Source organism: Megalops cyprinoides, chromosome 4 (assembly GCF_013368585.1).
Source record: "Megalops cyprinoides isolate fMegCyp1 chromosome 4, fMegCyp1.pri, whole genome shotgun sequence".
Taxonomy (NCBI): Eukaryota; Metazoa; Chordata; class Actinopteri; order Elopiformes; family Megalopidae; genus Megalops; species Megalops cyprinoides.
This window is the reverse complement of record NC_050586.1, coordinates 46,534,812-46,606,900: the sequence shown is the minus strand read 5'-3', so window position 1 is coordinate 46,606,900 and position 72,089 is coordinate 46,534,812. Positions and strand designations below refer to the sequence as shown.

Here is a 72,089-nt window from a genome sequence, read left to right as displayed (position 1 = left end):
CGGGTAGGGTCTGCCATGCAATGGGAAAGAAAAAGCCAGGTCAAGTAAACCCATTCTTTTACATCGTGTTTTCCTCTTCACCTGAACTGTGCCACCTTGTGGAATCTCCTGCTGTTCTTGATGGAGTTCCCCTTCTTCAGTTCTGAGCCACAAATGGGTCTTTGCATGCACTAGCAAGGACGTGCTTGCATGGCGGTGGGAACCAGAGGGGAGACACATACCGTTGAATAACGCCATTACACAGGATCCAGACGAGCGAGATCCTCTTACTTTTGCACCGTGTGTTGGAACAATGAGAACAACACGGTGAGTTACACCTCATCATGCAGACAAAGGTAGGGAGAAACTAGAGAGCTAGAGATGTGGATGTCTGCCCGCAGCGGTATTTCCTAAAAATGTCACCACAAAAGAAAACGGGCAAAAAAATACTCACCTCAAACATGAGACAGTGCAACTTTGTTTAGCTCATGTTCGTGCCCCCAAGGGTAGAAATTATTGATGAGTGACTCCAAATATTTGTTTTTTGTCTCCACAGGGGAAGTAAAAACATGTCGCACACTGTTGTGTACCAATGAAAAAACACTCTTCAGCATGGTATGGTCCATCCTGAGAAGTCTTTCCAGTTTCAGCAGTACAGCTATTTGCTATTCACAACAACAAAGTTTGCATAGCCACTTCTTTCTCAGGACTTTTAATGAGTCATATTGGCTGTCATGTTCTCCTGCCACATTAGCGGTGTAAAATGTAAATTGACATATGTAAGAAGCAGTACCACCCTCACCTGAAGCCTGCAATTTTCTACCCAAGTTTTCTTCTCCTTAAAGTCCCTAAGAGTGGGCCTCCATCTCTTCACAACTTCATGGAGTGTCATAGCTTCCATAGCTAGTTTAATTAAAGTAACCAAACCCCCGTACCGCAGAAGGAGCTGCTGTAAGAGAATGTGGGTGCATAATTTGAAAGGGGCCGTCACTCTGCGGTCCATATACCATACATTCATACAAAACACACAAGGTTGTAAAAGCGTACAAGATTTACTCTGGAGGATGAGAGTTTTTGCACATATCACACTAATCAGTGCAAATTTGGAAAATCTTCACCAGTCACATTTGAAACAGAGATCTTTGTCATGTTGGGTCAGATCCTGAACACCTCATGAAGCGGCCATTTGTGGCTTCAAATAAAAAAAAAATTTTAAAAAATGCCACAACTCACATGTTGCATTCTCAAGCAGGCTGAGGCACTCCATTACAGGGGCGCATCATTTGGTTCCTAATTTTTTAAGAGCCCTCTGGATGCAAAAAAGAGGGTCAGGCATTCAAGTCTCATAGCTGCTCCATAATTCCAGAGAACTCAAGACCCCGAGACGCTCACCGCTTGCGCCTGCTTAATTTGCCGCGGGCAATCGTTATTATCTGAACAGCTGTAATTACGCGGCCGCTGCATGGTTACAACAATCTCCTTGCCAATGACGGCAGTAATCACTGTCATTAGGCGGAAATACCTTTATGAAGTTGTTCAGATGGCCCAGTTTCCGCATGTTGGTGACTCCCTGCGGCTTGGCAACATTCTGCAGGATTTCGCGCAGGTTGTTGGAAGGCTCTGTGGGAAACAAAAGGGGGGAGGGGGGTGGAGGGGGGGGGGAATTAAACAGTCATAAGCTTTAAAGAATTTCCACTCAGTCGAGGACAGTTAATCCCCTTGGATTTGCATCTGCACAGGAAGGAGATAAGGGGAAAGTGAAATGTAGGTGCTGTGCAGTTAACGCCAATGTCCCGGTCCTGCCTGCCTTCCACGCGCTTGGCTAGCTAATCTCATGACAGGGGGCTCCTAGGACCAGGCCACCCGGGTCACGGCAGCTAATTACACCACAGCACTGCCCCCTCATACTGTGACACAGAAGCATCTGCACCAGACTGACACAGGGACATCTGATTTACCCATCTTCACCATTTCATCCTTCACTTCATCTCCCAATTAAAAACAGTACTTTTCGGGTGCTGGGTGACCCTTTCTCAATATCATTTTCTTATATAATGCAGCAGATTTGGTACAGCTCATCTGACAGCACAAAAGCTTATAGAACCGCTGATTAACAGAAAGCAACAAGTGGTAAAGCAAATATGTCTTTATTCCAAGGTTGGACACAATGTCTCCTCAGAACTGAGCCAGAGCTTTCCGTCATCAAAATAATATTACACTTCTGACTTGGAGACTCAGGTCAGCCAATCAGATGAGTATCTCTGTCCTTCTCCGCTCCTTGTCTGTCCAACGGCTCAGACGCTCCACTCCGAATTCCAGCATTCTGGCGGATGGAGACAGGCCCGGGCATGCCGGGGCGAGAGCGAGGAGACCCCTGGCTCTCAGTCAAAGGAAAAAGTCAAACTGCTAGGGGGCCGCTGCCCTCTCCCTAGCTCCTCCCACAGCCCCTCCCCTGCACAGCTAAATCAATGACCTGACCAGGCAAGCTCCCTTTCCTACCTTCTCGGGATCCTGAAAGTGTAGTGGCTTTTTAAACATTCGTAACATACGCCCTTGTCTTTCAACTTTGTCTCATGTAATTAACTTGTCACTGCCACGCAGGCCACACCCATTCACAAATTTTTACTGGGTATGACATAACAATTATGCTACTCCCTGGTATGTAACCTCAGATAAATGCCTGAAAACATTAAATTAACATGTCAGCCAGTGGACGGTCTCCATAGTCACCGTCTGAAATCTTGGTAAACGGGCTGTCTGGTGTGAAGCCACATGAAGTGAAGAGCCTGGTACCTTTCTGTCTGCGTAAGAGCCCTCACACAGCATAACATAACTCAGCAACTGCAGCATACAAGATCTCCTAAAAACTGGGGTTTACAAGCCTGAGGATGATGCAGGGTTTGGATACTGGGTCTAACAATGATGTATTCTTTCACTTTAGCTTCTCCAAAACAGTTTCTCTAAACAGACTGATCTAATTGCAAAAGCTTAGATGGACTAAGAGGCCAAGCGACCCAACACCTACACTGCTTGAGAGTCTTGAACAAGAACAATTGTCACCTTTAAAGTGTGAATACTCTTTGACAGAGGAGAGGTAGCCAGACAGCTGGTACTGGCAGATGCCAGTAAATATTACTTTTGATTATAATGCCTGGAAAAGGTATTTGATCATACCCCTTATAGTCCAAAACACCATATGCAAATACTGGAGTGGAGTGCATCATTAACAACTTCCTAAATCACCCTCCTGGCACAAACCTTTGGCTCAATACCGTAATAATCACAAAGGTATGAACTGCCCTTTTCGAAGACTCAAACCCTGAGGTGCAAAGCAACTGAAATTAAAACTGGACAAATCTGACCTCTGTTAGTTCTTCACATACTCCATTGACATTAATGTAATAGTGAAAGAGATATTCTGCCCTCTGATATGCTGGTAGCAAAGCTATGACTGAAAGTGTAGTATCCTGACCACAAGTACTCAATACTGTCAGCTGCAGTCCTCGTGAATCTAATGTTCCATTTATCGTGCAGTTATTTTTTCACGGCTCGACTATGGATTGGCAATAGATAGAATAGATTGACAGATGTCAAGCTGCTGGTTTAGATGATAGAACCATGGTGGATGGGGACAAACAGGACTGTATGAGACTCCACCACTGACATGTGATGGGCGTACTTCCATTTGCCATGTGAGGGAAAGAGATGTTAATCCGAATAGGGGAACAAACAAACGCAGCATAATTACCTGCGGAACAAGCCTCTACAAGGCATCCAATCTCTCAGACCTCCTACTGCCATTTGCACTACTCAAGCTTCACCGGCATGACTAAACCCCTTGAACAGCCAGAGACAAGCAGAGGAAGTATCACTCATTGTTTTAATCATATTGTTACTTGGAGAGGTGATATCAATACAAGCATTCCTACTTGCAAGTGAGACACTAGTCAACATCACATGTGCTGGTGGAGATAGCTGAACATGTGTGATTTCTTCATGGATCTCCAATACCACCAAATCAGATGAAGGAACATGCCCTTCAGCCAAAGTATTGGTGCCCATTCCTCCTCAGACTGGATGCAAAAAACCATTGCTGAGGCAAAGAGAGATGACAGACAAATTTTAAATTAACTACATTAAAAACCAGAAAGATGTAGACATCCACATAGTGAAGACATACCTAAGGATGTCATGTCCTAATTTTAGTTTATACATACACACACACACACACACACACATACATATACATACATATACACACACATATTTTATAATATATATATATATATATATATATATATATATATATGCAACTATATACATGCAGTTTACCCCTGAGAGCTGACAAGCACAGAGCAACCGCATGGTCAGACGTTATTCTCTAGAGGCCTCTTATGTCTTCACATCAAAAAATTATCACAGTTTTGAATAGTTGAGGGGAAAGATGCTAACATTTAAAATCAAGGCACTTGACACTGCTGAATGCAGTTCTGGCTCTGGGTGCTTTTCCAATTGTGTCATTTGTTTGGCCAATGGTACCAGACTAGAGCCATGTTAACTGTTAACTATCTCTGTAATGAAGAATATGATTGAGCCCCAGGCAGAAAGAAGACACATTGCTCAGCTGGTGTAAGCCATTACCAGAAATAAAAAGTGTTCAGCAAAGCATCTACCTCACTAGACAGGTAAAGAGCTTTAAAACTGGCTTTGGGGCAGAGATAGGATGAGATGTTTTACTGGCATCAGTAGCAAGCCATGGACACAACACACTTTGAAGCAAATGTCTATCATTCAAGCAAGCTATCCCTTAATGTCAGTATCTGATGTTAAAACTGCAACTGTTCATAATGATCATGGCTGCATCTCCCCAGAGTCATCAACAGTTCTCAAGTTAATACCATTAGGATATAAGAACATATATAGCCAATGTGCAGTGTGGAAATGCATCACTAGTAGATAAATACGAAGTTTGTCCACAAAGCATCACCTCTCACTAATACAGCACTGAGCTGCAAAAGAATGTGTTCTCAAACAGCAGAGGAGAGAAGTGGGGTTTGGAGGGTGTCAGAGAGAGAATTCCAGAAACCACTGAACAGAAAGAGTTAGACTTCAGCAGAGGAGGAAGACTTGCAGTGACTGGGGATAAAGGAGGAGTGTGAGAACAAGGGACAGGCAGGTCCCCCTGGTGTGTCTCTGAGATGGGGGATTTGGGGGAACTCCCGAAAGAGCCCAGATGGAGCTGTGCCATTCCGTGCAGCGTCTAACGGGTGCTCTGGAGGCTGCCAGGGTGTCACTGCTGCTGCTGCTGTTACCGCTGTTATTGTCACGCGGTGCATTCATTCACACGCTTGTGAAAACCAGGCCGTCAGGGAGGAGAGAGAGCAAGCTGCTCGGGCCATCTGACTCACTATCTCACCCTCTCGTCTCTGTGGTGCATCCATTAAAATAGTCCTCATACGAGTACAGACATAAAACACACCCCAAAAATTCTGAGACATCTGACCAGATTCATTGTACAGTCATTTTATAAAATAAAGGATATTTAAAGAAAAAGCTGTAAGAATTCCTTATGGGCATATGCCACAGCAACCATCACAGTGATGTGATTGTTTTTATAAGAGCCCACTTTAAACACAACCTTCTTCTGTAACCCTCTTCTTCTGTAAACCTTAAGCACTCTTTCTTTCTGCCCAAAGGATGTGCTTGTGATGCTGTCCAGCCAGCTGCCAGCAGTGTGCCACAAGAAGCGAAAAAAATCAGCACCATCAATTAACAGAATGCTCGTTCAATGTGACAAAACTGATGCCTTAATGTTCCATTTCCACAATTGGGCGGCTTTTATATTCAGAGAACTGTACTTGGCCAAAGATGTGCTACTTAACCTTCCTCACAGGAGGGTATAATTTATGCAGGGCAACAGTCATTTTATCAGCACAAATATATTTATTTCAGTATTTGAGACCCATTTACTAAATGAGGTAACAATGTCCCAAAGTAGGTCAGAAATGAGTCACTACATTAAAATGTGTCCACAGAGTGCATCTCACAGGGAGAAAGCTAAACTGAACCCAAAGGGGGGGGGGTTTCAATTAAACTACTATGTGGCTTTGTCCTTGCCTTTCAGTAATGAATTTAAATGCTACACATATGATGACATGTAACAGTTGAACAAATGTAGGCCTAATTTTTCTTTACATTAAATGTTTACTCAAAACTCAAAACTAAGGACAAAGCACTACACAACACTGAATCCCTCTCTAAATATTATTGCAACTGACATGTACCAGCATTTTAAAAAGCAGCAAGCAGTCTTCAATCACATCCAGTCAAAAGACAAAAAGACAGGTCTATGGTTGCAGGAGCATCATCCAAAATTACACTGAGTGAAGGGACCTCAGGTACAGCCTGTCCCTTGAATTATCACAGACCTGCACATGGGACAATCCTCAAAAGCAGAGGATTTGGGTTGCAGAATGTCTCCAAGCCATAAGTGGGAGGAACCCAGACATGATTATTCCAGAGAAAAGGCCTAAATTAATCTCAGGATACAGAGAAAATGTTAAAGACAGTAATACCCAATGAATGAATTCTGAACAGCATGCCAGATAGCAAAAATATTATGCACCGCCAGTAGTTATGCTTGTAAACATTCAAGTGTCGGTGCTGGTGTTGAGCATTTCGTACTTAAAACAACTGAAAAGCTGGTTCAGATAAAAACACTCAGCTTACCAGCCTTACTGTGTATGTTCTACCTGACAAAGAAGGCTACAGCTTTTCCCCTCATGTATACTAGCCATGTGCTGAACACTGACAATGTTCATTCTAGTCATGAGCTTGTAGCAATGTCTTTTGCATACTCCATCTTACTGAAGTTGTAATACTTCATCACCACAGACAAAAAGGTCTGCTCTGTGCCAAGCTGTTCTTTCCTGTTAATAGCCTACTATGTTATACAGTTACTTGTATTTTCCAGTCTCAGCTTGAAAAAAAAGATGTCCAGGCTGTGTCCGAGAAGCAACGAATTATCTTCAATTTAAGACGACTTTTGAAGGTCCTTAAAAATACACTGCATCAGTGTTATGATGTCACCTGTTCTGTTGTTACATCAAACTGGTAGCAAAACAAAAAAAAATCACTGACTTCACTGCACTGCCTCTGGCATATATTATACAGTCACAAGAGCAAGAGAAAATGCACATGGAAAAGACCAACATATGCAGTCACCAGTCATTGAGTGACGGGATGACAGGAGGGGAATACATGAGGCAACGGTTCAAATTTAACATCTTAATAGCAGTGCAGTCAGCCAACCGACCGCTTTTCCTCTGAAGCAACAGTAAACATGCTCCTCAAAGCATTTTGCAAGATCGTATAGATCCCCACACAGTATAGGTTTGTACACCTTCCAGGAAACTCACATTTGCTGCGTTCCTGACATGATTCGCTCGCATTAGTGGCAGACAGCAGGCGATAGACACACGTGATGCCAGAAAAAAATCCAAAACTCACGAAAAGGTTGCAGGCTGTTTGAAGGGGGGCGTAGGATCGGTTTGATTAGGCAAGTTAATTGTATTTGTGAGGCGGCAGCGGTTGGCTAGAAACTGGATAAGTCGTTTTTGCAATTACTGCGGCAGTACGATGTGGCTAGGTTACCGTTCAGACAGCTAACTGTTTAACATATCCTGATGTGATCAACCACAGCAAGCTACACTGATCGCGACTCTGTGAAACATGCGTTTGTTTACAATCAACACACTGGCGCTGTCTGTGTTTACGCCTGTAGATGGGGGACGGGGTATCCGAGGAGAGGGGGCGTTTTTAGTTGCTGTGTCAGCCATTGCAGACATAGCAAGCCAGCTATATTCATTTTTGATCGTCAAAAACACCGACCTCGCGTGGTCAGGGCGTCGTTCCCAAGCTATCAGCATTTGATGACTAGCAGCTAGCCAGCTTGTTAAGCGTTGCGGACATCGACGTTATTTAACAAACATTAAAATTATATTTGCTGCGACACTGACATGTTCTCCAAAGTGGCTCTGGCTACCTCTGCTGCCTAGCTGGAACAAACCTCCAGCAGGGCAGACCCTGGCCCTTGGTGCAAGGCAATCTCGCAAAAATAACCTCTTCTAGACAGGACTCAACACTGGAGCTATAGGAAATACTCTTAGTGTGGATAACTGGAAGTACGTATACGTATGTCATGTCAACTGAGAAGCAAACTACCAAGCGAACGCATTCACCAGCCTAACTAAATAACTGGCAAGCGATCGAGGCTATGATTAAAGACACATTAGCTGGCTAGAAGAGAAGGCTAGCCAGATAGCTAACACAGCAGCTAATCAAAACATCACTATCCACATAGGGCCATCGTACGACTTAGTGATTTTTAAAATGAATTTCATTCACATAAAACTGATGTAAATGCAAAATAGTAGCTTCTGTGCGGTACCTTTTCTTTCCCTGAACAATATCACAGCAGTAGCTTTTAAAAACAGAGTCGCCCCCCCCCTCCCCTTCCAACAATCGCCCTCTCCCTTCTGTCTGTTCCTTACCTCTGGTTAGATCGAGCGGTACGTTTTCCTCCCCGCTGTCATTCCGACCTGTCAGACAGAGAACACCAGCACGATCAGGACACAAACCTACATCATCGTACGCCAGAGGATTCAAGGTTCGTCGGCACGAAGGAGGCGAGGCCCTGGTACCGAAACGAGCGTCTCTGCCTTACCTCGCATCCGAAGACTTCGGATCGGACGGCCTCGGATGCTGACCGCCATGTTTCCAGGGACATTCACAACACCGGAAACATCGGGGATTATCGCGAGAGGAAAAAAGGAGCGGAGGGAGCTTCAAAGGTATCACGCTTCGCCGAAGCCCGAAGCGACTTGCGGCGGATGACGTCAGAAGGTAGCGCTGCATGCCCGAACAAATTCTAAGCGGAACCTCAAAACTACCGGTTCCCTTTTGTTCATAGCAGTATATACTGAAAAGTACGGAATAAAGGCATCTCCTATTTTCGATGACACAAGTGTGATGAATTCCCAGATTTCACAACGATGCATTGCTTGGCCTTGTTTCTTCAATGGTAATTTTAAGGCTATTGCAATAATACATAAAACGAGATAATGAATCGCAGATGGATTCACGTAGACGAGACACCATGAATGACTAATGTTATTTTTTATTCTAGATTGTTCTGTGACCGGTTTAGAAGACAACTGTCTGTGCTCTAAAACCTTTTTCACAGATGTTACATTAAGATAATATTAGTGTGTATATATTTACGTACCTTACTTACCAACCTTACGGTCTTAAAATGTACTTTTCTGTGCATGTACATATTGATACAGAGATTTGGGTTAAGTTCGTTGCCTGAAGGGTGCAACAACAACGACCGATCTCGGAATTAAACCAGCATCTTTTTGGTTATAAACCGTGTCAGATGGCACACTGTTCAAATATTTAACGTGAATAGAGGCGTTACTCTTGGTTGCCCCTCCCACAACTCCATATGTATTTTCAGAACACATATGTACATTTAACTATGTTACATTGAGAATACTGTATAACATAGAAAAGGTTTGCTCTCTTTGGCTGCCAAACCTATCTCTGAAGGAGAACCCGTGAAGGTACTCCTTCGAAATCTCGGTTAATATTTAGTAAATGATACGGTACGATTACAATTTCGAGAGATCATCAAAGTAGCATCTCAGAGGCACCTGGTTCTTTCCTTTTTATGAATACGTTTTGGCAAACCTTGCCCATAGAAGTTGGTATACGGAAATCAATTATAGCCTATGCATATACATCAAAGGCAAAATACTGTGGAAACAATACATGTCAACTCACATTTGTATAAATTCAGCAGATGTACATTTCTGAGTACTGAGTAGAGGACTTTACACATTTTACACTAGAGTTCACCAGTGAAACAAGTAAAAAAAAAAAATAAAAAAAAAAAGGTCAGCGTCTGATTTTGTTAGAAATATTTAGATTTTCCTACTTTAATAACAAATGTGAATGTGAAGCCTCTCCTTCCATATTTCCAGAACTCTCAGAGGATCTAAGATACTTCCTGTTATACATTATGGCGTTTCTAAAATTCCTGTGAAGCTACAGTTTCCACAAATCATTTCTTGTTGATCATTGTGGCAGGTGATGTAACTGCAGACCAAGCAACTGGCCATGGCCTCAGACACTGCCAAGAGATCCCAGACTTGGTCAAAGCTATTTGTCATTTTTTTTGGACAAAACATCAAGTATGCAAGTGTTGCAACAGCCAGAACGTGTAGGTAGGATAACACCATTCTCAGCTTCAACTACAGTCATTTTCCTTGAAGTCCGGATTGAAATTGTTTGAATAGTTTAGTTCATCATAAAAAGGTCATGTCCCAGAGACATCTACATCATCTATTTCAAAACAGGTTTGAAATGCATCCAGAGTAACTGCTGCCTTCTATAGGGTGGGTGGAGAAATGCCTAATGATGTGTAGTTAATGAGATTAAGAATTATTCAGTGAATAGCAGGTAAACATATCTTCAATAAAGACTTTGGAATGGGGCTGTATGCAGAAAGTAGTTCTTGATTGACTGGGCCAAAAATAGTGAACCTACAATGCACAGCAACAGAGTGGGGTGCACATTGTCATTGTCAAAGCTGAATACTGTTGCACTGATTGTGCAACACAAGATGAGGCAGTGTGGTCTAATGGCTGCAGCAGTGACAAATATACCTCAGAACATATCCCTTGCAATTGCAGATAATGTTAATTAAACTGGAGGGACTAAAAACCTTGAGAACACCCAGTATGTCAGCAAATCTTATTCATAGGCCCAATCATAAAATCTTAATTCTTTAATTCAGGTTTTACCGGTAACATCCTGCCTTGTTGAATCATGTTTCAGTAGTGTACCAGGTACAGGATACTGATATATTTTTAGGGCCTCCAAGATGAGATGCCAATGTCCCACTATGACCATAAAGAAAAATAAACTATGCAGTCAGTTTCTTCTCTCAAATAGCTGAACATTGTAGTGTAGCATAGTAGTTAAGGAGGAGGACTTGTAACTGAAAGGTTGTTGGTTTGATCCCCCACTGAGGCACTGCTGCTGTACGCTTGGGCAAAGTACTTAACCCACAATTGCCTCATTAAATATCCGACTGTATAAACAGATATTGTTAAACTGTAACCTATGTAAGCTGCTCTGGATAACATCTGCTAAGTGCCAATAATGTAATGTAATTCCAGACACCTCACCCTCACTCTTATGGGAAACTGGGAAAGCTGTAATCAGAGGAAAAATCATAGCATACCCTTCACATAGGAAAAAACAGCAACAATTGGAAAATACAATAGAACAAAGAATCAAACACTTAAACGAAATATCCTTCAATCCCAGTGAAGCAAAACAAAATGAATTAAAACTCCAAACACAAATGGAAGATATCATACAGAAAAAAAGTTTCTAATTCATCAACTGAAATATAATGGTTTTCAATACAGTAATAAAGCAATCAGTAAATATTTGGCAAATCTACTCCAACACAAAAAAGAGAAATTAATCATCCCATCCATCTTGGACTCCACAGGAACCATCACTCAGAACCCGCAAGATATAAACAACGTATTTCGAAACTTTTACAACAATCTTTACTCCTCTGCTCACCAACCCACACAATCTGAAATTGATGCTTTCCTTAACAATCTGACCTTACCGAAACTGCTGAACAAATTAATTTTCTAGATGCACCTCTTAACCTCAGTGAACTCACCACAGCTCCCAACATGCCAAGTAACAAATCTCCTGGACCAGATGGATTACCAGCCAAATTCTACAGACACTTTTGGGACATATCACCACTATTCAACAGAGTAATTACAGAAATAAAAACCTCTTCCACCACACCCACACACATGAATACCGCTGCTATGACATTACTATTAAAACCCAACAAAGATCCAACTCACCCCTCTAGCTACCGACCTCTTTCACTAATGAATACCGACTTAAATTATCACCAAAGCGCTAGCAACCAGAATAGAAACAGTCATCCCCACGCTCATTCACCCAGATCAGACAGGCTTCATAAAAAATAGACACGCCACAGATAATATACGCAGACTTTTCAGCCTAATCAATATATCACAACAAACCCAACAGAAAACCATTATCATTTCACTTGATGCAGAAAAAGCTTGACAAGGTAAATTGGTCCTTTTTATTCAACACATTACACAAGTTTGGTTTTGGAGAGTCGTTCATCCACTAGATTACAACACTGCACACATCACCTAGAGCCACCATTAATACTAACGGAATCACTTCACCAAGTTTCACACTGCACCAGGGCACCAGACAGGGATGCCCACTCTCGCCTTCTCTCCTTGCCATTTTCATTGAACCTCTTGCAGCAGCAATACGACAGAACAGCCAAATCCAAGGAATTCAGGTAGCCAACACACAACATAAAATCAGTTTATATGCAGATGATCTACTACTCTACTTACAGAACCCATACGTATCACTTCAAGAAACTTTCAATATCAATAAATTCTCAAATTTCACATTACACTATAAACTGGAATAAATCAGTTGTATTACCCCTCTCAGAGGATGCCTGGGATTCTGGAGCTCAGCTCAGCTCTCTCTTCACACTGGCAACATCAAGTACCTAGGGGTTAATATCTTCCCCCCCCCCCCCTTTTCCTCTTTAATTTACTTACTTATTTTGCCTATTAGTTACCACAATTACACATACACGTCTTACACTCTTGCAGAATATATCTGACAACCTCCTTCAGCATCCCTAAACCGTGACCACCCAATGTAAATCATAGCTTACTTTATTCAATCTTTAATAACTTGCCTCTTCATGTTTGTCAACTGTCTTGTCTAGTCCTGTCTTTTGTCCAGTCCTTTGCTATTGTCCCGTCCTACTCGTCCCGTCTGTCAGGACTCAGACGCGGACCACAAGTGTTCCAATCACAGGCGTTTATTAACGGAATCGTCAAAACAAGCAGGCAGTCCAAAAACAGGCAGGGTCAAAATACCAGGTAGGCAGTCCAAGGGCAAAACTGATCAAAAACAGAAACAGGCAGGGTCAAACCTAGAAGGCAGGCAGATCAGGCAATCAGGACAGAAGGGCAGGCAAAAACGATGTCGAGGAACAGGCGAGGCAAAAACCAGCAAAATCCAAACAGGGAAAACAGGCAGGAAACAAGACAGGCAGAAACACTGAAACAATGTGGCAAACAACACAGAGACAAGCAGGGTAGATATAGGGCTGGGCTGATTAGGTGATGGGAAGCAGGTGTGCAGGCAGGCAGGTGGAGACAATCAGGTGGGCGGAGACAGGGCGGAGAGCGGGGCAGGGCTAGAACACAAGGAAAACAAAGGCACATGGACAGGGAAAAACAAAAACACAACAGCTAGGGGGCGGGAGCCCTGACACCGTCTTACTCGCCACTTTGTTTTTTCTTGCGCTTTCTTTATTTCACATTCTGTATGTTGTACTATACACAATCCCCCCCTTTTTGGATATCCATATTATTATCCATATTATTACGAATGTATTGCCTTTATTTAAAAATAAAGTTGTCCTCCGAAGAGGGGGGGTGGTGGTGGGTCTTTAATTAATAAAAAAAAAATAATGTAATGTAACGGATGATAGAAGGGCATGAATATTTTAGTGGGGGTAAAGTCTTTTTCATGGGGTATATATATGAGAATGGTGGGATTTCTGATACAGCTATTTAGATTCAAAAATTCACATTATAGTCACAGACTGTCATGTTAAACATTTGAAATATTCATTGCTCAAGATTAAAATCACAGTTTTGCGCTTTTTCCATTGTTTACAAACAGCAATATACTCAAAGGTGTTATACTCAAAGGCTTATTTATGAAATAATACTAAACACAAAATATGTAACATTATGTTTGTTTCCTGTAAAACTGTATGAAATTATAGAATACTGTCATCTCACTGGAATATGTTCATTCAGACAATACACAGTTTAGCATTAATTAGTACAATTTGCATTAATTATTGACATGTATTAATTCTGTCTGCTTTATGTAACCCATTAACAGCAGCATTTCCCAGCTCAAAATCTCAGGGCTTCAAGGCCTTAAGACAAGATCCAGAGGAAAAGTGTATCAGGGCCCATAAACAAAGTCCTTTTCTCAGTATCAGCCTATCTCGGTGATGGAACATTGGCCACAGGAAACCACTGACCTCTGTCCATTAACTTCTATTACAGCGTCCCTTAAGACTCCATAAATGAACTCAGAATACCCTAAATCTCCACATTGACAACACACATCCATGACACATAGAAGCGAACACAGCTGCTCAGTCGTTGTCATAGATGCATTCTGCAAGAAATCAAAAGCTCTGAATTAGAGGTAAGTTTGGGAAATTGCTCATCTTTTTTTAGACATTTATAACAGGACCAGAGGAGTGGCAGTGGAAGGGTGCAGTTTCCACCCATTTTAGTGGAAGCCCCTTAAATTGCTTAAATTACATCACAGTTATACTTGCAAAATTTGCTTGAGAAATAAAATCACCCGCCTCATTCACCCTTTAAGAGCTGCGTTTTCTGTTTGTGGTCATGGCATGCTTCAGCATATATTGTTTATATTCCCCAGATATACTTCCATTACATTTACAAAGAATCCTTCCTCAGAAATGAAATTTCATATGGCGGTTTTATAACATACCTTCACCAACATCATCATAGATGTCACTTTCTCTGTTTGAAGTGAAACAGAAATTGAACATTAGGAAAAACCAATCAGTGAAGCTCCCATTCAGTTGGCTGTAATTCAGTTTATGTTCTTAGGTCTATAAAACTCTTGTGACAACATTGCCAACAGGTTAATAGTGTGAGTACAGGTGTGTTCATTTGGACTGACTATTTGTCTCAAAAAATGGTCACCACTTATGAATGTTACTCACTCTGCCATGATGTTGCTGGTTGAAACATAGCCAACTGCAAAATACAGAGAGTTGCAATTACGCCCCATTGAAATGTGTATCGGTGTGTAACTTGTAAAAGAGTATTGCCTTTGTGACCCATAGGATCATGTCACTAACTGTTGGACTGCAACTCACTTTTCCCATCCTGATTCCTCCCAATCAACTTGTTGTCAATGAGCTTTACAATGATGTCAATCTTCTCTCCCGGTTTTAGTGGCAGGTCTTTACTTCCCCATTTCTTAGTGGTCAACGTGGAGACAATGTTCACTTGGTAGAGCACCTGAATCTCACCCTCAAACTGTGAACAGTGGCAGCCAGAGAGGAGGTAATGACATGTAAAGACAAGGATTAGTCAGATACATATGAAGACAAGAATGACAAGCACACCCTAACACATAAAGATCAATCTTGAAAAAAATTATTTTGATTAGCGGTGAAATGGCTGAGATGAGAAATGAGATTTTCATGGTGTGACGATAGTACCAAAAAACAACATGCTTGTCGATAAATCATATCATGCTCCTTTGCAGCACTTTTTATTATTATTATTATTTTTTTACAAAGTGCCTAATTGTATGCTGGTGATATGGCTGGGATCCAGCCTGGGTCCTAGAGCTTGGAGTAAAAATTTGAATTATGCTGTTGCTTAACATGATGGCTCAATAGCAGACTAACATAAATGATGTTACTTACTATAACCGTGTGCTTTTTTATAAGCATAGGCAATCACCAGTTACCTACAGGGAATTTGGTTGCCTGGCCTGGGCTTGTTAACACCCCATTCAGAGCTGCCGCCCCCATATGATCATAAGGGACAGGTTCCTCATAACGCCGTTACATCTAGCATAATTTAATAGATGATGTTCATGGAGGTGGAAAGTTTGATAAATTTCCTCCTTTAAGCCTCCTTTAAGATGTTCTTTCAACATTACAAGAAGACTGGAGTCTTATTCTCTAACACGATCCCGTCTTGACTGTTAAAATCAAAGAAACCCCACCCAACTGAGTGGACACGTTTACTGGGAGCGTATAATTACACAGAGATGATGGCGTCCTTGGACATTTTAACAGCTGGCCTAAGCACATAGAGATGCTCCCCTCTGCTATCAGCTTGGGAACTTTGATCCGCATGTGTAAGTGCAAAGTGGCGCAAAGTGAAGCATCCTCTGCGTTGTCCACTGCACTTTCACTGCAGTGACAACCCACAGCTGATAGAGAGTTTGGGGAAACAAAGTCTTGGTCCACTTGCTCCACTCTCATAGCCAACATTCTTTGGTGATATATTTATGACAGATTCATGCTAAAACCTGCTTGTATGATGTTGTTATGTATCATGGTATTCCGTTTGATTTGTGATATTATTATTATATCACAAATTATATGATATTAATATATTATTATTATATCAAAATTGCATTGGGGGAAATGTCAAAATGCAAGAAAATGTTGGTGGACATATTAAGTCTTGTCATATACTGTAATTCTGTCAAAAAGAAAAATGTTGAAAAATATACAACAAACGATTATATCAAATTTACAGGTAGCTGTTCTCAACATGAATGACAAGGAGAACCTTACAGAGCTGGCCTTGTGTCTGGTGACAGTGATAAAACTCACTTTGAACTTCTTCCTGAACTCCTTCTCCTCCTTCTCAAACTTTTTTTGCTTCTTGGGGTCTCTCTCCTCTACCTTTTCCTTTGACTTCATCTGTGGAAGACTGGGAAAAGAGGCAACCTTTAGAAAACCACATAGAATTTCTGCTATCCATAAGGCTGCCCCCTGCTGGACTGTCTTCAATCCAAGTCTTGCAGGTGTCACTTGTCCCTTTCACATCAAAGGACGTTGAACATGCTGATGATTTCCAGGCATTAAAAAGCTGGCTTTACCTTTCATACTAAACTCTTTCTTCTCAAATGTGGGCAAATATCTGGTGAGATATCATCTGCACTGCCCTAGACAAATCCACTTTTAACTCTTTCTTGTGCAATAAATACATAGGAGATATATAGATAAACATATAAGGATAAGGTTTTATTTCCATCAATATTTCCATGAATTTTTATGAATAAGGATTTTCATTTTACAAAAATGTTTTATTTTTCAGATGTTATCACTTTCACTTTGGGAAATTGTTTCAGCCCAAAATGAAGTAAAACACAAGAGATTTATATTCCCTTTTCGACATCATTTTTCTGTAATGATACTTGAGAAGGCCGAGAACCCAATGTACCATTTTGCTCATGTCTTATTATACAGACAACAATCACCAGTACAGTGTTTGCCATAAATGATCTTGGTGATACCATAAAAGCTGTCTCAGCAAAGCCAGCTGTATACCAGCTAGGTTGAAGCTCCAACACCTTTTGTCTTTTCCATATTCTACAAGCATTTAATAGTTTCCTTTTTTGGAATTGGCATTATTAAAATATCTGAACAATACATATAGTAACAAAGACTTACCTGATGATGGGTGGAGGAGGGGGGAAGCCCTGTGAGTCAACGTCATCATAGATCTCTTCTGATTTTAAGAACGGAAGCAACAGAGTTCAAAGATTTGCAGTTAATTTTCACTATTTTTTCTGTTTATAATCTTCCCTCAGTAGTCAGGAGCTATGTCTGAGCCACAGAGCCAGAGCTTATCTCAGTTTCTGTGGCTTGAAGCAACTGATGTATAGATATACCCCTGAGGAAAGGATGTCATTCTATAGCCAGTCAGTTTTTTTTTCTGTGCAGAGAGGCAGTGAGTACAATTTTGAAAGGCGTGTGTCTTGTGTCTGGGCTAGGAAATGAAAGCCACTTTATCTTGAAACATAATAATTATACAAGAGAAAAAACAAGGCTTTGCTATTGCCAGATGCATGATGTGTAACATTTTGCTGAGTTCTCATTCCTGTGGTCTAAAATAACACATGTAATTCAAGTATTAATAATACTGTGAAGGACAGTGTGGAGACAATCAATGAAAAATGCATCATGGGTGTTACCTGGAGCAGGTGGCGGAGGGGGTAAGCTGAAAATTTCAGATGAAAACAATCAGTCTTGTAATGAATACATCCACTATGTAATAGCAAAAGTTACAAATGTACAATAACCACCCCCTTTCTTACATTGACTTTGATTGACTGCCATTTGCGATCACAAAAAATGACACACAGACAGACATTTCTGCTCACACATTTTCTGAACCTGTAAACCAATAAAAAGCCATCCAGTATTCTCCCAGTGGGTTCTGCAATAATATCACTATCCACTAGATGTCGCTCAAATGAAGCAAAAGTGAAAAATGGTCAGAATGCACTACTACGACTATTTAACCAGGATAAAAACCCATTGGGATATAAAATCTCTTACTGGTAGTATTAATAGATGTATATAAACCTGTATTTCACCAATACAATGTTAGAACAATTAATAGCTCTTATGTCATTCTATTCAATTGTAGGGGCATAGTATTGTTGATTCACAGCACCTTAGATAAATCCTCCAACTGAAAGTGATTTCCAAGCAAAATGGGCTCAAAAATATAAACATATTTAAACTGTAAACATTTTCAAGTAAGAATCTAAAACTGTTGTCTCCCCAAATACAATATAAAATAAATTAGTGAGGGGCAGGACTGTGTGCGTGAGTATTCTCCCCATGTGCATGTACACATTCAGGTACATGCACATGGGGAGGGGCTTGAGCTTGAGCTCCTGCCCATTTGGTCCATTTGGTTCAAAAATGCAAATATTTATATACTTGCACACACATGGTCAGACTCAAATGGGCTGATTTTCCAAAATGTAATTATGTAAAGTCTAACCGCATGTTGTGTTAGAAGGGCCCTCAGGTGTCCTGCAAAGGTGCATTTCACAGAGAGGTGAGGTTCTCTGGCAGACAGACAACCACCTCTGACTGTAAATAGTCAGGGGTTTCTTTTTGTGGTGTGGCCATGACTTTATTAGCAGACTTGACATTACAAAATAAGACATTTACGTTTATATTTACATATATACTGTTTAGCTACGGAAGCTGAGAACGGCTGTGCTTGCAATAATTTTTTAATGCCATTATCTGGAGATCACGAGTTAATTATTTCGTTATCTCGAGATAACAAAGCTTGTTTTCTCATGATAACAAGTTAATTATTTCATTATCTCAAGATAACAAAGCTTGTTTTCTCGAGATAACGAGATAATTTTTCACGAGAAAATGACTTTTGTGTGTCTGGTTCATTTGATCAGTTTGTTATTAAGCAGATTCAGGAGTTCATAACGAGTTGATCATTTGAATCAGCTGTGTTGGAGCAAGGAGAGATCTAAAACATGCAGGACAAGGGGTCCTCCAGGAGAGGTTTGGGAAATGCTGCATTTGATCACACCCGACTTCAGCCTTCAAGATCGCTGTCATGACTGTCGGGCAGGATCTGAATGTTATATAACAGAAAGACACAATGCAATTCCTGCCTGTGTTAGACCTTGACTGAAGTACAGTCTGATGTGTTGATCAGTAATGGGTACTCCTGACATTTTCATCTTAAATCAGTTGCTACACTCAAGTAGTCAAGATGCCATCTATGCATGCTGGCATGGCACTCCTGATCTCTGATAAACATTAAACATTAAGTAATAAGAGGAAACAACCTTTTGTTTTCTTGTGATAATGAAATAATTAACTCATTATCATGAGATAACGAGCTTTGTTATCTCGAGATAATGAGATAAATTAACCCATTATCTCGAGATAACGAAATAATTAACTCCTGATTTCGAGATAACGACATTAAAAAAAATAATTGCAAGCACAGCCATTCTCAGCTTCCGTAGTTTAGCTGACCCTCTCATGCAGAACAACTTAAAGTAAAAAAAAAGAAGAGTACAAAACCACTGTGCACCAAATAAAACTTCATATAAGACAGAAGCGAAAACCTTTACCCAGAAGTCACCTGGGAATTCGGCCTGTTGAACAGATGCTGACACATACGTTACATTACAGTGCAACATCAAAAGGTTCTCACCTGGAACTTGGGTTCTCCACATCATCATAGATATCACCATCCTCAGGCAATGGGTATGGTGCCACTGACAAGAAATGAGAAGAGCTACTTATTTTTTTACCCATGCTATATGTACGTGCCCTTGCTGCTTGCTTTAGAAACATACTTCCCCATCTCAGGCATCTACCCCCACACTTATCTCACTTCACTCTTCTATTCTCACAGAATTTATCATTTCAAAGTGCACTTGATTCACGCAAGCACACTTTCCTAAATGATGTTTAACAATTTGTTATGGTTTTTAAGCTAAAAAGCAGCAACATAGTTGTCAATTAACAAAGACTGTTGATGCCTACCTTCTTTGCCTTTAAGCCAACTGAAACAGAGAGAAACACTGAGGTCAGTACAGACATGAGTGAGCTGACGATTGTCATTGCTATATGTCAGATGTGCCAGTGTACAAGTTTACTACTGTTTGCAATCAGTACGTCCCAAGGGAGTTCGGCTTCAAAGAAAAGTTCTCACGTGTTTTCTGGGATGCCAACGTCGTCGTACAGCTCTGGCCCGTCGCCCTCCTGACCCGGGAGCAAAGCCCCCTTTTGTTGGCGCTTCAGGATGTCGTAGTTGATCTCCACACACTCGATCTTCACATAGCCATCTGCCAAACACACACAGGCTCAGGGCATGCCTGCTAACTGTGGATGAGGAAGAGGAGGAGGAAGACAGGTAAGGTGAGAGAGAGCAGCTTACAGGAGCCATCCTGCTTTCGGCCGAGCCAGCGCCCCCCGGGGTTGTCCGTTGTGCGCACAATCTCGATGAGGTCGCCTTGGCTCAGGGAGAGGTCATTCTTGCCCCCTTTGCAGTCCACCCGAACCTTCACCTGGTGAATCACCTGGATGGGCCCCGTTAGCTACATGCATGCACGCAGACAGGAGAGAGCAGGGCCCATATTTATCAAGCATTCCAGAGAAGGACATACGTCCTAACTGCTCAAACATTCTGAGTGATGTGAGTTTTTGAGCAGGGCCTGTACTTATCAAGTGTCTCAGGATAGGACATACACTATATGGACAAAGGTATTTGGCCACACCTGTTTTTCAGGGTTTGGGCTAGGCCCCTTATCTCCAGTTAAGGGCAATCCTAATGCTTCAGCATACCAAGACATTTTGGACAATGCTATGCTTCCAACTTTGTGGCAACAGTTTGGGGAAGGCCCTTTTCTATTCCAACATGACTGTGCCCCAGTGTACAAAGCAAGGACTATAAAGACATGGTTTGATGAGTTTGGTGTGGAAGAACTTGACTGGACCGCACAGAGCCCTGACCTTAACCCCATCGAGCACCTTTGGGATGAACTGGAACAGAGATTGCGAGCCAGGCCTTCTCATCCAACATCAGTGCCTGACCTCATAAATGCTCTACAGAATGAATGGGCACAAATTCCCACAGAAACACTCCAAAATCTTGTGGAAAGCCTTCCAAGAAGAGTGGAAGCTGTTATAGCTGCAAAAGGGGGACCAACTCCATATTAAAGTATATGCATTTCAATACAATGTCATTACAATGTAATGGTCAGGCGTCCGAATATGTCCATAGAGTGTACATCCTAAATGCTCAAACATTCTGAGAGTGATGTAAATTTGGTCCTAATCCAGCTATGAAGAGTAAAAGCCATTTATCATGGCTCTGCAAACTTAAAAGTACTATCCCTACAGGCACTTCCCTACAGTTTTTATTTTTATTTCTCTACAGTCCACAAGGAGTTGTTGACAGATGGCTGCATTGCAACGGTTGGTGCACATTTTTCGGTTGGTGCACATATGTTTTGCATACATTTGACACCCACAGAGCTGTTAAAAATAAATTGATTAGATAAAGAGGATATTTTATTTGTCACAGGATCTGTTTGAGATGTTGTCACTCCATCTATGGGAATAACATTAGCACTTATCATTGAACATAATCTCCTCAAACTAGGATGTTGTTATAAGGGATATGTCCAAAAACCATGGCTGATGACACATGTTTATCTTGCATTTGAGTATTTATAGCAATACATGGCAGCGTATGAAACCCATGAATGAATTAAACAATATTTTGCATATCAAATCATCTGCAGTGTTGTGGAGACACAACAGCTCAAAAAAAAAAAAACCAAAACAGCAGCAATTCTGCACAATATCTGCAGAGTTACTCTTATGGGATTTCCTAGCCTATTATGCATGAGGGAAATTGGGAATTAAGGTAATATTGACCGTAATGAAGTAATAGAACAATATACCCTGGACAATAAAAACTGTGATAATTAAAAACATTTCCAAATGTATTATTGTATGTATTGGTCATTTTTTCAACACTTGAGATGGACTATGAAAATCATCACTGCCATTTGTTTGCAAAACATCATAAAAATAAACTAAGATCTACTTGTAGGAAATGGCATTACTCCCTGCTAAGTAGGGGTAGGAAGCTTCATAAATAAGTCTCACTGCTTTCTCTGAGGTATGACTTTTTACTCCTAAAAGTGCTTTCATCATGATCCAGCAGCAATTCTGAGATACTTGATAAATAGGGGCCAGGAGTCAGATGTATTCATAAACATTATTGTGAAAGTGATAGAAGTGACTGCGACAATGTGCACAGGTTCATAGAATGATACACACTCTGAGGAACCCAGACCACGTTTGCTAACATGATAACACAGGAATAGTCATATCTACCTGTGGTAAGTTGCACCTCTCCTTTGCCATGTGTTCCAAACCCCTTCCCGACTCACCTTGAACCTCTTCCTGATCTCCTGTTCCTTTTTCTCTTTCTCTTTCTGCTCTTTCTTCTCCTGCTCCAGCCGCTTCTTTTCTTCCTTGTCTTGTTTCTTGGTCTTTTCTTTCTCCTTTGCAGCCCTGTGTGTGGCACGGCCAGTGTCAGTGCTGTCATTGTCAGTGTGATCCAGCCTGGACTGTGATATAAATATGTCCTCGGTGAGCATGATGTACACCTTACAGTGCCCCGTGACAAAAGAGCCAAGCAATTGGCTTGGAACACTTTATGGGTTTATGTCACAGTAAAGGGCCCCTTGGGCTGTTCTCTGAAAATGCACTTCATGCAAATGACTCAGAAACAGCCAATTTGCACATTTTACAACCCTAGGAGCCTTTCAGCTGGGTTATCATATAAATATAGCCCTCTTTTCACTGAAACATGTGCATTGTGTGTCAGCCAAGGTGACATGTAGATTGTCTTATCATACATTGTCATTGGTTCACTTCTAAACCCAGATATTCCCTTATCAATGTAAAAAGGGTGCTACTGACAAAAATACGAGAGTGGGCCTGCAGTGCTGAACTTAAAATCATTCTTGACTTTGCAGCTTGTGTGGACTTTGGTGTCTCTGAAGAAAGAAGGCAGTGAGATCAGTCCTCACCATCTCTCGTCTAGGTCCTCGTACATCTCCCCGTCACTTCCGCTTTCCTGTTAATGGGAGCATATTGGAAGACACAACTGTCGCACAATCCTGCTAAGGCAACTGCCCACATGTACACATTACATTACACGCTCAGCAGATGCAAGTATCCAAAGCCACTAACATATAACACATCTCTACAGCTGGAGACGTACTGAAACAGCAGCTGCGCTCCATCTGGGAGTCAAACCAGCAACCTAAGGGTCACGAGCCCTCACCTTTACCACTTCCACTACTGTCCCTTACTCTGTTTCTGTAACTGTGATACAGAATAAAACCCAATGACTCAATTCGAAAGTCATTTTTCTACATTCTATTTTTTCTATAATGAAAAATATTGGACAAAATGGAATTTCTGACCACCACAGATTGCCAGCATCTACTGCAGTATTGTAAACATTTTGATGCTCTATCACTAAGGAAGTCTCTTTTCACACTCTCTTTGCATGTAAGATAGCAGTCTATTTTCCACCTCAATGACACCAGAGCTGTTTTTAAGGCCAAGGCAGCTCAGATCATGTTGTGCCATGGTTGGCACATGGACTATTTGTACAGGTTCCTTGTTTTGCAGACTACTTGTACATGTTCCTTGTTGTAATCAAACATCTCTGGTAACACTGTTCGTTACAAATTACAGAAATAAATAATAAGTTTCACTTTCATTTTATTGACGAGTATTGTCTCACAAGGATCTGTTACTGAAAATTTGTTTTTGAAATGCGACACTTGTTTAATTATTTGTTCTGGCGATATTTCCTCTGACGCACCTACAACACACATGTCGGGTTTGCAAATCATCAAAAACAATGTAAAACAAAACTAAAGATATCTTTGTCAGTGCTCCCGCCCCCTAGCTGTTGTGTTTTTGTTTTTCCTTGTGTTCTAGCCCTGTCTCGCTCCCCGCACTGTCTCCACCCACCTGATTACCGGATCGCCTTCACCTGCCTGCCTGCACACCTGGTTCCCATCCCCTAATTAGCCCTGCCCTATATCTTCCCTGCATGTCTCTGTCCTGTTGCTAGTTCGTTACAGTGTATTTCTACCTCGCCTGTGCCCCGACCTGATTCCTGCCTGCCGCCTTGCCCCATTCGCCTGATAGCCTGCCTGCCTGGTTCTCGACCCTGCCTGTTCCTGTTCCTGATGCTGATCATCCCCCACGGACTGCCTTCCTGGTCTCAATCCTGCCTATTTCTAGTTTACGATCTGTCTGACAATTTAAATAAACACGTCTGGAACCAGAAGCTCCCGTGGTCTGCGTCTGAGTCCTCGCCCGAGCCCTGACAATCTTACCTCTAGTTTCTGGCGAGGGTGTCCTGCAGAAAAACAAAAAATGACATGAGTCGAAATGTGGCAGTTCCACAACATCACAGTATTTAAATTAAATATATTTCCTTATGCAGTGAAACGGCACCTCATTTCACTCAGAAAAACCCGTGCGCCTCTCCGGTGGTGAGCACTCAGTATTACCTGCAGGGGGTGGGGGAGGGGGGGAGTTCATGACCCCTACATCATCATAGCTCTCCTCTTCAGGCTGGGTGCTGGTGCAGAGGCAGGCAAACGGACAACAACAAAGCAAGGTTCTGACTTAGTGCTTAGTGCCTGGGTGACAACTTCTCTCATCCGCTAACAACTTTTGACTGCCTATTTGTATCTCCTTTTCTATTGCATATGTTCACATTTGATGCTTACATTCATATACAGTTTACAGCATTTGAAACTGTATTTTCACATTTTCATGTTTCACAAGTCTGACAAGCGGAATTGTTCCACATGCAAAAAAATTGCCCGTGTTCTGATGCAGCTCAATTAAATGTGCAATATGAATGGACCATAAGGATGAATACAGAGTCTAACTAAAAATAGAGGGTGCAAAACTATGTGTCCAAAGAGGAACAACATTTAAAATATGCAGTAGCATGCTTTAGACTTGCACTCCTATCTCTTGTTGTACAACAAAATTTTGTTGCATTAGGGCATGTGCCAGATAAATAAAAGACAGAAATACTCAAGGACAGACATTTCATTCTTACTCTATTCATTTAAAGTAAGTAAATTTAAATGAACTACACAATATCTATCAATCAGTCTTTTAGCACAAAACATTTTTCTCAAGATGTCTGCGATTTTGGACAGAATATTGTACAGTTGAGGATTGAGGTTATAAAGACCCATTGAGTATGACCTGCTGGGACAGTTTTACTGTGAGGGCTGAGATGGCTTCAGACGCGAGGCCAAGGACATGGTTTCCTGTGAGCGTCCGTATTACTGGCATGCAGGGCCGAGGCGTGGGTGTGAGGCCGACCACGTGCATGGGGGCCTACACCACTCTGCACAGGAACTGTCACCACAGGACAGTGCGGCGGTGCACAAAGCAAACGCCAGGCCTTGAGCTGAAGCGAGCCACAGCCACACAAATTCTGCTCAATCAGCCCTGCCCAGTCTCAAGCAAGATTCAAACTGTGCTTCTGTGTAAGAGTTTCGCTGATGATGCGAGAGGTGTTGCTGCTTTGCGGTGATACTCACGGGGGTCCAGGAGGTCGAGGGGGGAGGCTAGGGGCGGCAGGATGAGAGGCCAGGGGCGGGGCCACATGGTTGACGGGGTGAGAGGCATTAGGAGGAGGAGGTGGAAAAGGACCCGTCTTCGTCCCAGGATCTTACCGCAAAGTATAACACACACCAATCACAAGTTGAACAAAGAACAGGCTTCATTTATCCTTTGTTTGGCTGTATTTTGCAGACATTTTACTCTGTGTAGTTTCCTTTTCACAGTTCACTTCTGTTGCTTTGCCCTCGAGGAAAGCGGAAGTTCTCAATGAGGGTACACAGTTTAAAAAGTGAAACTGAAGTGGGAACATAACCAAGACTTCAGTGGAGACACTACGTTTCTCAGTCCTCTGGTATTTGACCTCTAAGTTGGGCGACCATTTTAAAATGCACTTTTCACACAAATTTTTACCACACATCTTTTCTTACACAAAAAGACAGATTTCGGCAGTTTTTACAGGTCGTCTACTTGGTGAACACCGGGCATGTCAATCTAAACACTTTCCCATTAGGATTTCATCTCCTAATACTGAGTGTCCATGGGAACTTTAAAAACAAATGAAAGCTCCAAACAGGACTTTTAGTTTGATATAATAACTGCAATAACTGTCATATAGTTTTTGGAGAAATACTCCAGGCATATACTTAGAGATGTCCAGGTTTTGGCACAGTCTTTTTTAGTACATCTATAAAAACACTTTCAGGCTATGTCAGGTGATCTGTCACAGATGGGTGGTTATCAGGTAGCCACAGAAACCATTGTGTTTGGGGGGGAAGTGTGTCCTTTGCTTGTTGAGCAGCAGAAGCCACCATGGTCAATGGTTTGCTCCCTTGTTGATTAACTAATGAACAGAGGTGTAAAGAGTACTAAATTATTTTACTCAAGTAAAAGTACTGTTACTACGGTGAAATTGTACTTAAGTAAAAGTAAAATTACTTGTATAAAAATCCACTCAAATAAAAGTAAAAAGTAACTTATTTAAAATTTACTTTGAGTAAAAGTTACTTAGTTTTTTTTTAAAACTGTGTGGTTGGCGAGGTGCAGATAGATAGTCCTCTAGGACCTTTCCCAGGCAATGCAGACAGGGCAAGAGCATGTATATAACATGTTATTTTTAATTTCAGATCACCTTTATAAAATAAAGTGCATTAACAAATTAAATTAAAACATAAAATAAATATTGCATAAATATTTTAAAATGGAATAAAAAAATAAAAGTAATATAAAATAAAGTGCATTAATAAAAAGTGAAATGAAATAAATAAACATGAAATAAATACAATTAAAAACTGAAATAAAAAATAAACATGATATAAAATAAAGTATACTAACAAATTAAAATCAATTGCCTCCTCAAGGACATTAATTCTTGTCATTGGATTTAAAACAGGTGTGACGACAGACTTAATGAGACCAGTCATTGAAGTTTCTAAAAGCCTGAGCGGGTCTCCTTGCTCAGCTTCAAAAGCCTTCACAGCTGCCCGGACCTCTGATAGAACTGACCTTAAAAATGTTAGGTATAGTACATTCTGAGGGTCACTGTACATTACATAAAGTGTCTCCGCCATGTAGCAATGCTCATAAGACTTTGTAAGGCCAAAGTGCAGCTTCAACTCATCCCACTGGTGCAGCATGCGGTCAACTGCAGGCTCAATGGACAGCCACCGTGTTGCACACACCTGAGTGATATGCAGGGGCTTTTCTCCAATATTTATTGTCTCATAGACTGCCCTGTAAGCATCCCTCCATTTAGAAGACACAGAAAACCAATTATATGTCTCCCTCACAAGGTACTCCACACTTCTTGGTATGGTGTCATGTGATGCATGACTGACAGCTAGCTGGAGAGAGTGGCACACACATCTAATGAGCACAAGACTGGACAGGCTGTACTCATCCCGAAGGACTTTGTAAACACCATTATTTATGCCAGTCTTTACAGAGGCACTGTCTGTCCCAATGCCTATAAGATGTTCCTTTTGTAAACCACATTTGACCAGAAAATCCATTAGTGCAGTTGCAATAGCCCTAGCATCACCACCCGTTAGCTCAACCAAACCAAGATATGTGAAGTTGACCCGATTTTTATTCTCACTTAAGTCACTAAATGCTGCTTTGCAGGCCTCCCCCAAATGATCTATGGTTAGCAACGAGCAGGGGCACCTGCAGGATTTCTTCTTAGGGTACGCACAGACACCTGACCATGCACGTGCACGTTCACACACATCGAGAGAGAGAGCTGGGAGAGAGAGACGCCCCTGATTAATGAATAATGAAATCTGGCCTAACTATTTGAAGTTTACCCTCCTTCTCCCGGGCGCATCGAATTGTTTGCGCACTTCCTCACTGTCTATTTTCATTTCAGGATGAATCTTCATAAGGGCAAGTCCAGTGAGTCTTCCGTCTGTCATCGTGGTAGCGGTGACAACAGACCAGACATTGATCACATAACCTAATTAAAGAGCGTTTAGCTGGAGGAGAATATATGAAGTGGACTTGCACATGATATGTTAATATCAGTAAACACTCAGGGGTGGTCACCATGTCATGCCCAGTACTTAATAAAGTCGGTGTATCACAGTTTGTTGTTTGTTTTACAGCTACTTTCCTCAGTGTGCCGAGAGCTAGCTGCAGGTGACTAGCAAGCTTTTAGCTTGCAAATTGATACACCTAGTTAGCAAGCTAATTTCTGCTTCGATAGAAATCGAAAAAAGCACAATAAATGCCAAATGTTAATACATGCTCATGCTATTACGATCATACAATCCAAAAATGATCTATACTTTACTAATGTCAGACACAATTGTATCGTCTTTTACATGTAATATTTAGCATAAAATCTGGCGCAAAACTGCGCCGATCTCCATCAGAGACATTTATAGGACGTTAATTTCTGTCTTGGCGTAGGAGATCACGTCATTTCCTGGCGCGCATAGTTCATGGAGACTTTTTTTTTTTACTCTGTAACGGAGGCAATTTAAATTGTAGCGAAGTAAAATACCTCAGCATAAACATACTTAAGTAAAAGTAAAATTACAGTTTTTAAAAAATACTCAAAAAATATGAGCATACTATGGCATACTAGTCATACTACACTAATAACAGATTGTTGAAATGTTACAGTTTGGGAAGTGTTTACCGTGAAAACTAAATGGTATACTTGCTTTGACCCAAGCTACGTTTCGGCACTGGTCCTTATGGACTTGAAGCATTTGAAATCAGATGAATTTGCTGCAGCCTAGGTTGCTTTTCAGTTAGCTAAACTCTACCACCATCAGAACGAAAGGCACACGCTCCTCACAACAACGTTTTTCCATCATCACCCCCCAATGGTAGAATGAACTCCCCACCCCCCGAGAACAACCTCTTCAATCCAGCCCTTCAGACGTGGTCTGAAGACACACCTCTTCAGACTCTAACTGGACTGACACCCTTGCCATTTTGACCTTGTAGATCTAAGATTCTTGGCATGTACTTGTAGCTCTATCCCTTACCTTGTATTTGTAGCATGTTTTTGCCTAGGTAGCATAGCGGTACTTTATTGTCCCAATGATTGTATTTGATGTATGTACCCCTAGATCAGATTAGCTCTGTCTTGCTGCACTGACCTTGTGCTCAGCTTCAGCACTATCTGCTTTGTATGACATGTACACATCTTGCCCTTGTGCCTGTGCCTGTTTGCCCACTATATGCACTTTTGTACGTCGCTTTGGATAAAAGCGTCTGCTAAATGAATAAATGTAAATGTATCACCTGCTGAAACAGACAAAGTAGATCTGCTCTCAAAGCTTCTCTTTAGTTGTCATTAGGAGGGGTGGAATTGTTCAGTGGTTTGTCTTTTGTCAAAAATTCTTCACGTAACATCTTACCATTGCCGTCAGGCATTTTCTAAATATCCCTCTGTGGTTGAAGCATGACCACATCTCATTGCTTCTGATAAAGTCACTGATAATGAGTGATAATGACACTTACCCTCACTCATGGACTCTGCATCATTCCGGAACTTTTCCAGGCTGACAAAGGGGGGTCTGTTTGGTTTGGGGGGAGGGCTGCCCAGGGCAAAAATGTTGGGCAAAGATATCTTCTTGGGGGCTGAGGGGTCATCGCTCTCATTCTGTGAGGTGGATCCCAGGGGCTTCCTCACAAAGCCAGGTTTCTGTGCTGTAAAGATGGGCTTCGGGGCCGCAGGGGTATGTGAGTTCATGCTTTTTACACCTCCCTCCATCCCATCCTCACTGCCATCATCCTGGTGCACAACACTCTGAGAGGCCTGAAATCCTGAGGGTTTCCGGCCCAAACCAGGGATCGATTTGACTCCTCCAGACTCCTCTGCACCCCTCTTGTTCAGCTGGGCTTGCATCGTCTTGATTGAGCTCTTCTGTTTTGGGAGAGGGGGCATTTTGGAAGGGCCTGGGACACTGCCATCCCCGCCATCTTCACAATTAGGGTCATCTGTGACAGGTGAGGGTTTGGCCTGGGTAGGGGGCAGTTTGGGGAAGGGGGGTGTGGCATCCATCACAATGTTACCCACAGAGGGCTTTTTCAGCGGGACTTTGGGGAAAGCTGGTTTTGGGATGTTGTCCTGAGGTGCCTCCAGGGGCTTGGGTTTGAGCGGTGGCTGCTTGGGGAAAGGGGGCTTCCTGCCCTCATTGGCATTTTGGACCCTGCTGACGAGGGACTTTGGCTTGGGGAACTCCTGGTCAGCATTCTCCTCTGCAGCGCCCGCATTGGAGGCAGCACCCTTCAGGAAGCTGGGCTTGGGGCTCGGGGTGCTGCTGGCCATGCCCCCTGACTGCCTGCCCTCCAGGGCCACCTTCCTGGCCTGCAGTGATGACCCGGTAGGTGAGGTGGTGTGTGCGGCCAAGCTGGGCTGCCCGCTGTGGATGCCCTCTCTCTGGTTGCTACCTGTGTTGAAGCGTGCCATGATGGCCCTCACATCAGCCTGCCGTTCCTGCAGAGAGAGAGAGTCAGAGATTTGAAACAGTGAAGAGGGATGCAAGAATCAAAGGAAGAGGCAAACAACACCTTGTAAAGGCTTAATGTGTGGGGGTGGGGGTGGCTTGGTGTGTGTTCCCAAGTTTTCTTACCAATAATTCTCATTGAGACAAACAATAGGCCTATGAGTTCCGTATTTAACTCCTTGAACATCAACCTTTTCACATCTTTAATGCTCTCTCAGTCCACCTAGGCAATCACACACTTACCTTGGTGCTCTGTGACCGTCTCTTCCCCCCAGCTCTCTACTAGACTAACCTCTTCAGGGTCCTGCTGCCGTGTGAAGAAGCACACAGGAAGTGCATACACTGTCTCATTGTTCTAAACAGGAAGGGGTGCGTTGTATGCAATATAAGGCTTCAATACTCAAAGCCCAGTTAAAGGTCTATATAGAGTATTAATAACTTTGCGACCAGGACTAAGAAACGTTTGAGCTTGAGAAAACACAGGGGGATTTATAGTGTATTTTGGGATGCTCTTAGTTATCTTCTCGGTCACACTGCTGCTTATCTGAAACAGAGACAAGGTAGGTGAGCCAGCTATTTATTCAACATTAGGGAGCAACCTCTCTAAAAAGAGCAGTGGAACTAACCAATATCTTCTGCTCATGCTATTGTTCATAATTGAATGTACGCAGCCAGGTGGAACTCAAACCAGCAAATCCAACAGTAATGAGTAAAAACCTTCAACAAACGTCATAATTGGCATTTCTAGATGGCTATCTTCCACTGGTATGTGCAAAATATCCACATTCTAGATCCACAATCTGGTTCATCCACATTAACGGTGAATGATCAGAAATATATCTGGTATAGCTTATAACAGCAGAGAGCATATATATTTTCTGTAATTTCTGAAAGAAATCTTTCTTTATCAAAGTCCTGTAATATGTTTCCCTTAAGTGGCACATGGTGAAAAAAGGTGTGACACCTCACAAATTGTGACAACTCATAGATTATGTCATAAATTCAGCCTTGCGCTGACAATTCAGAATAAAGGAGTCCGGGAGAATTCTCACAATGAAATATACAAATGTCTCTTGGCTTGTAATCTTAGTTATGGATGACTGCCATAATGATTTTTATTCTCTTACTTTCAATGAGTTTGCCTTTGCCTTCTAAGATCCACCTAAAGAGTAAAGTCAGCCTAAAACAGCATGGATATGGTTTGGTACGAAACAGTATAAAAATAATTACATTAATTAAATGAGCTCCTTTCTAAATATTTCAAAATAGTATGTAAACAAATGTTCCAATGATATGAAACTCACCCTTCCACAAACACACATTATAGAATGTATCAAGTTGTTTCTCCTTCTGTAATTATTGTTATATATTATTATTATTATTATTATTATTATTATTATAGTACTGTAAATATAGTATATGAGTATTGCAAAAATGTCAAAACCAACACTCACCCACTCACTCACCTTGTAAAATACAATGTCTCTAGTCAAATTATGTTAAGGGAAGTTGACACAAGTAGCGAAACTATGGCTAACACCACTTTTACACACAGGATACAGTTTCAAATACTTCTTAAAATAAAACACATGCATGCACATTCATAGAGACAGCCACAAAAAAGAAGATGCCTACAGAGTACAGACAAGAACTTAAACAACAATAACTTGCCAGACATTTCTTGAACTGAAAGCTTTGGAAAACTGACCAAAAAAGCCTACTACTTATACAGAAGAGTAGCTTACCCATGAAATTGCATTTCTGAACAGAAGACAGAACAAATTTCAAATTAGGAGAGATGGAAATGGTTGTGGTGACTGGATAATTACGTACTAGTGAACCCAGCCTGGAGATTTTTTGTTGCATACTGGTTCAAAATGGCTGCTGTGCATTGCCTAGGTGAGCACTACATATTAGTGGTGTTAGAGATGATTCTCACACACCCTCTAAAGAGATTTATTCAACCACAGTTTGTTTACTGAATGTAATTTTCATAAAAAAGACTAAATATTTTGGTTGGGTATAATCGGTCTCAAAAGTTGTACTATGTGTGAACTTTGAAGGGGGTTGGTTTCCACGGTAACCCACAGTAGTGGAGTTAACACAGTGGGTGCCCCAAGCAGCCTGAAGTGCGATGTTATGAAGGTGGTGGTATTCTAAAAATATCAATATTTCTTGTACTGGGCTAACATCATCTATAAATTTCACAGTATTCTTCACAGACTAAGAAACAAGTAAGATGTTGTCATGTAAAATTATTCCGATAACAATAGCCACTTTTGAAAAGAACACCAAGGATACACTGATGTTATGAACATGACATCTTAGACCTCAGCTGAGTGCATTCTGCCTTTCTGCCCTCTATAGTGTTTTGATTGGCTATGTCTGGGTCATGGCTAATTACAAGTAGATGTAAACAGAAGATCACAGATACATGATTGTCACATGAAAACACAGACAAACTAAAAATAAAATCAAGTTATACTGATTAGTGAATTGGTATTACATTTACATTTATTCATTTGGCAGACACTTTTATCCAAAGTGACTTACAGGTGAAGCGTAGTGCAACACAAGCAAAAGCCATATAAGGAGTCAACAATATTAGAAGTGCTGCATGACCAAGTTTCAATAGTTGGCCAGACAAGGTACAAGCTAGCTGCTAGAGGGTGCATTAAACCATTCCATTTGATTTTTTAATAAAGGAAAACAAAGTTTAGGACATAAGAAATTGCTTTTGGGTGGTAGTGATTCAGGTAATCAGGTGAGGACGGAAGAGCTATGTCGTCAGTTGTTTCTTGAAGATAGCGAGGGACCCGTCAGAATGGATGAAGTGTGGAAGCGCATTCCAGGGACAACGGCGGAGAAATTTGGTATGTTAGTGTCAAGCGTGGATTGGAACCAGCAACCTCACCATAATCCACTGCTCTATGCTTTCATCCTACAGATATGGCAGCCTTCCCCAGGTGGTCACTCAGAGCCTTACTGTTCCAGTAAATTGTACTGGTCCATCATTGATTCTATCATCCTTGGTCATTGGGTCACATTATTTCACATGTACAGGTTTCATTGTCATGCCCAGGACTGAAGTACCCATGAAAGAAGTGAGGTAAAGCGTAAAGGAAGGACTACACTATTGTCTGACTAGGAGTGACACAGGATGCTACATCTTCACCATCCCTCCTAAATCACAGTAGCTCTGAACTGTTTCAGGCACATTAACTGATCAACAACTTCACACACACAACTTCACAAAAAAATGGGCTCATAAATCTGCCATGTCCATACACAAAATTAAAAATGGAAACCATTACATTTTTGATGTAATAGTCTTCATCAGGGTGTGATCTATTGCACTGCAATGCATTGATCTGATGTTTTTCATTTCCTTTAAGGACATGCCAGATCAGTAAAGACATTTTTATGAATGCACCAATTGAGTGTTTCTGATGAGAGCTTTGTTTTTGTTTTTTTTTTTTGCTGTAGTTAATTGAACCTGTCCCTCTTCCAAGGCCCCCCTCTAGACAGACACTCATTGGCTTGATACTGTGAGAGCAGCCTTCCATTTAGATTTTTATTTTATTTTTTCTTATCGTGAGATAAGCTGGCATATAAGTAGTATGTCAACTAGGAGAGTGACAATCCAAATAAGATTTATTAGATGAAAGCAATTAGATCTGAAATTGTCTGGTCCCAACTACACACCAGGCTTTATTTCTTCACATAAATAATGATATAAAAAACTAAGGAAATTACTGTGAAATTCTTCAAACTGGAAAGTGCCTAATGTTGGGAAAATGTTTCTTTGTTATGCCATATCATATTTGAAGAGACATCAAGCATTTTCCAAACAACATTTTGGTTTGGAAAATGCTATATATATATTGCAGCCCCCTTAACACACATTGTGCAAACTGACCCGTGCCACAGGACACGAGAGGACAACGGAAAAGGTACTCACCATAAAGGGCCGATTGCATGGGAGTCTCTGAACGTGGACGTGGGCTGGTGTGCGCGTGTGTGTGTGTACGTGTGTCCACGCAGTCTAGTCTGCATTTACTTCCTCTGTCCACTGTAGTTTATCACAGGAAGCCCAATCACTCACTCCATCCCCTCCTCTATTTGCCTATTCCTCACAGCAATGCTCTCAGTCCAGGCTGTAGCACTCGATACCAGATGTGTCTTCTTTCCCCAGTGTTGAAACACCCAATGGCTGAATGAGCCTCAAACCACACATGAGAAATGTAATAATGATACATCAAAAATCCATATTATTTTGTTGATTCCAAGTACAGTGAGACCAGGAAACCAGTTTTGTGAACAAAACTAATCTTTTGTGAGGAAAACATCGAACCAAAATGAAGATCAGCCAAGAAAGACTTAGCACATTAGCTTGACAGTTCACTGTGAAAGCTGTGAAACATACAGATCAGGTTGGTTGCTGCTGGGGTTTCGACATGCACTGTCTGGGTAGGAAACCACAGAGGATATACATATTGCTGTGACCAAAGTGAACACTTTGCGAAAATCAACATGGTTACAAAGAGAGGGATCCACAGACCCCGTGATTGCTTCATGGCACAGCAACCAAGCTTTGAACCACAACCTTTGCTGTTGTCAAATGCTTTAGGGGGAAATCACTTCAAGTATCTTATTTAGGGGTAACTGGTCCCATTGTTAGCCACCCAATGGTGTGGCTCCAGCTTGTCCTAGCAACATCTTTGCCTATCCCTGGACTCAGTAGGGCTGTAGTGCAACAGCAAGAGCAGTGAAGAAATGCTCATATGGGTGACCACACTAACACCTTTTGAAATGCACCTCTATGACCAGCTTTGCCTCACTATCAGAACATCCTTAATCTCAGTGTGAAAGAGCTCCACCTGCAGCCTAGCCAGCAGCTACTCAGCTTTTTGAAGCTGGGTGTCATCCTCCCACAAGGTGGTTTGAAGCGACAAATGTGTAGGATGTTTGTACAATTTACTACGATCAGTGACCTTTGCCAATCACAGAGCTACCAAAGCTTAACTTAAATACCAATGCCTCCTTCTGGTTTATGCATGTTCAGATATGGTCAGTTTGTGTCCTACATGCATCATCTTTCATACAACTGTATGATGCCTGGTCTGTTGCCTGCCTGGTGCCCAGGTCGGAGACCTCCTGGAGAGCGCGGACAAGCTCCTGGCCAGAGCGGGGGAGGATCCGGTGATCATGATCCATGTTGGAACCAATGACATAGGAAAGGGTAGGTTCGGGGTTCTGCAAGAAAAATTTATTGAGCTAGCGGGGAAGATTAGGAGCAGAACCTCCACGGTAGTCTTCTCTGGAATTCTACCAGTACCACGTGCAAGCTAAGGGAAGCAAGCCTTTATATGGAGGTTTAACACGTGGTTACAAACCTGGTATAGGAAAGAGGGGTACAGGTTTATGGGGCACTGGGACTCCTTTTGGAACAGGGGTGACCTGTACAAGCGGGACGGCTTGCACCTGAACCGGAGGGGTACAGCTGCACTGGGCCAGCGTATGCTTAGGGTTGCAGAGGGTTATTTAAACCAGGGTCTGGGGGGCCAGGGAGTTTATACAGTCAGATGGGTAGGGATAGACAGACTGCCGGAATAGAACACACCATGGCTAAATATCCTATTAGTAGAGAGGAAACGATGCTTGTAAATCAGTCAGAGCAGCACTGTAATAGAGGTGGTTCTGGGCAGTTGAGGGTGGGGGTGGAGGGCAGGAGAGGCACACGTGGTACCCTGAAATTCCTCTGTTTAAATACTAGAAGCATTAAAAATAAAATTCTCAATATGGAAACCGTTATGAGTAATAGTAACTTTGATGTTGTTGGGATTACAGAGACGTGGCTTGGTGCAGGGGATGGGGATGAGTACAACGTTGAGGGATACAAGCTGCTAAGAAAAGATAGAATCAATAGAAGAGGAGGAGGCGTAGCTCTCTATGTAAAGGATAATCTTAATACTCAGGAAATACCAGGAATGGAGCCCCTTGGTGTTAGTGAAGACATATAGATTAAGATATTGGGGGAAAATGAAAAAGGCCTGAATGTTGGAGTATGCTATAGGCCACCAACCTCAGATAGCAATGTCAGTAGTACTCTCTTTGATAACATTAAACTAGCATGTCAGGAGGGTGAGACAATAGTAATGGGGGACTTCAATTACCCTTCAATTAATTGGGAAGCTGTGTCAGGTCAAGGTAAATATGAGGAAGAGTTTTTGGATGTTGTAAATGACTGTTTTTTGATACAGTCTGTTACTCAACCCACGAGAGAGAACACAATCCTAGATCTGGTTCTGTGTAATAATCCTGATAGAATCGGCAGTATTGAGGTAGGGGAACCACTCGGTACAAGTGACCATAGTTCAATTACATTTGAAGTTTTTTTGCATTCTCCAATGCTAGAGTATTCAACTTTAGGCAAGCTGACTTTATTAAGATGCGTGATTATACAAGGAATATAAACTGGGTACCTCTTCTAGGTGGTAAAACTGTCAAAGAAATGTGGTGCATATTTAAAACGATTATTCTGGATGTGCAGCGTAAATTCATTCCGCAAGTGAGAAAAGGAAAGCTGAAAAAGAAGCATCCACAGTGGATGAATAAGTCGCTACGGAACAGTTTGAAACAAAAAAGGAAATTATTTAGAAAATACAAGTTGGAGAGCTCAGATAGTAATAAGACTGAATACAATAATATGCGAGCTCAAGTTAAGAAAAAAATAAGGGAAGCCAAAAGGTGTTATGAAAGACAAATTGCACTAGATGCAAAGAGCAACTCTAAACGTTTTTTTTCAATATTATGGTCAATAAAGGATAGTTAAGGATGAAATAAGCGGTATAAAAAATAAGGATGGGGTTATGGTTTACGATAACAAAGCTATTGCTGATACACTAAACAGTTACTTTGTGGAGAGTTTCACTAGGGAAGTGTTTTTGCATATGCCTTCAGGTGCAGTCAGTTCTCAGAGACTTATAGAGGAAATTGATTTAAATGATGCAGAAGTACTAGATAAACTTCAAAAACTTAAAACAAATAAGGCAGCAGGCCCTGATGGAATATATCCAAGAGTTCTCAGAGAACTAGCAGAGGTGGTTTACAAGCCTCAGACAGTTATTTTTAAGCAATCCCTTAAAACTGGAGAAATACCAGATGACTGGAAACATGGCAGTGTAGTACCTATCTACAAGAAAGGAGACCGGACTGAACCAGGAAATTATAGGCCTGTCAGCTTAACTTGTATCGCATGCAAAATACTGGAATCCATCATTAGGGATAATTTGGAATTATTCCTGGAACGAAATGGTGTTCTAAATGATAGCCAACACGGTTTTCGCAGAGGGAGGTTGTGCTTAACAAACCTCCTGGACTTCTTTGAGGAAGCTACAGCATGTCTGGACTCAAACCAGGCTTATGATATTATCTATTTGGACTCTCAAAAGGCATTTGACAAAGTTCCGCACGAGAGACTCATATTGAAAATGACATCTGCGGGAATTATAGGAGCTATCACCGAGTGGGTTCGAAGTTGGTTGTCTAATAGAAAGCAGACTGTAACTGTGGGAGGAATTGTATCAGAGCAGGGTCCTGTATGAAGTGGAGTCCCGCAGGGATCGGTGTTGGGGCCTTTGCTATTTCTTATATACATAAATGATCTTGATGCAGAGGTTAGAAGTAAATTAGTAAAATTTGCAGATGACACAAAACTAGGGGGTCTAGCCAACAGTATAGAATCAACTAAGGTAATACAGGAAGACCTAAACAGCATCCAAAAGTGGGCCTGGCAGATGACTTTCAATTTAGATAAATGTAAAGTCTTCCATGTAGGAAATAAGAACCTTAGACAAGACTACTTCATGGGTGGAAAAAAACTAGAATGTGCTCAATTTGAAAAGGACTTGAGAGTAATGGTTGACCCAAGCTTAACAGGATCTAGGCAGTGTGCTGTAGCAGTAAAAAAGGCCAACAGGATGCTGGGATATATAGCCAAAAGTATTGAGTATAAATCTAAAGAGGTTATATTGAAATTATACAATGCCTTTGTCAGACCGCACCTGGAATACTGTGTGCAGTTCTGGGCACAGCACTATAAAAAAGATACCGAAGCTCTAGAAAAGGTTCAAAGAAGGGCAACTAAATTAGTTCCTGGCATGAAATATAAATGCTATGAGGAAAGACTCAAGTTACTTAACCTATTTAGACTAAGCGAGAGGAGGCTTAGGAGTGATTTAATTGAGGTATTTAAATTTATAAAAGGAATCAATAAGGTTAACTATAATAGATTCTTTAGGGTGAGTTCAGTCTGTAAAACAAGAGGACATAAATGGAAACTAGTTAAGAGTAAGTTCTGCACTGATATAAGGAAATATTATTTTACACAAAGAGTTATCAATACATGGAATAGGTTGCCAGGTCATGTAGTTGAGGCAGAGACCCTTGCTGTGTTCAAGTCTAGACTTGATGCAGTTTTGGATACTCTTTAATTAAGAAATGGCGAGCTTAGTTGGGCCGAATGGCCTGTTCTCGTCATTATATGTTCTTATGTTCTTATACTGTTTCTACCTTGTTGTAGTTAATACATGTAGCTAATTAACACGTTATCTTCCCAAATGTCATGGGACACCCCATCTGATCATAGGAAAATGGGTGTGACAACATGTGTACCTATGCAGTGACCAGCACAATGCCCCAGCCTCAACAATGAACCTGAACACAGATTTATGGCAAGAAAAGGACGGCCCTCTTCAGCTGTGGTGTTCACTAGTACTTTAAAGGACAGGTTGAGCACAATACCACCAGCTTTTTACCAGAAATGAGTAGATAGTCTTCCATGATGCATGTTATTAAGGCTAAAGGCAGGCCAACATGCTATTCATTTCTTGAAATAGACATTTTGTTCTATCCAGTTGCAACTATCCATGTCCCATGATTTTTGTAGGATGGCATATATCCAATTTGTCCCATCATTTTAAACTGCCTCTTTAAGGGAGGGTAGAAAAATGCACACAAAAGCATAGTAAATTATGCCAGGCAACAATTCATCAAATAAAAATTGAAAGAAAATAGTGATGGGGGGAAAGAAGACATCAAAGATTCTAAAGTTTTGGAGAAGAATTTTATTACCCACACATGAACCTGTACACCACACACAAGTGGATTAAAACCAGCTTCGCCCAGCACATTTTGAAACGTAGCACACCAGCGGTTTTAATGCCAGCCAACTTGTTTGATGTAGCTCAATGCAACAGGGACTGCTGGAACTGTGAACCCACAATGAAAGAGTCCTAAAAACAGAGTCTGCAGGGCTGCCTCAGCTCAGTGACAAGGGAAGAGACATGTAAAAACCCTCTTCTGGCTCACATTATGACTGGTTGGCACAACAGGCATACAGCACATTTGGTGAGAGCTGTGCTCCCAACTGGGCGATATATGTGCCATTGAAAGGAAGTAATGCACATGCTCAGCCACCACTGATTTCACTGGGTCAAGCTGCTGACAAATTACTCTCCTCCTTGTGACTGTGCATGTAGTTCAGTTAAGCACAGCTGCCACCAGACCCATGTTGGGCTGGCAGAGAATCCAGCAGGCATGGACTCCTGCCACATCACCCACAACCAAAGTGAGTAATTTGACTCAGATTAGTTTATGATAGAGCTTAAGGGAGTAAAGTCCCCTGACGGTCGGCACAGGTAACAACACATGGAGCCCAGTGTGCAATGCAGGCTTAGACTATGCCATTCAAGATGTGGCCAAGACCATTAGAGGTGCAAGGGGGCCTGGAGACCTCATAATGCTAACAATGTACAGAGGTCTGAGAAAGGGGCCAGCAGTAATCAAACTGAAGAGAGCTAGCACCTGGTTTATTATTTGGTTGTAGAAATGTCATTCAACATGTTATTTAGGAAATCAGTTACAAGGGGTGTTGTGGGCAGTCAAACAAAACAAAAACGTAGTAACCTTGATTGAAGCTGTTTATTCAGTCACTGATCACCTGCTGCTTTCTGGGCATCTCTATGTGCACATGCAAACATGAGGGGATGTCATGTGCAGCAGTTATTTCAATGAATATATCTCCACATCATTGGTTCTCATTTGCTTTGTGCCTGTCTCCTCATGGAAAGACGTATCAACTTTCACCAGACAGTTTAATTTCGAGCTTTAACCACATACACATGATCAAAGATAACAATGAAGTAAAAAGTAGCCTCTTGTCAGCAGGTGCTCTGTAACTCTTCATTTTTACAGCACCCAGACCCAGCTCATGCAGCGCTGTGCTCAGTGGATGTCCTGTCTGACAGAAGCGCCTCGATGTCCTGGATGGTTCTGGAGGTCCTCTGCAGCGCTTCCTCAATGCTGCTCTCACTGCCCTCCACGGGAGTCACGGAGTGCTCGCTACAGGAGACTGCCTCCCAGGACCTGCAGCGCAACCCCGCTGAACCCCCGGGGGTCCTCAGGAGCCCGCTGTGCTCCAACAGGACTGAAGGCATTCGTTAAAGAAGGTAGCTGCCAAATTTTGCCCCACCCAATCCCACGACGGCGATCATTGTGTGCATTAGTGCTCATCACAAGGATACAATTAAATCTTTTGATCTTTTCCAGTTCTGCTACAACAGACCTAGGGCAGAAACAACAGGATATGAAGAAAAAAAAAAACAAAACTAATGCTTTTTTGTGGCCTGCATCGAGAGGCCATTAAACAAGATAATGAGATAATGAGATGATGAAATGATTAAGCTTTGTAATAAGATGAGCCTCCAGCACAGACAACCAACAACAACCAACAACAACACAACTGCCAAATCTGAACTGGTGAGCTGTCACTGAGAGGGAATAAAATCCATTTGTGCATCTGACAGACGTCTGTTAAAAATGAACACACCAAAGTGTTTGTGGGAACTGACAGCAGTAATACACCACACATGTGTTTGTACCCTCATTTCACTTCTTACCAGCTCCGCCCTGGCCCAGCAGACTGGACTGCACAGCTTGCCCCACCCTTATTCTGTTTGGTCTTCTCAACCCAATGGCACCACTCCACTGCTGCCGACACGTACCTAATGGAAGAGATAGGGAAAATGAAGCTCACCCGCTTTAACTGCACTGTCACCTAAAGCCAACTGCCAAAGATTCCTCTCCGTCACCCTGCGGCACCTGGATTTAGCTGCCCAGGGCATCAGGATGTGCGTAGGGCCTTTGCTGTAGTTTTGGGTGGAGCGCTGAGGGGAGGTACATACTCACCCGCCATGCGGCCCTGGTGCCTGCAGCTGTAAGAGCTGACGCTGACCGTCCGCAAGGGTGAGCTGGCACCAGCCGCACTGCGGCCAGGCGCCTCGTGGACGCCACCACAGCCCACCCGACTCCTGCAGGAACACAGTGCACAGACTTCAGCTTTACAGTCACAGCACTTCCAATGACTGCATGAAGAGCGGAGGTGAGTCAAATATGGCACGGTGTTTCTCCAGCACGCTGGTCCCGGATGTGCGTATTAAACACTAACTGATTTTAACAGAATTTTTATTCGGTGAATGAGTGAGATGGAGTTCAGCATATTGGCGGATCTGCGCACCTGCGTTGCTGCTGCACTGGCGCTGAAGTTCCACATCATCTGCAGCGTTACCCTGTCCAGAAAAACCACATGGACCCTGCCATCAGAGAAGGCCATGAAATGACCGGACCCCTCGACGTGAGCCTCCTGGATCAGAACTGCATTGTCTGAATAACCGCTCTCCTGCTGACACAAAAGGAACAAAAAATTCTGTTGTATTTGTTAGTGGGAGTTAGCACTTCTGTCCTAAATGTCAGTGCATTGTCTTTTTTCCTGTTTGCAAAAAGGTATAAAAATGACTAAGTGCTGTTAATGATGGAATCATTGAGGAACCCTGGACAAAAAAAGCAGCAAAATAACAAAACTCAAAGCGAGGGTGTTAAATATCAATGCGTGGTGTAGTGCTTAGAGCAGGAATGGTTTCACCCAGACCTTGACCACCAAGTGAACAACATAGCTCAACACTTGAGCAAGATGTACTTGAGCGAGATGCTAAATGACAATGTAATGTCAACAGACATCAGATGGCAAAGAGGTCTGATCCTCTGCTTCTGCCAGTTTCAGGAGGTGGACGACTATGTACAACAGCTGCCAGTGAGGATTAATCAAATACTTGAACGAGCCAACCCTCGGGTCTCCTGGAGACTCCCTTTGCCCGTCTCCTGCAAAAGGTAGCCTATCTACTCTTGCCAACTCGCTGTTAGAATCACCCTCAATCGTAACAGTATGTGCTAAATGGTGACTTTCATCAAGGGGCTCTATTCATGGCTAAGGCGAAAGCCAGCTGCTGGGTGTAGCACAAATGTCACCCCGGCCTAGCAGCGGCGGCGGACTGCAGTGGGAGGGCGGCATTTCCTGTTTTACGATAAAGATGATAATGTGCGAGATAGCAGCTCTGCAGCACGCAGCCAGCACTCTGTCTGGGTTTTTGTATCGAGAGGCCCCCCGTGCCAGTTTACGAGTCCATTAAGGTTTTATGGAGCCGGGCGCTTTCTGCCACCATGCGCACGTCAGCAGTAAAGGTCAGCAACATGATCCGACGGTGACGCCCTTACCTCCCTCCAGCAGCCGTGGGTGTTGGGGAGCATCAGGGAGAGCCTGGCCTGATGGTAGCACTTCAGGATCCTGCCGCACAGACATCCAGTCACATTCGTAAATCACTTATGATGATGTAACTAAGAAACAAATTCCTTTTGCAAGCAAAGCAGAGTTTTTTAAAGCAAGCATCCCAGTTGGCCATTTCCAGCCATCTCACGTCCAGCCTTAACGTGAACGAATGCGCAGGTGACTGAACCTGGTTGCCGAGTGTCCCCTGAGAGTAGCCTCACCTGCTGGCACGGCTCACTACGGTGGACACCGAGTACACTTGGCCAGGTATGTCCGGAGGGAGGCTGTTCACAAAGTATGTCCCCTCCTCGCCCTGAGAAACAAAGGGCACACGTGGCAGATCTGTTGGTCATCTCCTAATAGCACCAAACAGATATTGAGAAAATGGAATTGCGTGCACTGTGCACTGGGTAAACATTCCATAGGAAAATCTGCATTTAATAACAACAATATATTCAGCGTCCCAAGTAATTGTTAGGTAAGGTCTAATGGGTACCTTGTGATGAACAACAAAGACCACAGTGATGTGAATTATGACAGGAAATGGGCATGTTGGCTATAATTTTGCCTTTGATAAGCACAGGCAATAGTCACTCACTGAAGATCCAGCCTGCAGGCCCCACCCAGTCACATACCTGCCCAGGTGCAAGTCCAGCCAAGTGATGAGTGAAGTAGTTTGCCACTGCTCCATTTGACCTGATTACAGAACCATCTCCTGGGGAAATCTCTATGATGGTCACTGCCCCGTTGATGAGTCTAGAGGAGAGAGAGAAGGACATACGATGAAGAATTCTAAAAAGGTATAGATAGAAACAGCATCCCAACTGCCATCTGATGTACAGAAATGTTCCTATCATCTTACTGTCTTAGGAAAACATTGTGGTACGCAATATTGTCCTCCTTGGTGGAGGAGGCGGGGGGCCTTAGGCTACACTAACCTGTGTGAAGATCCTAGCTTTCTTTCAGCCGTCAACAGGTAATATTGACGGCAATCAGCTCTCCTCTTTCATTTGGTTTGAACTGCAAAAACTGCCAAATGGCCACAGCTGCATTTTTCCCACACAACAAAATCAATGGTGTTAATTCAAAACTATAGGTGTTCATTTAATTCTGAAATGTGTCTATATTGTCAAACTTTTACAAAGCTTTGGACATGAGACAGTTTTAACACTACTGATTTTGCCGTGTGGTACCAGATAGGATGAAAGAATGGACTATCTATGCATGCAATCATATCTAATCAGGGTCCTGTGCAACGCTCTGCTGTCACTCTCTCCACACTCCCTCCCTCTGCTGTGGCAATGCAGCAAGTGAATGCAGTGTAATTTGCCCCCCAACCCCTGCACTACCAATGTGGCCATAACCAGTGTCAATTCTATGTGGTTCAACTCACTCCCTCAGCTGTTGTGCTGTTGTTCAGCCTAGTTAGCACAGGCAAAAGTGCAGAAATAAAAAGAGCATTCTTTTTACCTCAACCTCAGCTTCGCCTCACAACAAGCACACAAGCCGTCACTGAATATCAGAGCAGCAATATCATCAAATACCACAATGCCTGATATTACGGTCTATCGGCCTGTCCCATTTCAAATTCATAGTGGTTTGAGCTATTCTTGGTTGTACTAGAAGCAGGTTAGTGTACTGAGGGTAAAACACCAAGTGTGTTCCACTCTATATAGTAAAAAGCCTCTTATCAAAAGTGGAATGAACCAAGCTGCTATGCATGGGAAGTGCCAGCTCCATCCCCGGAAACAAAGGGAAGGCAAAAATAGCACTATCTCTCTGAGAAAAAAAAAACTTTTTTCCTTTGCTAACCAAAAGCTAAGATGTTGGAAATTTAGAAAAATACAAAAATATGTTGTCATTAATATTATACATACTTAGCATATCCTCTCCTTAAACTGAGCTTAGGGATGTGTAATTTAAGAAAACATACCTGTAAACTACCCCTTGGCACCACATGACTTTCACCAGCTCTGTTCGCAGACCTTGCTCCAGGTCTTCTTCACTTCGTTGGAGAACATCCCTGAAATTCCAGCTGAAGAAGAATCCATCATTAAATTACAATGTTTGAACTACTGGCATTCAGGAGCTGCTGTATTAATAGGGGTCTGGTCAGACGCAGACTTTGGCCAGACACATATGATGCAAACTGTTGTACTAGTCCACTACCTGGACTGTCCCTCACCCAGGCAGGCATTCGGCTCACAAACCAGTGGTCCATTACCTGTTCTACATGCACATACACTTACACAGGAGCAGCAGACTGGTGAGTATCAGGGTGTGCTGAAGGTGAGGAAGCCTGAAGGTGTGTGTGTGTGTACTGAGATTTGGCACGGTGCTCTGTAGGTGTGTGCGGGTGGCAGTGATCGGACCTGTGCTGATGTGGTGAGGGACATCTGACTGGGAGAGCCTCGGGAAGGCGGCACCTTTGTCCCTTGGGCAACCATGGCCCTGAAGGGCAGGCTCTTCCAGCCACGCCAGCCCCCTCCTCCATGTTGTCCCAATCAGGCTCCAGCTCCTGTGAGCTCCACCGGCTGAGTGCTAAAGACAAGGGATGCTGCCAAACAGGCGGGGGGCAGGAGCGGGAGTGGTGCTGGACCACACGGGTGCACAGATGTGCCTCTTTGGGCTCCACTTTGGTGGATCCCACACAGGTGGTGTTCTTGGGCCCTGCACACCTCTGTCCATTCCCTTCGACTTCAGACACTGTGGCACTCTCAGCTACAGTCTGCCGTATTTTCGCAGGCCGTTCTGATGGAACATCCTGATGGTTCACATGTGGTGAGATTGGCTTCGTCTCTGGCTCTCCATTGACAGCCCTCAGGGCCTCATTCTGACTGGCCCTACAGATGAACTCTACAGTGAACTCCTCCCTGGAGGGGGATAGGAGGAGGCTGGCGTTCCCATCTACAGAGGTGATGATCGCTTCACCCTTTGAGCCAAACTCTAAACCACAGGAATTGAGAGAAGGCCACTCAACCTCTGAAATATCAGCAGGTAAGTACTGCAAAAGACAAACATGATGCATGTTAATTACGAATACAAGCTAAGGACATTTCAGTGACTTGATCAATTACCTGCTTTATGGTCAATTTGTAATGTCACAGGTTTGCAGTGAAGTCAGCAAATGTGACAGTTAATTTAAATGTTCAGGGAACATCTTGACATAAACAGATGATGGCATCCTTTACCATTCTGCAGTGTGCTGGGATGAGCTCTTCCGGTAGGTAGGGCCTCGTCGCATACCTGTTCCTGAACTCCAGGGCCTGAATCATTAGCTCCAATAAACACGAAAATTCACTTTAATGAACAACTTGTTTTTCTATTTTTACGTCTGCAATGACATTTTGTAGCGTGTTTGGTCTTGCCTGAACCACTTCTCATTCATACAGACACACACAGCTTGCTAATCGACGTTAACTGGCTAGTTTATGACTTTGTAATAGCTTGTTTCGAGACGCTGCTAAAACGCTGGTGAGCAGAACAACGGTGGGGGGTTCATTTGCACCGCCTAGCTAGCTAGCCATGTCCACGCCGGTGACTTACTTTATAAATGCTGGTGGCGAAGCGTGTTCTCTGTCGGACTTTTTCGTTCAGCTGTAGCGGGTGAGCGGAGGACGGAAGAGATTTCTCCAACACGAACTCGGATCCACACGCAGAGAGCTGCAAACAGGACCCATCGCCATAGCGCACCTCCACAGACTCGTCCTCGTACATAACCATCAAAGTAACGCCGACCATTATTGCACAAGTTAAGCGTAAACAAGACTTCCAGATACTATACACGCTTCTATCGACGGTTCGCTGATAAACATCCCGCTGCCGAAATGCCGGAACAAGATACGAGTTTTCATTGGATAGTCGTGGAGCAGACTTGAACGCTATTGACCGACAGTATTGGTTATCCCGGTGACGGAACATAAACAAAGTGGAGGCTGGACAACGCTTACGAGTAGGCCTATGGAATGACTTCATCGATGCCCGGGACTTCGTGGTAAAATTTCATCTCCAACAGAAGAGCCCCTCGTGAAATGTGCACGCTCATTAGGTGTACATTGCGATGTAACATGCTGCTGGAATTAAAACAAAATGAATGTGATGTAATGTAATGTGCGGAAACCCAGGCAAGAAAATAATTCTGCAGAATACTTTAGGTCGATATTGCAAACGTTAGGTCAAGCTGCATTACACAGTACCCCGTGTTAACTCGCTCGCTGTCAACAGGGCTTTTCCCACAAATTTCTACGAAATAAAATAATAGTGCTACGGAAATGTAAGTTGGTGTCTTGCTGGCTACTCATATGTAACGCCAAGGTACACTTTATAAACCACTTTCATCTGATTTAATACAACATGACTGATAAAGTCAGTAACATTAATACAATTAATACTTTTAATTTGGATTAAGTTACTTAATAGTTGCCATAATAGTAATAATGTGAAATGATGTTGTAAATGTGTTTTAGCTGTGCGCAACTAATGTGTATGATAGCCTATAACTCACTACCTAACCTGAGGAGCATTTAAGCGCTCTACACCCTAACTGCTAGCTAATAATCTGTGAACTACTATTCTGCCACACAATTTCTGGGTAATAATATATTATTCCTGCTTGATACTGTACTATGTCCAGCAATAAAAGAGATTTTTTTGTTTAGTATTTTTCTCAACACAATGGACAACGTTGGCAATAATCTGTATCTGAATATTCTGTATATGCACAGATTGTAGTACCATCAGTTTTTCCAGCCACAGGTCTTCCTGAACAGACTTAACCCTCAGGTGGAAACTGCAATGCCAGAAGAGCCCGTTTCTGTGTCTGATCCTTGCATGTGCTGAGTTTAATTGTTCTGGATGTTTGGGACTAATAACAAAAAGCTAAGCTACCTCATTTCTTCTTTCAACCCTTCAGGGGTACAGAGTAGATAGCTGTAACGAGTGCCTTGTCACAAGTAAAACAGTGGGTTTGGTGTTTCTCTGTTGTGCCACATTATATTTTTGATAGTTACATTTTCATTCAAATCTTTGAACAGTGCCACAACATGATAATGAACATGGGACAAATGTAGACATGGGCACTTGTGGAAACATGAGGTGAAGTATTGATACATGTAGAAAATGGAATGGTGAGCAATTCAATGTCCAAAATGCGCAACAGACAGGCTTGGCGCCAGAAGAAAATAAAGAGGGGTGCAATTGCAATCCACAGGGGTGCACAAAAAGTCATAAATACTATGTAGACATACATTTGGGATATAAGAAGATAACTGGGGGTGCACAGAGGTCCGTCTATGGGTGCAATGCACCCCTAAGCACCCCCATAACACCGGGCCTGGCAACAGAGCCACCCACCAGTACAACAAAACTTAACCTTGAACGTGGCAAAAAAATCCAACAAATAATAAACAATAACTACTGTACCAAATGACAATAAAAATAAAATTGTGATATTCTTTTTAGAAAGGATTTATTGAAGCCAAACAATGCTGTACACTTATTTACACAGACTATATATTAAAAAAAAAAACATTCCTGTGTGGAATTCATACACTGGTGACAGAATGTAGAGAACCCCTCTGGTGCTAACATTCCTGCAGCAATACTGCATTTTTTTTTCACCAAACCTGTGTTGAAGAATACTTTCTTTACAGCCTTTAGTGTAAAGCATGTGCTTACATTCACTCAGATTTTTATTATGTTGATGATTCAGTCTTAATTATTGGTGTCTCCAAGTAGTACCACCACATCACAATAAGATCAGTGGATCAGTTCTGCAAAATCTTTTAACTGAAGTCCATGGAAAAAGCAGTGAGGAATTACAAACTCTGGATGCAGAGACAAAAGGGAATTACAAACTGGATTGTAATGCAGGGCCTGAAGCTTTTGATTCATCCTATGCCCCCAAGCTCCTGACCTGTTCCTGGCCTAAAAATGGCATATCATTACATCTAATTTTGTCTGGAAGTAACCACATACAGTTACATAATGGACCGTTCCCACTGCTTTGGCTATACTTAAAGACAGAACGTTCACAGCTTAAATAGCTTTGTGTTAATATTGCCATAGTATATTTTCACCTACCTGTTGACTCCAGAACCTCACCTTCTTGAATGTACAATACATTGCCAGAGATCCTTGACCACAAAACCGAGGAATTAACACAAAACAAGGAGAAAAGTGCTTTACAGCAGACTTCAGCAAAGGCATTCTTCCTGCCATTTTCTCTATAGTTAAAACCCATGTTCTGTTTTAACAGGATTTTTTAATGCAGCCAACCAACAAATTGTGTGATAATACTAATCTTTAAAAAGTCGTTCTTTAAAAATACACCGCACACATTTTCCTGGTAAAGAAATTCCAGGTGAGAGCAAGAAAAAAATCTCTAACGCAACACAAGCAGCAACATGAACTCCCAATTCCAAATTTCAAACTCGTAAGTGCTACCTGAGGGGTGACAATCCCTCTAACAACAGAAATCCCAGCCATATGTAAAACTCAATGTAAATTCCCAGCAAGTGCTAAGAGGAAGCACATTGTTTTTAAAGCTTTGCTGAAACAACTCAATGAACACAGTGTATGCTCATTTTTCTGCGTTTTTTTAAACAGTTGGAATTCTTCCAGCTGGTTGAACATACAAGCAGATTGCACTAGTACAGTCTTCAGGCTCTCTCTCATTGTTTCCTTTTCTCCTGAGATTCCAAACAGAACCTCTCATACGCTTCCTCCATCTCGGGGTCCATCTCATCCTCGTAGTCATATTCCCTGCAAACGGATGAAATTACCATTTTAAAAAGTGAGTAAGCAGGGTAGGAGCGATCATAGTGTTTGACCTCATCTTATAACCAATAAGAAAGTTTCTTTTGGTCACATAAAACATTATATATACATATATACATATATATATTACACACTAGGGTCCAAAATTATTGGGACACCTGGGCATTTTGTGGTTAAGTGTGGATGTGTCCATGTAGCTATTAGTTTTATCACTCGAACCTACTTTATGGTGTGGCGAAAACAGTTACATGTTTTGGCAACTATTAACATTTTCAAAACATCTCTATGTGGTTGGCACACGATTGCCTGATGACTACCCTTATTTCCAACATTTTAATTAATGTATGACATTAATTCTGCCAAACAAACTGACAATTCCATGACATTAACTTAATTTTAAAAGGTACCTACATACCTATTGAGTGCAGACAAGTGAACAAAAATGACCATCACTTCCATTAGGCCTGATTGAACATTGCCCTGCCCCCTAATTGAACACTCATACTGAAGCCTATATAAACCTAACAAGGTTGGAACATGGTCACAGAAGATGAAGCTGAAATTGACATTGACATAAATATGACTTTCCCAATGTCTGATGGAATATGCAGAAAAAATATTGTGGGTTTTCAGAAAAAAAAGTGAGTGTCCCAATAATTTTGGACCCCAGTGTATATATGAATGATATATGTATGAATGACATAGTGTTTATATCAAGTATCTATTTCTCAGCAGCTCAGCAAATAGCAACAAGGCACTGTTTTCTCTGTGTTGTGAGCAGCCAAATGCACTTTGTGCAGTATGATTACAGCAGGGGCAGAGGGGTACTGTGTGCTGATAACCACTTCTGGCTTCCTGAAGTCTGTGTGGGCTTTAGAATATTATGAAGAATAATGAGGCTTTTTGGACCAATCACTATCACATATTCCTTCTATCCTTTTCAGTTGATGTTACAAGGTTAAAAATTCCGTTACATTTACAAAAATAATACACGTCATAGTTCATCACTGACCATATACCAGTAAATAATCGTTTGATGAATACACTCCCCCTGCTGGACAATTGTGGAATTCTAACTAAATAGAGAGCTCACATTTTCAACCAGTAATTGATGGTTTGCAACTTTGCTGTTTTTGCCAGTGGAAGATGAAGAGCTAATATTTAAATAAATGTGTTTTTACATCATTAGCATCCTTTGCAGTGTGCAGTAGGAAACACATTACTGCATTTCTCTTTTAATCATTACCCCCATTACCCCATTAATAAGAACCACAAAATATGATACCCACAGGGAAAAATTGAGTAAGTGGTTTCCAAATACTCTGAAAATTCTAGTAGCCAAGAGGTGGATGGGAGGAGTTAAGCCCAGCTAAGCCTCTTTCCAGTCCATTTGCTGACTAATCCCAATTGGGAGGCCCAGGCCCCGCCTGCAGCCATTGTGCACTGCAGAATTATATTAACCCTGCCCAATGGCTCCCAAAAGCTGACCTCAAGTAAGTGACCCAGCAGTGGTGCTACATCATGTGACCTGCATGCTCTGCTGAATTTCCAGAGGAATAATCTGGCAGGTTATTGTGGAGGTCACACAGAACGGAGGGGACAATGGGGTCGTTCCGATGGCATCCGATTGCAATTTATTGTCATACTGATTCATTTCAGCATGTCTCTGACATTATCATCATTTGCCAAATTATCTCAAAGCTTGACAAGACACGTGTACTTACCCCTCATTGCCATTTTCTTCATAGTAATCTGGGAAATAGTCCTCCCGGTCCAGTATCTCTTGGTACTTTTCTGAGTACTCTGGAAATCACATCAGACAGGTGTATATTAATGCAATAAAAAGAGGTCTGAAAAATACTGTGACTTTTTGATGCTTGAGGAGAGTTCTGAAACCAAAAACAAGATTATCCTGAGGCATGCACATCTGCACCTGTAGTTTCAATATTCAGTCTGACACATATTTCTCATTTCTGATGCATAATTTCACCTTGGCAGAACCAACAGGAGCGCTCACCTGGATCGGCAGCTGTAAAAGGTGTGCCATCTGCCGTGTAGAAGGTAGGCTCATTCTGAGACGAAAGACACATAAAGTCAAGATTTCACCAATCAGTTTTCCCCCAGAAACTGACAGAAGCACCACAATTGTGTGGAAGTGTGGCATAGTGCTAAGGAGCAGGGTTCATAACTGAAAAGTTGCTGGTTCGATTCCCTGCTAGGGCACTGCTGCTGGTACCCTTGGGCAACCCACAATTGCCTCAGTAAATATTCAGCTGTATAAATGGATAACATAAAAATTGTACTCTATGTAAGTCGCTCTGGATAAGAACGTCTGCTAAATGACTGTAATGTAATGTAATCACATGGCAAAGTAGGTTGGCTCATGCTTGGAGACAGATTCATGTAACGCTTACGAGATAAGGACACTGAAGGCAAAAAAAAAAAAAAAAAAAACTTAAGATTTAAATAAATAACTGCTTCACTGGTATGTGAACACACTGCAGTTGTGATTTGTTTCCCAGCTTAGGGCTCTACTCCCCTGGTAACTCTCCTCTTACCATGAAATAGTTGGGGTCGTTGTACGGAGTGGCCTCTCTGGCGGCGACAGCTCCTTGAACCCTGCCCCAGTCGCTGGACCTCAGCTCCACCAGCTTCAGCAGCGTCTCTCTCACGTCCCTGCGAGGGAGGGAGATCACATCACACCACAGGGGAAAAGCTCCCACTTCCTGTCAGACAGCTGTCGAAGCGCACCCTTACCTGCTGCAGCGGGAGGCATCCAGCACGATGGCCTTGATCTTCATGACCAGCTCGTCCATGTCTGGCTTGCCTTTCTCCTTCCAGGTGTCCTCCAGGACCAAGCCTGTGAGCTGCGGAGAACCGACAAGGGACCAAGCGGATTCGGGGCTGTGAAATCGTAGCTGAGACCATGCAGACATGGCACAGATGCTTGGGATAGCACACATAACCCAATGAGTTTAATTTTGTGATATTAGCCTTTTTTAGAGGAATTGTGAGTTTAATACATAAGTTAGATGTGATAACAACATAACACATTGAACTTTATTTTCAATGTGTTCTTTCATATATCATTATTAATTCTCTCAGTTATTTCTGTTAAGTTCCCATATAGTCTTTACCATTAGGCAGTTCTAACACTTTTAAATCTGCCATTCAGTCCTTAGAGGGGTGGGATAAGAAGTTTTATTGATTCCAGTTTACTTCTGTTCAGTTTTGACAAAGTGACAGTTTTCTAACTGGCCAAACAGCCAAATAAATTATCTAAATAATATCTAAATAATAATATCTAAATGCATTATATTTCAGGTTTTATTTACAGTTACACTGCACTATTTTCAATGTATTCATACATCCATTTTTCAATTGTATTATCATTAAAATTATTACTTGTGCTTTAACAGGAAAGAGGTGTTGCTGCATTGACAAAAACAAGCCATTCTGCTATTTGTCTTTCCATTGTGATTGTATATCCATACATATCCATACCTGTATATATGAAGATCTCACGCCATACACAATCATACTTATTTACCTTTTTCCTTTACACTTGTGTAAAGCTTGCTCTTCTAGTCCCTTGAAACCAAGAATCTCAGTGAAGAAACTATCCTTTTAAAATCTCACATGAGGGATTCACTTGCTCTCAGCCAAAACTATTGTGTACCATTCACAGAATACTCAAGACACAATGCTTCTGGGTCAGTGTATTTCTCTGTGCTCATTTCAGCCTGCTGTTCATTCATTCCCATATGCCTGTCACCTGAATCTCTTTCCTTCAGGCTGTAAAGAAATCACAGCTAATTTGTATTAGTGGACTATAGCGTTCTTCACTGGACTCTCACCTTCAGAAGTTTCACAGCACAGATGAGGTTCCCATCATCAGGATTGGAGAGGAGGGTGTCCATCAAGTCCCTCAAGGCTGTGAGAAGGATGTCTGCCCGAACTAGCGGTCCCTTTATATTCACCTGAACGAGAGACAGATATACTCCGATCAGGAGAAAAACTTACATCGACTTCAACTTCTCCAAGTTCTCGCTTTATGTGCATACAGTTGTCTATTTTATGGAGGGTCTTTGCTATGCACAAATGTAATTATAAAATGAATAACCCCAGTATTGAATTCCATCCTTATGATCTTTAACAGTAAACGGAATCTAACAGCAAATGAAGGTTCTCACCTCAAGGTTGAGATACAGCTCTCCCAGGAAGACCACATATGAGTGAAAGCTTTTCCTTGTTGCTTCGTCCCCCTTGACTGCCTGGTCCCTTTGCTCGTACTCTGTTCGACACCTACTCAGAAGACAGCAGTGCAGCATAGTGGTAAGGAGCGGGGGTTGTAACCAAAAGGTTGCTGGTGCAATTCCCCACTGAGATACCACTGCTTGGGCAAACTGTATAACCCAGAATTGCCTCAGTAAATATTCAGCTGTATAAATGGATAACATGTAAAAATGGTAACCTATGTAAGTCTCTCTGGATAAGAATGTCTGCTAAATAACTGTAGTGTAATATAATCGCATGGCAGCGTAAATTGCACTCATGCTTGGGGACAGATTTATATAACACGAGATAAGGACACAGAAGGCAAAAAAAAAATTAAGTGAATAACTCAAGATTAAGTGAATAACTGCTTCACTGGTGCATGAAGACACTGTCTTCTGTGATCCTCACAGTTGGTAAATGACAGTAATGTCAACAGAGTTTGTGGAGAAGAGTCTAATACTGTGTAACAGCAGACCTTTGGAGCAGCCTCTGTCGGAAGTTGCCGCTGGACGGACTGAGGGCCAGATGACGCGACAGGTGGTTGCACAGCCGTGCCCCCGTGTAGGAGAAATTTGTGATGGATGTGGACTGCAATGGAGAGAAGTCAGCACACAACGCCAGCCGGTGAATAAGAGCTCACTACAGATCCTAGCGGGTGGTACACTGTGAAATTTGGCATTAACTACAGGGTATTGGTTTTGGTTTTAAATACTACTTTTCCCCCCACATTTGTTGCCTTCTGTCTGCATGATTGCTGCAGAAATTGTTAATTATCTGGGAGACTACGCACTTTGCTTGTATGCTTAAGACATTCTGGTCATGTAGTCAAGCATTACACAGTTCAGGAAATGGAATGTTTGCTTCAGCAACGACAGGGGACAGAATCCCAGTACAAAGAATAAGGAGTTTGATGTCTTTTTGCTACAAAAACAGATTTATGCCCAATCTGTCCTGAACCTGATTCCCTTTCAATTTCTGCTGCCTGTCTCTGAACTTTCTGTTTCTATTCAGCTGCTCTACGATCTGTCCCTTCCCAGAGTTCCACTGTAAATTACTTCCACCTTTTGTTTCACTTCCCTCTCTGTCTCTCCTGCTGATCTACTGCCTCTCTATCCATCATCACAGTTCCCATCCTTGTCTTTTGCCAGTCCTGTTTCCAATGTCTTCATCCCTTCCCAGCAAAGAAATGTACTAGTTGACCAGACATGGCAATTAATGTACTGCAATGGCAATGTACTGCAGCCAAGCACTAACACAGTGGCATGAAGCTGTGGAAGGGCAGGGGAGCAATAAATAAACCTAACATTTCACTGTGATAATTTTCTCCTTAACTGTTCTGTATGCAAGAATGTGCAATGGTTGTGTTGCTACATACCTGTGTGTAGATGAGTTCCACCAGTTCCTGCAGTGTCTCTTCAGTGGTGACCCACGCATTCAGCGTGTCCGTTATCTGCTCGATGTCGGCCTCAAAAGACCCCGGGGAAGAGGTGAGGTGGCCGAGTATCCCCTGCACCAGCTCTGCCAGGGTCTCTGGGTAATAACCATCATAGCCATCCTCGCTGGGCTCTTCCTTCAGAAAGAACGAGTCCGAGAGACAGAAAGAGCAACATGATGAGCAACACCCACAAACATATCTAGCTCCACTTCAGCACAGGTGTCTTCAGATCTTATCATTGTTGCTGTATAAATGCACTGCATGCTAGAAACAGCAGAACTCATCAAAAAAAGAGTAAAATTCAGCAAAATTCAAACTGATACAATGTAATCGTGACCTCTGAATTAACCCTCCCTCTTACACTATAACACCCACCTGGTAATGGTTGTACCCCGATGGGTAGAACTCTGCCGCATTGACAGACAGGTTGGAGCTGACCACACTGTTCAAGGCCTGCGCTGTACCACTGCTACTGTTGTGTGCTGCTTGTGAGGCTCTGATAAGTCGTCTGCCCTCTGTAATCAATGACAATAAAATATAACTAACAATTAAATACGTTTCATCACTTGCTTTAACTTGGCAATAGTTTGAGGTGCTACAGGTGGGCTGGCTACAGCCCTGTTGGGCAGTCCCAGTATAAAGTATATGCCCTTACACTGCAATAACACGGCTAATAGCAGCTAGTTACACCATCTGGAATGAGATATGCCGAAAAAAAGGTTTTTAAAACAAGAACAGCAAGCCTTCACTAACCAGAAAATGATCGGTCATTAATATCACTTTTTATAAGAATATTGATAAACAAGAAAAAAATACTGAATTTTTTCAGATTTAACATATACGTAACACAAGCTGACAAGACTGATCATAGAATGCCAGGGAGATAGAGGGGATTCCCCAGGAACACAACCTGCAATGTGACACGTGAAGTAAGTCAGCTAGCTAATCAGTTTAGATAGTTGGCTGGTGATTAGTTTGCTGCCTAGCCAATTCCGCTTGTCTGGTCAGTGGTTTTTTTCATACTAGCTAGCAAGTTAGGCTAGAAGACAAACGTAAATAACATGAGCATGTAGCAAAATCATGGCCAAAAGTCTCACCTCCGGCTCCACCCAGGCTGTCCTCCACCACCGGGGGGGACGTCCGAGGCTGTCTGAGCGGCTCACGCTGGTTGAGGACAGGCACGTTTGCGTCCCCTTCCTGAAGGCGGCCGCTGACCGGTTCAGCCAGCCCCGGGCTGTCGGAGCTCAGCCGGACCCTACCCGCCCCAGGAGCCCGATCGAAATAATCTGTCATCGCCACGGGAAAAAGGCCTTGTTACGGTAATGCGTCTCAGTTAGAGCAACATTCAGACATTCCTGGCAGCAACAGTCACCAGCAAAATGACAGTTTGAAATTTCAACCGTGCTCGACCAACTGGCTACCTATCTAACAACCTACTCCTACGCCTTTTCTCACTTTCTTCGTATCGTTATCACAGCAGCTAGCGAGTTATTGCTTTAAACTTTATAGCTAACTACTTGCATCGAGTATTCGGACCTAAAAACCTTTAAAGGCGTCCTACTTCCTGCAATAACAACAATAAATCGAAACTCTTGAACTGCCAGTCATAGCATTAAACAGAAAATGCTTTAGGGCGATCCCTAGTGGATCGGAGTGGGATAGCAGGAAAAGGTCAACCGCAATCATTTGAATATCAAAGAGAAAGCGCGTTAGGGCGATTGGAGTGGGATAGCAGAACAAGGTCATCTGGAATCTTTTCTCGGCTAGATTAAGGTAACGGTTTCTATTGATTATCGGCACCAAGCGGAAGTTGCATTTTACGTTATGAAAGTATTATGAAACACTAAGTGATCACGACATGAGGACATCCATTACGACATAAAAATAAGAAACACATTAAACATAAATACAATCGGTCTGAAGAACAACGCATAACAATCCTCACAGCCGCAGGCGCTGCGGGAATCATGTTGAGCTCGAAACACTCCTAAATCCCACAAGGTGGCACCAATAGGCTAGTTTTCAAGCAAATGTACCGTTATTCCTAATGTAGACCACATCTTCCCCCCGATTATTTCTGCCTGCAACATCTACAACAATTTGATGGTATGAGCCCTTGTTTGTGCTAATTGTGCTAAACAATTTGTGACATTGTTTGAACACATGATTAAACTGACTAATATATATGTATGCATGTTTGTGTTTTTACCCTTCTGTCCGATAATGGCCAGAAATCTCCATTCATTCTCTCTGGTCAGTGTATGATATTCTAAATCCACCAAATTGTTATATTCAATGCACATTTGTTGTCACATGCTCCAACAAGGGACCACTTGTACTTGTGGTCAGTTGTGGGTTTGCTTCCACTGATACGCATTTTCTTTCTTTTGGAGGCAGTATAAACTATGGAGTCTTTTCTGAGACTAGCTGCAGTGAAAACCAGCCCTTTGTTCAACAGACCCTTGAAGACTGCTGAATTTGCAACCTTGACTTTAGCAGTTTACCTGGATGCATTCCTACTGTATCTTCAAACTAACCTCTCAACCTCCCAAAATCGGACCTCTTATTTTTTCCTTCTCCATCCTTCTTGGATGACCTCATCTCCATTGTTCTGGAGTCTATCACTCTCCCCATCCCCTTCTACTAAAAGCTTTGGAATCACTCAGGTCCTTCCCAGTGTTTTTCCCAGCATAGTTCGAAGTTCTCTCCAGTCACTTTTTATTCACTATATGACACACTATAAACAATCATTTTCCAGCAACCCATTCTACAGGAGTACTTACTTAACCTTTGATAATTTTTCATCTTTATTACTGTAATTCCTCACTGGCCTTTCTTTGTATCTCCTCCTCAGACACAGAATCCTGCTGCTGGATGTCACTTCTACTCCTGGATCTACTGCTGTTACTCAGTTCTCTCCATGGAACGTTCTAGGACATCTCACCATTGATCAAGTGGTTTCACAGTCAGAAGAGAGAAAATTCCCGAATCTTCAAGGTCTGCCTTTGACAGACACGATTATGATGAATGACATAAGACATCAGAGGCTGCCCCTGAAATGAAATAAGGCATTTTAGAAGACCACTGACAGAATGAAACCAGGCAACAGGTATTTCAGCATATAGACAGCAGTCAGTTGTGTGCGTGAGAAGGATCAGGATGGGCTGCCTTTCGTCCTCTTTTACTCTTTCCCTTTGTCTTTGAGAACCATGGCCGTGAGAAGCATTTGCCAAATTTCAAAAATGGCAGCTCAAGGTAACATAAGACTTATTACTGAATTTCAAAAGTGGCAGCCGAAGACACAAGACTTATGAGAGTACACAGATGGCCACACGTCACCTGTCTACCTTAGTCATGTGAGGTGTTATTCTGTGAAGCAAATGGCAATAACATTTGATACTGTACCTCTGTTCACTCTTTTTTGTTGTAGAAGTTTTACTTAAACCTGACATCCTACAATTAGTGCTGTATGTCCATGTTTTGTGGTAGTATCACTGGAATTATTTTCCATAGGCTTCCAGAGAATGCTGTACATGCAGGTGTTTTTAAATCTTAATTGCTTTGTACAGTTCATCTGCTTAACAGTAAGGTAGCTCTGCATTGTATAAAGTGTGGCTTCGCGAGAATCACCCTCTTTCACCGAGAGACAGGTACACTACAGTTATTTCAGCAATTCTGTGAATGACAGAATTTTGAAAGAACCAGAAATAACCACAACTAGTTCTGCAGTATGTGGTATGCAGGGATGGAAGTAACGAATTACAATTACTCTCGTTACTGGAACAAAGTTGATTTTTTGTGTACTTATACTTTTTTGAGTATTTTTTAAAAACTGTAATTTTACTTTTACTTTGGTATGTTTATGCTGAGGTATTTTACTTCGCTACAATTTAAATTGCCTCCGTTACAGAGTAAAAAAGTCTCCATGAACTACGCGCGCCAGGAAATGACGTGATCTCCTACGCCAAGACAGAAACTAACGTCCTATAAATGTCTCTGATGGAGATCGGCGCAGTTTTGCGCCAGATTTTATGCTAAATATTACATGTAAAAGACGATACAATTATGTCTGACAGAATTAAAGTATAGACCATGTTTGGATTGTATGATCGTAATAGCATGAGCATTTATTAACATTTGGCATTTATTGTGCTTTTTTTCGATTTCTATCGAAGCAGAAATTAGCTTGCAAACTAGGTGTATCAATTTGCAAGCTAAAAGCTTGCTAGTCACCTGCAGCTAGCTCTCGGCACACTGAAGAAAGTAGCTGTAAAACAAACAACAAACTGTGATACACCGACTTTATTAAGTACTGGGCATGACATGGTGACCACCCCTGAGTGTTTACTGATATTCACATATCATGTGCACTTCATATATTCTCCTCCGGCTAAACGCTCTACAATTAGGCTATGTGATCAATGTCTGGTTGATCACTGACTCACTGGACTTGCCCTTATGAAGATTCATCCTGAAATGAAAATAGACAGTGAGGAAGTGCGCAAACAATTCGATGCGCCCGGGAGAAGGAGGGTAAACTTCAAATAGTTAGGCCAGATTTCATTATTCATTAATCAGGGGCGTCTCTCTCTCCCAGCTCTCTCTCTCGATGTGTGTGAACGTGCACGTGCATGGTCAGGTGTCTGTGCGTACCCTAAGAAGAAATCCTGCAGGTGCCCCTGCTCGTTGCTAACCATAGATCATTTGGGGGAGGCCTGCAAAGCAGCATTTAGTGACTTAAGTGAGAATAAAAATCGGGTCAACTTCACATATCTTGGTTTGGTTGAGCTAACGGGTGGTGATGCTAGGGCTATTGCAACTGCACTAATGGATTTTCTGGTCAAATGTGGTTTACAAAAGGAACATCTTATAGGCATTGGGACAGACAGTGCCTCTGTAAAGACTGGCATAAATAATGGTGTTTACAAAGTCCTTCGGGATGAGTACAGCCTGTCCAGTCTTGTGCTCATTAGATGTGTGTGCCACTCTCTCCAGCTAGCTGTCAGTCATGCATCACATGACACCATACCAAGAAGTGTGGAGTACCTTGTGAGGGAGACATATAATTGGTTTTCTGTGTCTTCTAAATGGAGGGATGCTTACAGGGCAGTCTATGAGACAATAAATATTGGAGAAAAGCCCCTGCATATCACTCAGGTGTGTGCAACACGGTGGCTGTCCATTGAGCCTGCAGTTGACCGCATGCTGCACCAGTGGGATGAGTTGAAGCTGCACTTTGGCCTTACAAAGTCTTATGAGCATTGCTACATGGCGGAGACACTTTATGTAATGTACAGTGACCCTCAGAATGTACTATACCTAACATTTTTAAGGTCAGTTCTATCAGAGGTCCGGGCAGCTGTGAAGGCTTTTGAAGCTGAGCAAGGAGACCCGCTCAGGCTTTTAGAAACTTCAATGACTGGTCTCATTAAGTCTGTCGTCACACCTGTTTTAAATCCAATGACAAGAATTAATGTCCTTGAGGAGGCAATTGATTTTAATTTGTTAGTATACTTTATTTTATATCATGTTTATTTTTTATTTCAGTTTTTAATTGTATTTATTTCATGTTTATTTATTTCATTTCACTTTTTATTAATGCACTTTATTTTATATTACTTTTATTTTTTTATTCCATTTTAAAATATTTATGCAATGTTTATTTTATGTTTTAATTTAATACTCAAAGTAAATTTTAAATAAGTTACTTTTTACTTTTATTTGAGTGGATTTTTATACAAGTAATTTTACTTTTACTTTAGTACAATTTCACCATAGTAACAGTACTTTTACTTGAGTAAAATAATTTAGTACTCTTTACACCTCTGGTGGTATGGCAGGTTTTGTGCAAACTGGTATTGCAAGCCACCTGGGACTATTTCGTAGAGAGATTTACACATGCCTGCTGTGCTATTGTAAATGGTTGCCATAGTTTCATTATCATAAAAAGGGGGGGCACAGTCTTCCAATTTGGGGGAAATGTCAGAGGTATTTTTCCCAAGAGAGGTCTAGATGTACAAGATGTATCTAGAAGAAGAACGCTCCCAAGATCCTGCTCCTGTCCAGCTGTCCATTTAAGAATTTTAGTTACCCGGCCCACCTGCCAAGGGGATGACTGCACTTTCTTGTTGCTACTGAGGGAGAGTCAATATCCTGGCTTTACCATGGTAGAGGAAATCCCCAGGAAGTCTAGCCACCTGCCTCAGAGTGAGAAATACCTCAGAGCAGGTGAACCCTAAGTTCTCTGGTCCAATATGAGCCTGCACTTGTCTGCTGTGGCTATGGGAGGCAGATATCCAAGCAGGGCAAATTTGTCATATTTTCCAGCATTAAAACCATCAGCACAACTGTGGGCGGATCCTGAATGAGTCCATACTCACTTGGAGGCCACCATTTATCAAACAGAATTTGTCTAAGTACAACATATAAGTCACAGACCTGATAAAGGCTGTGATCAAAATGACTAATTTTACACACATTCAATAAAGTTCAGAATCATTCCCTTTTAAGCAAAAAAGAATCATTAGTTCTGATGACTCTTCCTTGTTCATAAACGAAGAATGAAACATTGTACTCAAATTTACTGGAACATACACAGATTTACTGGAACTCAAAAAAGACTGGAACATATTTCATGCAAATAACATAACTGTGATGATTATGAGAGCTGAACTAAATCAGCTGGCTGGCTAGACTGTCCTAAATATGACAAATGCCAAAGTATGCTTGGTTCATGGCTGGGCTTAGTTGCACTGACTATCTATAAAAGGGCACAAGCATTGTTTATTGCTATATGCATGAGTAAACTGATGACAGTTAAATACAATGTCTCATTTACATACTACTTTCTTCTCCATGCTAACTGCTGCATAACTTGGATGGCTCACGGGTATCAGGTTTTCTCTGCAGGTCCATCCTTAGCTGGCTCAGGATCACTGAAGACCTTTTATGCAGGAACAAGTTTATCTTCCTCCTTACACACACTGGTGGTGGTCTCCCGCCTCTCGTTTGACTTCTTAAAAGTTAAGGTGAGGTGAGGAATAGGATTGAAAGAGCTGAGTATGGATATGGGCCAGAGCTGTAATTATAATATATATTGGGGGGGGGGGCATCCCCCCCATCCCCCCAATATTCAAATATGCTCAAAATACCCCCCCCCCCCCAATATATTGATATAAAAAATATAAATAAATAATAAAATTGCTATGCTACGACAGGCAACCACGCACCGCTGTCCGAAATAATCATTAGCAAATGTAATTATAATCATTACTAAACTTAACAAATTGCCATTATTATTACTACCAGTTCTAGTATTACTGTATTATTAGTATGGTGCCTGTGACGGAGTGCCGTCACTACGGTTGAGAATGCGCACTGACTGCTATACCAACGAGCCTGGCTCTTTGGCGTTGTGGTCAAAGTCGCATGGTTGGTACCCTGTAGACCCGGGTTCAAGGCCAGGTGGGGTGACTGCTCTCGCCCTTCGCTACAAATGGTGTCAGTAGTGGGATGGCTGGCTGCGAGGCCATCGGAGGCGTGCCCGGTGTGTGAGCTGTATGAGGGACCCCCAGGTTAGGTTGACCCCGCTGTGAAGGACCCCAGAGATGGGTGAAGCACTGGTGAGTGGGGCACCCTGGGATGGGAGAAGTATGGCAAAAGAATGCGTGGGGAACGCCATGGTCCTAAGGGGAGGGCAGTGTGACGGAGTGCCATCACTACCGTTGAGTATGCGCTCTGACTGCCATACCAACGAGCCTGGCTCTTTGGCATCGCGGTCAAAGTTGCATGGTTGGTACCCTGTAGACCCGGGTTCAAGGCCGGGTGGGGTGACTGCTCTCGCCCTTCGCTACAGTGCCCCTCTAACAACGTGGGTTTTATAGATAATTGGCACAAGTTTTGGTCTTTTAAAATGAGATGGCATCCACCCCTCGAGGGAGGGTGCAGCTATCATCTCTAGAAACATGGATCATAGTCTGAATTCCTCTAAACCTTGACTTACAGGGCCAAGGCCAGGCAGCAGACTTTCTGTCCTACACAGATGTCTGCTTTTTCCCTGGAACCACCACTTAAAAATCCCATAGAGACAGTGTCTGTTCCACGACCCTCCGTTCCAAACTTCTTAAAAACATCCAGTAGGGGCATTTGTGCTGATAATTTGATAAAAATTAAGTTTGACAAACCTGAAAGTACTACCTGTAGACAAATGGTCCTTAAGTTGGGTTAATAAATATCAGATCGCTACAACCTAAAGCTTTATTAATAAACAAATTGATTACTGATCACCAGTTTGATATCTTATGCCTGACTGAAACATGGCTTAAACCTAATGACTTTGTTGCTCTCAATGAATCAACTCCTCCCAGTTACTGTAATCACCAGGTTCCTCGACCTACTGGTAGAGGTGGCAGCGTTGCTGCTGTACACAGCTCCAAACTCTGTGCCACCCTTAAACCTGGCTATAACTTCCATTCATTTGAACTATTAGTACTTAGCTTTGCACATCCTGACAAGACTGCATTTCAGCTATTTACCCTTGTAATAGTTTACAGGCCACCTGGCCCTTACAGTGTTTTCTTATCGGAATTTGCCAATTTTTTATCTGACCTGGTTGTCAATATAGAAAAAGCTGTAATAGTAGGCGACTTTAATGTGCATATGGATAATGAACATGACCCGTTCAGAACAGCATTTTTGTCCATCATCGAACCCATTGGACTCTATCAAGCTGTGGACAAACCCACACATTACCGCAACCATACTCTTGATTTGGTCCTCACATATAGAGCAGACATTAATCAGGTGGAAATTATGCCACACAATCCTGTTATCAGTGTTATCATCTCTTTCAATTTACCGCTAACGTGCTTCACATACTCGGAGCCTAGATTTTCTTCCAGGCGCACGTTTTGCTCTCTTACAGCAAATGCCTTTATCGACGAGCTCCCTACATCATACTACCTGCACAACGAAATCTCCTCTAGTTTATGTTCAAACCCTAGCTCAACTGAAAGTAATCTACTCGCGGACAGTATCGACTCTACTTTGCGTAAAACTCTGGATGCCGTTGCTCCCCTCAAAAGGAAGAAAATCACAGACAAGAAGCTAGCACCTTAGTATAACGACCATACTCGTGCTCTCAAACAAGCTACGCGAAAACTCGAAAGAAAATGGCGCTCCACCAAATTACAGGTTTTTCTCCTGGCGTGGAAGGAAAGTCTCCTAACTTACAAGCATGCCCTCACAGCTACCAGATCCAAATATTTTTCTACCCTCATTGAGAGAAACAAGGACAATCCTAGGTACCTGTTTAGCACTATTGCCAGATTACCCAAGAGTCCTGCATCAGTTAACCCTACTGTAAGAGCCAAATCCTGGGACAATTTCTTTGACAATGTTTTTGTATTGGATTGCATGTATCAAATTAGATATTTCTGAGATGAAGGTTAATTAGACTGAAGGAATTTATGTTAGTTTATTGTAGATCCTCCATTGCGCATGTGCAATGTATAGTGTTAAAGAAAACGGAACTTTCTTTTCAGCGAATTCCTGAGACACGTGCAGTTTGATGGTGGCACACCGTTTTTTGACCGTGATCTGTATCGTGGTCTGTACCTTTTGTTTGAAACTTTATTTGATTAAGAATAATGTGAGCACTGGACACCCGAATGTGTAAAGTTGACAACCTTCAAAAATAAATGACATCAACCTTCACTGGATTCGGTATCGTGAGTACCTCCATTATAGTTCAGACGTATAATAGAAAGTAGACGGGGATACGGATACGAGTCAGAAGTTGCCTTAGTATGTGCACGTGAATGAAGTGACTTAATTATAACAAAAAACAAAGACTGAAATTTCACCACTACACCTACCATACCAGCAATTTATAGTAGCAATGATTTCATGAACTTCTTTGATAGTAAAATCTTAAAGATAAGAGACACAATACAAAAATTCTCATCAACTTCTGCCTCCTGCCTGGCCAGTCCCGTTCCAGATTATGTAGGCATGTCTATTAGGCCCGCCTCACGCTTTGACTCTTTTATACCCATTGAATTTAGCGACTTTTCTTCTTTTATCAATTTATCTAATAACTCTACCAGCCAACTTGACCCCATACCAACTGGCTTCCTAAAACAGCTACTGCCTGCAATTGGCACACCGCTATTAAATCTTATCAACGCCTCCCTTATGTCTGTACCTCAGCCCTTCAAAGAAGCAGTTATCAAGCCTATTCTGAAAAAGCCTAATCTTGATCCCAATGACCTGTCAAACTATAGGCCCATCTCAAACCTTCCATTCCTCTCAAAAATTCTGGAAAAAGCAGTATCAAAGCAACTCTGTGCCTTTTTACACTCTAACAACATTTTGGAAGTTTTAGGCCTCACCACAGTACGGAAACCGCTCTCCTGAAAGTGCTCAACGACCTTCTACTCTCCTGTGACAATGGCTGTATCTCTCTTCTTGTACTGCTAGACCTAAGTGAACCTTAAAATGAATTGAATTGAAAATTGAATTGAATTACGGTGTACTGCAGTTCTGCGTGTGGTTTGGCCAAGTGGTATTGCCGTACCCCAGCAGAAGCCGTTGCTCGACTGCTGTGGGTAGGTACAATCAATGTCAAACACTGTAGTCTCTCTATTTCATTACTTTCAAATGTATTAAAAGTGGAAAACTAGAATGTAATAAGAGTGTTACGTAGGCTATGTCACTGTCGATTGTGATGTGAGTTTCTGTAAAGTGTTATGAAAATGATAATTTTATGAATGGTTATCGTCTCGCAATGTTATGCTAAATTACTGTCAGAACGTTAGGTAACTGGCATACATTCCGTGCATTAGCTAGCGCATACAGCCCATACATTTTGAGCATATTCCACTCCTTGCTAGCTTTGCGTGACGTTACCAATAATATCCGGTACCAATAATAACACTTCACTTCAGCCAGGACATGCTTGAAAAGGTAACGTTAACGTCAATACGTCATTTTGCGCTGGAACTGTAATTGTATAAATAAATAATATTTTGCTAAAAAGTGTCAGTAGTTGCATGGAGTGGAAATAAACGTTTTTGGTGACAATGGGCTGATTTGCGAGTGGTGATCAATCAACAATCACTAACGTTAGCTATCATAGCTAAGTTACCTGGAACGTTAATTAGCCACACATTCACCCAGCTGTCGTGTTTGCAAAAAAGGATACACTATATCAGTGGTTCTAAACCTTTTTTGAACAAACGCCCCCTGACCTCATCATGATTCTCTTGCCCCCCCAACACACACACACACACACACACACACACAGACTCATATTATTACACTCATAGGCTTTTCACACTGCATTTAGCTCAGGGCTAAAAGCATTCTTAGAACCTTCTTAGCCCCAGGCTAAGAAAGCTTTCACACTGGCACATTCCAAAGTGAGCTAATCTCGATTTTAGCCTAGGGCTTGCTGGCCCTGCTCCGGAACAGGGTTAGCCCCGAGTTCGTGGGGTTATCCCCTGAAAATCGACTAAACACGGGGCTAAAAGGTGCCAGTGTGAAACGGGGCTAAAGTGAACAATGGACTTCGCGTCACGTTTTTATTGTCCAATCACACGACTTCTTCGTCATGTCATTACAGTAGGTGTGTGCTGTATGTTTACGTTATAACTACTACTAACCGAAACCGGCAATATTCAGATGTTAAAGGTACCTAGCAAGCTAGCTAACTTAAAACAATAATATGTCCAGATCAAATTGGTCACAGGCGGAAACGGCATTGTTCCTGAGTTTGTGGTCGGAAAAGTCCGTTCAAGACAAACTAGATGGAACATACCGCAACAGAAAGGTTTTCCACCATCTGTCAGAAAGCTAGCAGAGGCAGGTTTCAATAGGATGCTGGAACAGCTCAAAAAAATTTAAAAAATAGGATTTCAACACTGCTCTCACATAAAGCCCTGCTAATGGCGACATTTTAATGTTACTGCTTGCTGTTAAAGACTAGTCACGCGTCATTCTGGAATGTAAACATTAGTCGCCTGTTTCAACGGACATTTAACCCAGGGCTAGTAGAAGTGCAGTCTGAATCGTATAGCCCTGGGTTTAGGTTAACCCTGGGTTAACAATGTGTGTGTGGAAAAGGGGCTAAATTATCCCAGGGTCAGCTTTTAGCCCAGGGCTAACAACATGTAGTGTGAAAAGCCTTTCATTCATGGAGAACTGTCAAAATGTTGAAAACCCTAGTCACCTTGGAGTGATGTATTCAGGTTTTGAAAAGGCCTCGAATGGTTGATGTTTTGAATATGAGTTGGGAAATATTGTCTTTTGGGAGAAAAAAACAACGACAACAACAACACTTTGGGAATTGATTGAAAAAATATTGTAAAGATATGTATTTGAAAATTCAAAACAAATTCAGGACAACAAACAAAACTTTGTTTTCAAGATCACGAACAAAAAACGGGAATAACAGAAGAAACTACTTGGGCAAACACACAAAAGCTTTTTTCCAAACACGTGAACAACAGAAACTAATTGTCTGGCCAATGAAAATGCAGCGGTCCCTCGCGCTGTCTTTAACTTATATTACATCCAAATTTCCAACGGTCTTTTTATTGAAGACCGAAGACCAGTTCACTGAACCTAACGAACGACAAAGTAAGGCTGAAATTAACTGAATTAGAATGCATTTTGATTGGTCATGGAATCTTAACCCGCGAAACTGGACTGCTGTCAGAGCCGTCAGAAGTTTATAGGCGTTGCTATGGAGATAGTTTGCCGGTAGTGTATGAGGAGAAGTCAGAGCACCGGCAGCATGAAAATGTTATAATTGTAACCGATCAACAAGCTTTATTAACTTCTTCATTCATCAGTCAACACCGCATAACTCATCACCATCACTTCCAGTGTGACCTGTCAAAATAAAAGCACTGAAAAATCGCTTACATAGCCTAATCATTCGCACAAAGACATCCTAATATCTTTTATTTCAAATTCAAATGAACACTGTTTGCACTGACAGAAGCTTAAAAGTTGTGATGAATAACTGTCACTAACACCCCCCATTTATGCCTGAGCACCCCCTTTTCAGCTACCTCATTCACAACGCCCCCCAGCACTGCCCGAACACCCCCTGGGGGGGCGGTACCACCCCCATTGAGAAACTCTACTGTATATACGCGTGAGACAAACTGTTTAACAAACATGTAACTCTTTATTAACTTTTCCAACTCCCCCGGATGCACACCTCCCAAGATACCCCGCATATCCCAACCGGGTTCCTATTGGTCCATAATACCTACGGCTTCTTATTGTCACTTATAAAACATATTATGTACCACATATAATAATACCACATCTCCTCTTTCTAGAGAACAAAGGGTAGACTGCCTTTGTCTCATCAGACCTTAGAAGGTTATTCTGCCTCTTTTGTTGGAAGGTCTGTTCCTAACTAAATCCTGTAAAAAAAGAACAGTGTTAACATAGGCACTTTAGTGATTATTCATTCTAATGTATTTAAGCAATTACTATTTCTTAAATTCTCACACTTTTACTTAAAGTGCTCAAAACTACCCTCCCCCCATGCCATTAACATAGGCTTGCTTTTTCTTTTCCATAGAACAGTACCCGTAACAACCCCGTAGCCTTTTCTTTCCACCAGTTACATTGGTTTTTACACTTCTTTTTAGCTCACAGGTTAAGCCTACTAGGTTTAACTACGGCTCTGTTGTACTTTTCACCATCTGACATCCCCTTCTCCTTTTCCTTCCAAGCAAATGTGATGCTGTCAGGCAGTGCAGGGTCCAGCTGAGAGGGAAGAGTTGGCACCATGGTGCGAAGACGTCAGCCCATGCGCGTAGTTCCGCATTGCTGAAGGTATTACGATCCGTGTGTCTTTCAGCAGTAAGCCGTCTTTCACGGTGAGTGTAGCTCGCTCCGGCCATTAGCTTTTCAGCACAGGTTCCTGTTTTGCATGTGCTGGCCATCTTTCTGTGCACAGCGTCATGACACATGAGCAGACACTGTCAGCTTTTAGCTGCTCTCTCAGGTTTTCCATGTATGTGGGACTGGCAGGTAGGCTTCCCATGACACAGTCCACATAGGTTGGTGCTCTCCATCAGCTCCTGTTCTTCTGTGGACACGCGCGATTTCACAGGTGAGCGCGACAGTGTGTCCGCTGTCCAAAGTGACTTGTATGTATGATGAAGTACAGTATCTGTCTGATCAGTTTATTTTGAATGTAAGTTGCAGTGTAGTATACCTGAGTTGAGTCATGTTTTGATTGTTGTAGTCTGTTGAGTTTCAAGCTACAAGAGGATGGGCTTACCCTGCCAGAGGCACTGTATGCCTTTGAAACAGCAGTGCTTAGGCTGACAGCCATGGAGACAGAGGCAGGGGAGTGTGTTGAGTCCTTCCTAGCAGAAACCCAGACTGGAACCTTTCACAATGTGGAGCTGTTGAGGTTCAGGGTGAGCAGAGAGGAGTTCAACAGGTAGGATGAGAGAATATTTTTAAGGGGGTAAATTCTCAGACATATTATACTTACCTGAATTTTTCCTGCAGTGTAAAGAGGAAGCTCATGTCAGCTCAGCTCAGCTCGATTCAAGGGGGTTGAGTCTCATCAGGTGCTGCAGGCTGCAACAAGACTGTTGAATCCTCGCGAGTGGCCTGCTGACCATCAAGAGCTAGTCAGCTATGGCAGGCACCACCTTGCCATGGTCAGTGAGCACTTTGCCAATGTGCTTGACCGCATGGGACGTGACCGGGAGAAGGCACAGCATATGGAGTGGCCAAGTGCTAAGGTGCTGATCAAGTCCCTATCACAGGGCCTACAAAGGAATGCTTGGCAGGACTTTTTCCTGGCTGATGAGTGGAGGAGCAGCTTCACCAACCCCCTTCTCATCGTGGAGCTCATCTTGGTCCTGCCTCTGTCCACAGCATCTGTCGAGAGGGGCTTCAGTGCCATGAAGCGAACCAAGACTGACTGGAGGAGCAACCAGAGCGTTCACATGCTGACGAGGTTGCTCTTCATTAGCTTGGAGGGTCCAGACATGGAGCACTTCATTGCCATGCCAGTAGTGAAGAGGTGGCTCAAGGAGGCAGACAGAAGGAGCTTGCAGTGAAAGATCCACAGTTCTCACCGAATGTAATAATATGAATGAAATCAAAAATTAATATTAAAATCTTTAAAATGTTCTAAGAAGAAAATGAATCATGAACGAATCTTTACAATGTATATGTTTGGACGAATCATTACAATGTATATATGATAAATAAATTAACAGTTTTATGGAAAAGTGTTTTTTTTCCAGGCCATTAAAAATATACAAAGGGCCAGCAAAACTCTGATCTACTGGCCCCGGGGGGCCAGTGGGGGAAAAATGTTACGTTGGACACTGCTGTTGAAAAGGCATGCACTGACCCCATGTTTTTGGTAAAATCCAACATTTTCCTCTCCATTGTTTAAGAGTGCCAGCCTTTTCTAATAAAGTATCAAACTGATAAGCCCATGCTACCTTTCCTGGCAGACGATCTTTTCACCACACAGAGATTTGTCACAGATGATACACTTAAGTGAAGGTGAAGGGTGAAGACTCCAGTGAAGCTCTTCTCAGAAGACTTCAAAGATGGAGCAAATCACAAAGATGCCTCCTTTATCAACAGAGGATTTGTTACAGACAAACTACTTTCAGAGGTGAGGGTGAGGAAGGAGGTTTCTGAGCGAGATGTCCTCACGGTTAGAAAAGAGACCAAGGAATTCCTTGTCATAGGTGTGACAAAGCTGCTGGAGAAATGCCCCCTGAGGTACACACTGGTGAGAAACTTGGCATGGCTGGATCCACAGAAGGTAAAAGAGAAGCCAGACCTTTGTGAAAAACAACTGAGGCGGTGCCTGCAGATCATCTCCAGTGCTGGACAGACCAGAGAGAACAAGTGAGACACAATCCTCAACCAGTTCAGGGACTTCGCTGTGATCTTCAAAACGAGTGAGGATGCAGTGGCTCACTGGTGCCCACTCCAGACTGGACACCTTCTTCCATGCACTGCTGG

General features: G+C 42.3%; 4 protein-coding genes across 4 annotated transcripts in view; all 4 read right to left on the bottom strand.

The window, feature by feature from the left end:
• Positions 1–8,766, bottom strand: part of rictora (RPTOR independent companion of MTOR, complex 2 a) — a 45,316-nt gene extending 36,550 nt beyond the window's left edge. Inside the window, exons 1-3 of the mRNA XM_036526340.1 lie at positions 8,705–8,766; positions 8,532–8,579; positions 1,502–1,599 (exon numbers count right to left, since the gene is read on the bottom strand). Coding sequence (XP_036382233.1) covers positions 1,502–1,599; positions 8,532–8,579; positions 8,705–8,753 — 195 coding nt within the window. The 5' untranslated portion in view covers positions 8,754–8,766. The remainder of the gene's footprint in view (positions 1–1,501; positions 1,600–8,531; positions 8,580–8,704) is intronic.
• A 5,566-nt stretch (positions 8,767–14,332) lies between these two features.
• On the bottom strand, positions 14,333–30,866 carry LOC118776525 (FYN-binding protein 1). Its single transcript, XM_036526886.1, has 17 exons — positions 29,915–30,866; positions 25,921–26,050; positions 24,865–24,935; positions 24,688–24,710; positions 23,359–23,405; positions 22,714–22,837; positions 20,688–20,847; positions 20,463–20,595; positions 20,294–20,313; positions 19,959–20,022; positions 18,765–18,796; positions 17,420–17,477; positions 16,577–16,676; positions 15,095–15,257; positions 14,939–14,972; positions 14,701–14,732; positions 14,333–14,355 (listed from the first exon to the last, which is right to left on the bottom strand). Exons 1-17 carry the CDS (start codon positions 30,864–30,866, stop codon positions 14,333–14,335), a joined length of 2,166 nt encoding a protein of 721 aa, XP_036382779.1.
• A 9,728-nt stretch (positions 30,867–40,594) lies between these two features.
• On the bottom strand, positions 40,595–47,715 carry c4h5orf34 (chromosome 4 C5orf34 homolog). Its single transcript, XM_036526884.1, has 12 exons — positions 47,114–47,715; positions 46,759–46,845; positions 45,940–46,571; positions 45,501–45,602; positions 44,203–44,323; positions 43,789–43,880; positions 43,516–43,585; positions 42,482–42,643; positions 42,154–42,275; positions 41,865–41,969; positions 41,490–41,530; positions 40,595–41,392 (listed from the first exon to the last, which is right to left on the bottom strand). Exons 1-12 carry the CDS (start codon positions 47,540–47,542, stop codon positions 41,175–41,177), a joined length of 2,181 nt encoding a protein of 726 aa, XP_036382777.1. The 5' UTR covers positions 47,543–47,715; the 3' UTR covers positions 40,595–41,174.
• A 2,331-nt stretch (positions 47,716–50,046) lies between these two features.
• Positions 50,047–57,616, bottom strand: paip1 (poly(A) binding protein interacting protein 1). Its single transcript, XM_036527202.1, has 11 exons — positions 57,155–57,616; positions 56,433–56,572; positions 55,998–56,192; positions 55,098–55,210; positions 54,538–54,649; positions 54,202–54,324; positions 53,102–53,211; positions 52,903–53,020; positions 52,362–52,416; positions 52,069–52,147; positions 50,047–50,329 (listed from the first exon to the last, which is right to left on the bottom strand). Exons 1-11 carry the CDS (start codon positions 57,348–57,350, stop codon positions 50,239–50,241), a joined length of 1,332 nt encoding a protein of 443 aa, XP_036383095.1. The 5' UTR covers positions 57,351–57,616; the 3' UTR covers positions 50,047–50,238.
• Positions 57,617–72,089: the final 14,473 nt, after the last annotated feature.

Bases quoted from the DNA above. Each gene is read 5' to 3' on its own strand.
- LOC118776525 (XM_036526886.1), bottom strand. From the start codon at position 30,866: ATGGCACGCTTCAACACAGGTAGCAACCAGAGAGAGGGCATCCACAGC. The intron at 20,314-20,462 runs GTGAGAACTTTT...TCTCTGTTTCAG, and splicing joins GTTGGCATCCCAGAAAACAC to TTGGCTTAAAGGCAAAGAAG. The intron at 18,797-19,958 runs GTGAGAACCTTT...GCACCTTTGCAG, and splicing joins GTGGAGAACCCAAGTTCCAG to GACACCTGAGGGCCCTTCTA.
- c4h5orf34 (XM_036526884.1), bottom strand. From the start codon at position 47,542: ATGAAGTCATTCCATAGGCCTACTCGTAAGCGTTGTCCAGCCTCCACT. The intron at 46,572-46,758 runs GTAAAGGATGCC...TGTCTTTTGCAG, and splicing joins TCCCAGCACACTGCAGAATG to TACTTACCTGCTGATATTTC. The intron at 43,881-44,202 runs GTATGTGACTGG...TTTGTTTCTCAG, and splicing joins CTGGACTTGCACCTGGGCAG to GGCGAGGAGGGGACATACTT.
- paip1 (XM_036527202.1), bottom strand. From the start codon at position 57,350: ATGACAGATTATTTCGATCGGGCTCCTGGGGCGGGTAGGGTCCGGCTG. The intron at 54,650-55,097 runs GTCTGCTGTTAC...TCTTCTGAGTAG, and splicing joins CGACAGAGGCTGCTCCAAAG to GTGTCGAACAGAGTACGAGC. The intron at 50,330-52,068 runs GTAAGTACACGT...ATCCGTTTGCAG, and splicing joins GAAGAAAATGGCAATGAGGG to GGAATATGACTACGAGGATG.